The 64,271-nt window shown below is 46.3% G+C and overlaps 1 protein-coding gene across 1 annotated transcript; it reads right to left on the bottom strand.

Moving 5' to 3' along the window:
* Positions 1 to 22,919: 22,919 nt before the first annotated feature.
* On the bottom strand, positions 22,920 to 39,214 carry LOC119186803 (uncharacterized). The gene is made up of 5 exons (XM_037435209.2): positions 39,009 to 39,214; positions 34,556 to 34,704; positions 30,111 to 30,178; positions 28,391 to 28,477; positions 22,920 to 25,415 (listed from the first exon to the last, which is right to left on the bottom strand). Exons 1-5 carry the CDS (start codon positions 39,123 to 39,125, stop codon positions 25,285 to 25,287), a joined length of 552 nt encoding a protein of 183 aa, XP_037291106.2. The 5' UTR covers positions 39,126 to 39,214; the 3' UTR covers positions 22,920 to 25,284.
* Between the last annotated feature and the right edge of the window lie 25,057 nt (positions 39,215 to 64,271).

The following is a 64,271-nucleotide window of genomic DNA, read 5'->3' on the forward strand; positions in this document are numbered from 1 at the left end:
AACTTTGCTATTTTGCGCATGCATCTTCTCCAGTCACATATGTGACAATGCTTCAGGCGTGTTTACGCACCGCTCTTGACTGCTGCCTTTTTCTTCTTCCGGCAAAAACTCATCAGCTGTTTGAGCTGAGAAGCCATTAGACGAAGACAGCATATCTCTGAGGCGTCTGAAGCAGTTCTGGCAGACGTGGTCGTTGTTATGTGCATGGCGGGCAGCTTTCGGCAAAAGCTTCTGAAGGGCAAACAGGCCGATGTCTTTGACCTTGCGGAAGTTTCTTTGATGAGGTAGTTTCTTTCTATGCAACATGAGGTAATCTGAACAAAAAACTCTATCTCGGTTGAAGTGGTCAGCCATCGCAACGCTCCTTGAGGCTCAAATTACTGGCAATGTAACTATGCGTAAAACCAGCAGCACGAAAGTGATCTATCTGTCGTCTGTTCCTATGTCTCTCACCTTTATTGAGAGCAGACGTAAAACAGCGTGCGCAAGTATCCGCAGTGCGAATGCAAAACTGAAGTATAGTACGTTAAAATGAATTTCACAATGTTTTTGTCGATAAAATTACGGGAGGCGTAGCCTTTGTCCCCACTTTGAACAATATGATCTAAACCATTGCCTCCGAGATGCGGTGCACAGCAATTCATCTGTAGAGCAGACGACGGATGACAACTTGCCCTAAAGCGTGTTCTTCAGTCTAATGCGACAGTCTTCATGCCCCAAATGATAAAAATTTGCTATAAATCGTTTATGAACTCATTCAACATTCAATTCTCTTACCCAACGTGTTGCGAACACATGGCGGTCACAGCAGCTCCATCTGTGTGTCAGTAATGGAGAAGCACCACATATTAGAAGTCTCAGTGCTCTACGTATAAGAGTGAATTCAGATACTGTAGGATATTGTGTTCAAAATAGTTACTCCTATCTGCTGAAACAGCGTTTCTTCACCAAATGCGGTCACGTGTACTCGCGTTTCAAGCCTATTGCCGCTTTTCCGTTCCGATTTCTAGATTTTTCAACTTATCAGCGCATTCTCGAAAAGCTCTGATTTGTATCATGAATATTGTCGCTAAAAACAAAATAATGCAACATGTTTTTTTTATTACTGTATGATGGCCTTCGGTTGTCTATTTACGAGATTTAAAGAAAAATCGAAGGTGGGGTTTTTTTATTATTCAAATTTCATTGAAGTACACTTTTGCCAATATGAGAACTTTGAGGCAATATATAAAAATTTACATTTGCTCTACGGCAGCAATAACTTATGTACGTAATGAACACACTATGTCCTTAAAACGTGTCAAGTTTGAAAACGCTACTTGCATTACTTTCGGAGAAAAAAATGGGGAATACGCAATTTATTTTAAACTGTCGCAAAATTAGACATTTATAGAAGCTATTTTCTTAAGGTCTGCAAACTTGAAACCGTATGAATTCATTCTTCATTAGACATGCATTTCAGGTAAAAAATATCTTCCTTGAAACAAAAATATTTGTTTTTTATAGCATCTGCAATTTTCGAAAATGACAGGTGACGAAATTGGTGCCTTCGTGTTGGTGAAGTTCATTTTTTTTCTCGTAAGTTTTGCCGTTAATCATAAAACGAAGTTGCCTTTCGGGCTACCTGGTGAGAGGTGCACGAAATATAAAATACTCAATGAAATCTAAAATATCAACTTCTGGACCCGTGTCGATCTCTTGTGGAATCACCCCTAGGCAAATGTGTGTACTACCCATCATTCCCATGGTCGCTGAACGATCGCAGTGACAGAGTGCCCTCTAGTTAGTGTTGGGAAACTCTATATCAGGAAGGGCCCAATTAACTCCAATGTAGCGTTGACGCTCGCGCACGCTGGGCGCAGCGACGCCACGTTAGCAAAGCGCGGGCACACTATTGTCTGACTTCAGGCTCGGCCAGCGTCCATTGGCGCGACCCGATGGCAACCGGTGCGAAATGCGATATGCTGCATTTCGCACCGATGCGTTGCGAAGACAACACTGCGTATCCCTCTTTTCGTTATGGAGGCACTCCGGACGCGCTGAAGCGCGCATGCGTCAAAGCAACGCAGCGCGGCACCTGCCTACGAGTATTTGGCAGGACCGGTGCGTGGCGTGGCAACGCTGGCTTGACGAGACGAAATGAACGCCGGTGAGCACGTGCACCGCTTCACGTCAAAATGTATTGGCGCCTAAGTGTGGCATGTAGTCATGTTCTCACATTACATGCATCTCATGTTTATCATGTTTGCACCAGTCACATACCTTCGTCATCCATTGACGTTGCGTAATACCAAGTTTGGCATATGTAAAGCTAGCGAAACGGCCGTGAGCGCATCATCAGCGTGGCATGTAGTCATGTAGGTACATGACACGCATGTCATGATTATCATGTTCAGATGTGTCATTTACCTATGCTGTCCACTCGCGTCGCGTGTTACCGTATTTGGTACATGTGAAGCTAACGAAACGGCCGCGAGCGCATCACGAGCGTAGCTTGTAATCATATTACATGACACGTATCTCATGTTTATCATGTTGGCGCCAGTATCATACCTTCATCGTCCATTCTTGTCCCGTCATACCAAATTTGGTATAAGTGAAGCTAGCGAAACGGCCTACAGTGCATCGTGAGCGTGGCATGTAGTCATGTTGTTACATGACACGCATATCATGATTATCATGTTTTCGCCAGTCACATACCTTCGTCATCTATTCACGTACTGTAATACCCAATTCAGTATATGTGACGCTAGCGAAACGGTTGCGAGCGCATGATGAGCGTGGCATGTAGTCATGCTGTTACATGACACGCATGTCATAATTTTCATGTTAGGGTCTGTCGCTTGTGTTCGCCATGCAATCATGCCATACCATACGAGTTTCGCAACATGCCTTGTGAACGAAACCACCACAAGAGCTGCAAGACCGTGAAATGTAAATCATGACATTCATGGCATACATATCGTGATTTTCATGTTGTGACTAGTCAAATATGTTCTTCATGCAGTCATTTTTTGCCATACCAAGTTTGGTATTGGTGCAATTATCGAAACGGCCAGGAAAGCTAAAAGTAGTTGGCGGCTAGATAGATATATATGCTCCAAGTCACCGAAGATCGCTAAGAAATGCTTCACATTTAATACTATGTTGTCGACAGAAGTGTTGGTCCTTGCTAACAAAGTTTCTTTGAATTTCGAAGCCTCTTTGGCTCCAATTTAAGGTAAACCTGGGTGAGTTGGTTTATGGAACGGCAAAGAGACCGAACACGAGAAAAGCTTCATATAGATATGGCTCCAAAGTAGTTTATTTTTTTCGAATGCAAATCTTTTTTTTTCTTTTGGCCATAATGCAGCGAGAAGGAAAAAAATACGGATGAATCCAGTGATCGCAAGACTTACGCTGACAGACACCTGTGGAAAAATCAAGGAGGATTAAAAAAAGTGCTGGAGTGGAAATCGTTGCCTAGGATTGAAGCAGTGCCTCTGGCAAGATGGTGGCTGGGGCGGCCATTTTACTAGGGGCGTGATGAAGTGTCATCGTTAAGCGATTAAGACGGGAAATTTTATTGCAAAGTGGTAACATTTCAAGTGAGTACAAGTGCCTGGTGCAAAAAAATCACTTCAGTGGCATGTACAAACAAGAGAAGATGGGCAGGATGTAACACACAGCACTTCAATATTCTCACAGATCACGAATCACTCAAGAAGACAAAGAGAAAAAGAAACGCAAAAAGCACTAAGTTGGAACAGATTCACATAACGGAGCGTATTCCTCCCACGCCCAACGAGTCTAACGTGGGAACTTTTTTGGGTCACACAGTGCTCCAGGTGTGTCTTAGTGTTATTAGTTTTCCTTAGTGAGCCGCTTATTGGAGGCAAAGTTCTCAGGAAGTTCAGTCACCCATACTCGTTTCTGTGTGTTATTTCGTCGCAAAAAACTATTTTTATTATAGATATAACGTAGCATGTATACTAACATATAGATAAGAAGTATCACTACCTGGAAAAACAAAAGAAGCGCGGGTAGAGAATGAAGACGACGTTGCCTCCACTGCGATCCCTCTGAGTGGGTACGAGCCATGGCTTTGGAGATCATCATCATTATACTGTGATCGCGGACTCGGGGCCCAATAAAAAACCCCCATTAAGTTACCTTGCCTTGTGTAACAATTTGGTGGAAAGTGCGGAGTAGGACGAACCCGAAGACGGGAGCTTCACTACCAAAACTTCGTCGCAGCCGCCGCCTCACCGGACTTCCACCTCCGCCGATCGTAATGGCCCAAGAGCAGCCATCCAATGCTTCGAGGCCTACTCCGATGGGTTCCGTGCCATACTACAGAGTGCCACTAAACTTCGGTGGGACCTCAGGAGAAGACGTCGACGTGTGGCTCAAGAACTACAAGCGGGTGAGCAGAAGCAATGGCTGGGACTCGAACAAACAGCTCAATCATGTCGTATTCTCGTTAACTGACACCGCCCTCATGTGGTACGAGAACCACGAGGACATGTTCACGACTTGGGAACGTTTTGTTGAAGAAGTGCAGAAGTGTTTCGGTGATTCGGACACAAAGAAGAAACGCGCGGAGCAGACATTGTGTCAGAGGGCACAGCTTCTATGAGAAACATGTACGACATACATTGAAGAAATATTGAAACTGTGCAAGATTGTGAATGGGAGGATGTCTGAAGAAGACAAGGTTGGACACGTTCTCAAGCGTATAGCCGAAGACGTGTACAATTTCTTGATTGAGAAGACTGCTTGAACTCCGTGTCCGACGTGACGAAGCACTGTCGTACCTTTGAATCCCTCAAGATGCGACGAATTTCTCCGAAATTCGGCCGCCTGTCCAACGTCCCCACTGTGGCTAGTGTTGAAACAGTGCCGCCTAACGACCTTGCTTTGACCATACGGCAGATCGTCAGAGAAGAGCTGCTTCGATGTCAGCAGACCTATCATCGCCCCAGCGATTTTCAGGATGTGTACGTAAACGAACCAGAACGTGTGCGGACTCCTGTTTCTCTTCCACCATGGCAACCATCGATCAACGCAGCAGACACTTATGAATATCAAGGCACACGGCTGGCTGGATCTCCCGTCATCCAACTCCCAACTGCGAACGAAGTTTTCGCCCGCCTGTTTACCCAACATCGCCTGCCTACAGTGCCCATGAAGGGCGGCACCACTATCCCATGCCTTCCGAGAGGAGTCGTTACTCTGAGCAGCCACGTGCCCCTCGACCAATTCCGGTGTGCTACAACTGTGACGTCTCGGGTCATATTGCACGTTTTAGATGCGGAGCATCTACTACTCGAGGCTTGTAGTGTGGCGCCGTCCGCAAGATTCCTCCTCCTTCTTCCACTATCTGTGCATCCCTTCCTCCTCTACACACCGCGCGTGCTTCACTCCTCCACCATCTGTGCACCCTTCCTCCTCTACACACCGCGTGCGCTTCTACTCTTCACGAACGTGCGCATGCGCCGTTGCGCTTCTCCCCCTTCTCGAACATTCGACAGCTGACAGTGCATGCGCCGTCGCGCTGTATATATACTCAAGGTCGGTGCTCGCTCGCTCAGTTGCCGCTCATCGGTTGGTTTGTACGGCGCGTCGACGTCCGAGGTCGCAATGATCGACGTCCTTTCGACCAGCGCCGGCCAAAGTGTTGGCGGAACCGCAACCAAGTCGTCGTCCGAAGACAAGGCAGCGCGGAGAAGAGCTCGCGACGCCGAACGTAAACGTCGGCGTCGAGCGGAAGATTCTGAACTTAGAGAACGTGAAGCCGCTGAGAGACGTCAGCGTCGAGCAGCAGCACCGGATTCGGCCGCTTTGAAAAGTAAGCGTCGACAAGAGGACCCGGACTTTCAAAAACGGGAAGCCGAGTGCAAGCGTCGGCGACGAGAGGCCGATCCTGATGCTGCCCGCGAGCGCTCATTTAACACCCCTCCTACAACCACGTTAACCAATTTAGCCAGCGACCCAAGTAAGTCGCAATTTAACGCCCCATTTCACAACCACGTTAACCAATTTAGCCATCGACCCAAGTAAGTCGCACTTTAACACCCCGTTAACCAATTATATGCTCCACATCCTCCTCAGTGTTCCCCCGAGGGAAGCTGCGGGCAATTTTTGTGACCAACGCCCATATAAGCGACAGTCTTGGCACATGTCTCACCAACCTTTCGACCATCCGCACTCCACGTCACGGAAACCACGCGCACCTACCGGGTCACGCTACCCCTCGCCGGCCTCTGATCGAAGTTTGACGCCACCACCAGCTCCCCGTGCTCCACGATCGCCGTCGCCACGGCGACGCGCACGTACACCGCCGCCGGAAAACTAGTCGGTGTGGCCAGTGGGGGTGAAGCCGCAAGATCACAGGTGCTATCTACAGATATACCACCGTCAGCGTTTATGTTGAAGAACAAAGTTCGTGTAGTTGTCGATGGAGTGGCTACTATGGCACTTGTGGATACAGGCGCGACAGTCTCGGTGATGAGTGTAAATTTTAAGAACCTGCTAGGACAAAAAGTGATGTTTTGCCTGAACAGTGGGGTAACATTTCGTGGTGTAAGTGGTGACGTGTTGTGTCCGGTGGGATATTCTACTGTGGACGTCTCGCTGTGTGGCAAGGTGTTTTGCACAGAGTTTGCGGTTATTCCGCGGTATACACATGACGTTATCTTGGGTATTGACTTCTTGTGTGAGTGTGGGGCAACTGTAGACTGCAGAAGTGGGCATCTTTCTATACACGGTACTTTCCCAACGGCGCTCTTGGAATATTCCTGTCCGGAGGAATGCATCTTTTTCGTCTCCGTAGATACAGTCGTTCCTGCATTTTCTGCTGTGTGTGTTCCCGTGACATGTTTCAGTAACAACTGTGGCACGTTTGACGCCACGCTTGAACCGATTCCCGTGGCATGCCTGAAAAAGAACATTCTCATTCCCCATTGTATAGTGTCAGTCGTTGATGGAAGGGCAGGTGTGTGGACAATGAACAGTTCCATGGAGCCTGCAATTCTGTCAGGCGGCATGAAACTTGCAGTATTTAGACCCGAGTCATATACGACGCTGGTTGCGCTTGTTGATGCTACAAGCCAAAATGAACATCTAGGCTTAGAAGGTTCAGAAGATGCCCAATTGCTACATATGGTCAGCAAGTCACTTGACCAAAGCGAACGTCATACACTGCTCGACGTTCTATCTAAGCACTCGAAAGTGTTCGATTTTTCTAAATACAGCCAAATGCCCTTAATCCCAGCGTCCCGGATACGTCATCAGATCCACACCAAGTCGGCGCATCCCATTAGGCAGAAACCTTACCGAGTGGCACCATCGGAGCGCAAGATCATCAATGAGCAAGTCCAAGAAATGCTGGAAAAGGGAATAATACAGGAATTGGCAAGTCCGTGGGCTGCTCCCGTCATTCTAGTGAGGATGAAGGATGGTACGTGAAGATTTTGCGTTGACTACCGCCGACTGAATCCTGTTACCAAGAAAGACGTCTATCCACTGCCGCGCATCGATGACGCTCTAGACTGCCTGCATTCCGCGTCCTACTTTTCATCTGTCGACCTGAGATCAGGTTACCGGCAAATTCCGATGCACGCAGCTGACAAAGAAAAGACGGCATTCGTTACGACTGACGGACTTTACGAGTTCAACGTTATGCCATTCGGATTATGTAATGCTCCTGCGACATTCGAAAGATTTATGGGCTCTATATTGCGTGGTTTGAAATGGCATATATGCATGTGTTACCTTGATGATGTCGTAATTTTTGGACCTACGTTTGAGGAGCACAACACTCGCCTAGACCTCGTGCTCAGCTGCATTGAAAAAGCTGGCCTTGTATTGAATTCAAAAAAGTGCCACTTTGGCGACCGACAGACATTGGTGTTAGGACATCTCGTTGACAAAGATTGCATTAGACCTGACCCACAAAAGACAGCGGCCGTTAAATCGTTCGAGCGTCCTAAATCTGCGAAACAACTGCGTAGCTCGTATTTCTGGCGGTTCGTACCCAAGTTTGCGGATGTCGTTCACCCCCTGGTGAGCCTTCTACGCAATACCAGCCCGTTTCAGTGGACCTCCGAGTGTGATGCCGCTTTTCACAAGCTGAAGTATTTGTTAACTTCACAGCCAATACTTCGGCACTTAATTAAATCCTTCGTAGCCCACGGAAATTCACACAGACGCAAGTGGCATCGGTATCGGTGCCGTTCTCGTTCAGCGTTCTGGCAAGAAGAAACACGCTGTGGCGTACGCAAGTCGTTTTTTAAGAGCCTGAACGCAACTACACAGTGACCGAACAGGAATGCCTAGCGGTAGTCTTTGCCGTGCAACGGTTTCCCTCATACATCTATGGTCGCCCGTTCACTATCGTCACAGATCACCATTCCCTGTGTTGGCTGGTCAACCTTCGTGACCCATCCGGCCGCCTCGCATGATGGGCCATTCGTTTCCAAGAACATGTCTTCACCATTTCATACAAGACTGGCCGTCTACACGCTGATGCGGATTGCCTCTCCAGAATGCCGCTATCATCGACAGATTGTGAAGGCGATAACTTCGACCACCATATCGCTTCTCTGTCGTCTGGCTTTCCCGATGCCATGACTTTCGCCGCTGAGCAGCGTAATGACCCAAGCTTGAAAGCTCTCTTCCCTGGAGCGAGAAATTCAGTAAGCGAAGGCCAATTCTGCGTCCGAAATGGTCTTCTTTACCAGAGAAACTTGTCCACGATGGTCGCCCGCTGTTTGCTAGTTGTTCCTGCGTCCCTCCAAACGTCTGTTCTGCGTTTCACGCATGATGACCCCACCTTTGGCCATCTAGGCATGCGCCGCACGAACACTTAGTCGCACGAAAGAGCGGTTCTATTAGCCGAAAATGAGCAAGACAATTCAGAACTACGTGGTCAGCTGTACGCAGTGCCAGAGCCACAAGCGGCCCTCCTCGGGCCCAGTTGGTCACCTGCAACCTGTAAAGCCTCCCGGTTCCCCTTTTGAAAAGGTCGGCATTGATCTGATGGGATCATTTCCACGCTCCTCAAAAGGTAACCGGTGGATCCGTAAGTAACCGCGTCAGGTATGCGCCGACTACCTGACGCCGTACTGCGAGACGGCTGCCTTATGCTCCGCCACGGCAGTCCAGGTTTCGGAGTTCCAGTTGCATTCAGTCATCCTCCGACACGGACCTCCTCGCGTGATAATAAGTGACCGTGCACGACAATTTACCGCTGATATTGTCGAATCATTACTTCGTTTGTGGGCCTCCAAGTTCCGACACTCAACTGCGTATCATCCACAAACTAACGGCCTCACCGAGCGCACAAACCAAACGTTGATCAACAGATTGTGAATGTACGTCACCTCCGACCACAAAAACAGGGATTAAGTTTTACCATTCATCACGTACGCCTTCAACACGCTGAAACACGAAACGACAGGCTACAGCCCTTTCTATCTGCTCTACGCTCGCTCACCTCGACATACGCTGGACACTATCTTTCCTTTTATCGTCCATGACGATTTAGCAATTGCGGAAACTTTGTGTCGTGCGGAAGAGACACGTCGACTTGCCTGCTGACGTACACTGGCAGCGCAAGAGTCCTCCAAAACTCGCTACGACAGTCAACACAGGCATGTAACTTATGCCCCCAGTGATCTAGCGTGGGTGTGGACCCCAATACGCAGACGTGGCTTGAGCCAAAAGCTACTGGCACACTACGCCGGTCCTTTCGTGATACTCTATCGTCTCAGCGAGGTCTACTATGAAATTGCACGTGTCACCACTAGTGGCCGACGTTCATGCAAGACAGAGGGGACGCATGTTGCCCGCCTGAAGCCGTTTACATGAAGGATGCAGAATGACTCGCCCAGAGGCTTCGTCTGAGACCGGAGGAATGATAAAAAGTATCACTACCAGGAAAAACAAGGGAAGCGCGGGTAGAGAATGAAGACGATGTTGCCTCCACTGTGATCCCTCTGAGTGGGTTCGAGCCATGGCGGTGGAGACCATCATCATTATACTGTGATCGCAGTGTTAGGGCACATTAAAAACCCCCATTAAGTTACCTTGCCTTGTGTAACAATATCAAAGGCACTTGATCTCTAAGTAGGCACTATAAGAAAAGAGCATGTTTCCGCCATCTTGGCAGTGGCAAAAGCTAGTTTCACTTCTGCTGCCAAGGCATTGCGGGAGCTTCCACTCCAGCAAGTCTTTTATGGGCGAAGCTCCTTATAACGGCACCCGTTCGTCCCTCGTAGCCGTTGTAGTGTGTAACAAGTAGAACATTTCGACCTCCAAGGTGGTGCCGGTGAGAGATTTCTTCTGTGCGTTGTTTAACAATAAAAAAATAGTGCTGAATGTACATACCAATGGCTGCTAATGGGGAATGAGAGACAGGAGCATTCGGCTTTTAGTTAACGCGCACGCTGCGATCCCCATAAGCAGCCATTGGCATGTACATCGAGCACTCTCTGACAAGAAAGGGTTTCTACGTTATACTCGCAGGGTGTAGCCTCCTTGGTTTTAGAAAGGTTTAGCGAGCGTTGGGCCGCAGTGCCATGAATACAGTGAAGTAGTGTATACCATGAACTCGAGGTGGTTAAATGTGGGAAGTAGACCCGAAGCGCAAACCGTGAGAAAATGTGCGTGTGCCACTTCTCGTTTAGTCTTTGGAATGTCCGCTGGATGGCGGTGCTTCTATAGGGGGAATATAGCTCGGTTCAGACTGTCAAGGTGGAGGGACGTATTTTTTGAGAGGCCGATGGTATACGGTTTTGCATGTTTTGAGCTTGTCTTTATAATTAATAAGGCAGCAGTTAAAATCTTTCTAGCAATTATTACATTGTACGGCTTTTAGGAGGTCAGTACCAGGTATTTATTATTTTGTTCGTGGGTGTGCGTGTTTGATTTTTTTGTTTCTTGTGGTTTTTTCTCTTGGCACCCCGTGGGGGAGGTGCACGTACATTGAACACGCAATTTTTTGTAGTAGAGCTTAGACTTTCTCTCTTTCGTAGGGCAGGCCTCAAGTTTTGTAATTATTGAGTGAGACAAGTCATAGGAACACTTGGTGTCAGAAAGACATGGTTAAAAAGACTGTAAAGTGCTCAGGATGCGGGGTGGGTTTGAAAATGAACCCAGGTGTAGAAGCTGATGGAGAAGAGGCTGACGCGAAGTGTAGGCAATGTGAGGCCGAGGAAAAATGAAGAAATTGATGGTTGACCAGAGTTAACTGCAGATGAGAATCACCGAGCTGGAGACTGCGTTGGCGACAGAGCAAAAGAAAACGAGGGCAATGGGAGAAAGGCTGAAGTCCGCCGAGGAAGTACTAGCCAAGGTGAACAAAGGAGCGGCCTACGGAGATAACAGTAGGGAACCGGCAAGCAGCACAGCGGAGAAGAAAGAGCAAGCAAGTTTCAAAAAAAAAAAACAGGTTTAGCCGGTTCAATTGTCGCAAGGCCCAGCTTCAGCGAAGTAGTGGTGGGGCTGGGAGGGGACAAAGCAGCCGGCGTCACATGTGCAAGTAAGCCCCAGGTGCAGGACGCTCCAGCTGAAAAGTCACAGCATGTGATAATCGCCGGGGACTCGAATTTATATCGATTCATAGAAGCAATCAAAGAGAGTGTAAGAGGTTACCAAAGATTTGTAGTAGGGGCGTTCCCAGGACGCAAGCTGGAAGCAGTCATGAGGCAAGCGAAAGCAAAACTCAAAACTACAGCTGATAGACGAAACCTCGTGATAATTTCGGGCGGTTTAAACGATGTCTTAAATGAAGATACAGCAGGACTAGCAACCACACTGGCGAAAGGGGTCGATGACATGTGCGCCCCTTCTCCTCAGGTACAGGTAGTGATATGCACGATACCAGAGGTAACGGTGCGTGACAGCAACCTGCAAAGAGCGGTTGTCAATGCAAAGCAAGAAATATGGCGGATAAGTCGAGAGAAAGGCTTTGAGGTGGTGGAAATAAACAGAGAGGTGCATAGGTGGGGTGGTTTTCAACGAGACAGAATTCACTTCGATGGGCGGCTAGGTCATGAGGTGGGTTGGCGACTTGCAGGACGCGCAGTAGGGTTTTTTTTCGGGGGGGGGGGGGCCGCGGGCCCTTCGGAGTGCAGGATAGCTAGTAACGAGGAAAACAACCAGGGAGACTCTCTGACAGGTGTTATGGACAGATACGATTCCAAAGTGGCACCAGTATCTAAGATAGGTAGAGTCCGGGCAGAAATAGACGTAGCCACGAGCGCCGAGCCAATTCAGACATAGGGTATATTAACATGCAGGGTGGCAGGAACAAGCTGAAGTGAGAAGAGATAGAAGAACAGCTAGAGGAGGAGAGGCCGATGGTATACGGTTTTGTAGAAACACATCTTAGGGACTTGGAACAACCTCCTAACAATATGGACTACGCGTGGGAATATTGTAATAGACCAGAAGGCAGCAGAAAGGGGGGTGGTATTGGGGCATTCATTCATAAAAGTGCAGACTGGGAAAGGGTCAAGCAGGAGTGCAAGGAACATTTATGGCTAAAAGGGAAAGTGGCAGGGCAAACGACACTCCTTGGTTTCGTGTACTTGTGGACGGGAGCAAAGGCCAGAGAGGAAAACCAGGCAATGGTAGAGTGTATATCAAAGCACATTGCTTGATATGTGGGGTTTAACGTCCCAGAACCACCATATGATTATGAGAGACGCCGTAGTGGAGAGCTCCGGAAATTTCGACCACCTGGGGTTCTTTAATGTGCACCCAAATCTATCAAAGGACAATAAGGAGTTAGGAGGAGAGTGCGTGATAATACACTAGGAGATATGAATGCGCACATAGAAGATATATATGCGTACACCGACCCGACAGGCAAAATGATCATGGATGTGTGTGAAAGGCATGGTTTGATCATTTACAACAAAACCGAGAAGTGGGAAGGGAATATCATAGCAGGTAGGAAGGCTGCAGTCGAAGATAGATTACGCACTGATGTCACATAAGATGTATCATAAACTCAGGGGAATTCTATAGAAGAAGGTGGCTCCAGAAGTCTGGTAGTGATCACAAACGTATCAAGCTAAGTTTTCGAAGAGCAGTGAAAGTGGAAAGGAGGCAAGATGAGCAACTACAAAAAAATTTTTATTCAGAAAAGCAAATAAAAATAGCTACTAAATAAATTGAGAAAGCAATCACTGAGGATAATAAAACAGTGTGGACATACACGAATCTAATTATACTGTTTGAGCGAGAGCTTGCTAAGGCACGTGACAAGTCACCCCGGAAAAAAAACACAAACCCGAAAGTTCGTGGGATTAGGAAATTAAGAGAGCCATAGCTAACGTCAGGAAGCCTCTAGGAAACACAGACATGCTAAGCAGCGGGGTGAACCGACAGATGGTGTCGAAAGAAAATGGGAAATTTTTTTAAGCTGTAGAAGGGATGCATCCCTTTTGGTCAATGAAAAGATTAGAAGAAAGGGAGCTCAGTGGCTGGAAGAAGTACATAAAAAAGATAGAAAGGCAACTGCGAAATTTTGGTACCATCTAAACTCCCTAAGAAATGAGACGAGCCTAGAGCAGAGGTTTATAACTACAGCTCAAGGTACTAGGCTAGAAGGGACGAAGCTATTGAATATATAAGAACAAGGGTGACAGAATCATTTCTACAAAGAAGTGCTTTATGCACCGCATTAGACAAGGATGAATCTGGTGGCGCAATGGCTGCATTTTCACAATGAGAGTGGGAAAGGGCTGAGAAGAGGGTTCCAAGTAGTACATCAACAAGCCCAGATGGCATTCCAATTACGCTGATAAAGACATTAGGTCCGAAGTCGAAGCAGACTTTGAGAGAGGCAGTGAGCAAAATAATAATCAATGGTGAAATCCCCGATGAATGAAAACTTAGCAGGATGAGCATGATCTTTAAAGGAAAGGGAGAGAGGAGGAAGCAACAAAAAGGGAGAAGGCAGGGAGGTTAACCAGAAAGACATCCGTTTGGCTACCCTACACTGGAGGATTAGGGAAGGGGACAAGAAAGACGAGAAAGAGAGAAGAGAGGGAAAAGAAAAAAAAGGGTGGGGGAGAGACTGACAGCAATTTCACTGCAGCGTGTAGAACTCTACCGCATGTCAGAGGCGTTCACATATGCCTGTCTTTCTCAGGAAACACAGCAGGGCTTTCACTGCCTTGTGGGCTGTCGAGGCATGTGGACGTTGCTGTAATAGCACCTGCACAGAAAGAAGCCGATCATCCAGTCGCCGCATTGCGTTGGCAATTACTTGTTTATCTGAGGCAAATCGAGGACAATGGCACAGCAGGTGTTCGATATTTTCGTCGGTGCCGCAAACATCGCACGCCGCACTGTCAGTAATTCCGATTAACGTGGTATAAGCTTTCGTGAAAGCAACTCCCAGCCAAAGGCGATAGAGAAGCGAAGCTGCACGTCGATGTAGGCCGGGTGGAGGCCGGAGTTGTAGTGAAGGGTAGAGCTCGTGCAGTCTTGCACGTCGTATGCTTGGTGTGTTCCACTCAGTCAGTGTGAGACTGCGGGCCAGTTGACGAATCTGCCTCGCCGCATCCGCTCTTGAAAGCGGAATCGGAACGCTGTTCGCTTCTTTATGTGACGTGCGAGCAGCATGATCTGCAGAATCATTGCCGTCTATACCACTATGCCCAGGTAACCACTGAAAGACGGTGTCATGGCCTTTTTGTATTAAAAGGTGGTGAAGTTTCACGGTTTGGTAGGTCAACTGGTCGTGGCATCCGCGACGGAGAACGGATATCAGGCACTGTAACGCCGGTTTAGAGTCAGAAAACACAGCCCATTTACCTGGTCTTTCTTCTGAATTGATGTGTTCCAGTGCATTGCGCAGAGCCTCGAGTTCTGCCGTCGTTGAAGTTGTCACATGTGAAGTCTTAAAACACCAAGTTACCTCTTGTGATGGTATAACCACTCCTCCACCTGAACTAGACGGCGTAGTAGAGCCATCCGTGTAAATGTGCACGTGGTTACTGTAGTTTTGTTGCAGTAGGAATAGACTCAGTTGTTTCAGGGCATGTGTCGGTAAGTCTGATTTTCTCCTTATTCCTGGAATCATTAAATGAACTCGCGGCCGGCTCAAGCTCCAAGGAGGAAGCAGTGGCTTTGATGCAGGTGTGTATGTCTCAGCAAACGATGAACGATGCTTGTAGACAATAGTGCCGTATGTCGTGCGGGGCCTTTCAGCAGCTAAGCTCGCCAGGTGGTGAGAAGGGGTCCTGGCATAATGCCTGAGGTGCATGCGCATCGTCTCGGTAATAATATGCGTATTTATCGAGTGATCTTGAGCGATGGCAATGGTTTCAGCCGTTGAAGCACTGCGGGGTAATCCAAGGCATATCTTAAGTGCTTGGGCTTGAATGCTCTGAATTGCGCGCAGGTTGGTCTTGCCGGTGTTAGATATGGCAGGTAAGCTGTACCGTAAGAATCCGATAAACAGCACTCTGTACAGTTGTAGCATGGATAGTATGGGCACTCCCCAATTCTTTCCTGCAAGGAATTTAAACATGTGGCATGTTGCGATCAGCCGCTTCTTCACATAGTTCACGTGTGGAGTCCACGACAGGTTTCTATTTATTATGACTCCTAAGAACCTGTGGCTTCTGCTAAACGATATGTATTCTTCATTTATCGATATACTGTAAGCAGACATTGGTTTCCGCGTGAACGCTACCACTGCACATTTTCCGCAGGACACCTCGAGGCCTTGTTTACGAAGATAGCATGACGTCGTTGTAGCAGCCTTCTGAAGGCGGGCGCGAAGCTGAGGCCTTGTCACACCTGATGTCCAAATGCAGATGTCATCAGCATAGACAGAAAGTTCTACTGTGCTAGGTAGCTGCTCGACTAGACCCATTAGAGTTAGGTTGAAAAGGGTAGGGCTTAGCACTCCTCCCTGAGGAACTCCTCGGCTGCTGTAATAATCAGGTGTTGGGCCATTCGCTGTCATCACGTAAAATGATCTCAGCCGTAAGTAGCTGTACACCCACATATATATCTTGTCACCAAGACCTACTGTTTCCAAAGCACTAAGAATGGCTTCATGGGTGACATGGTCGTAAGCCCCCCTTAACTTCTAGAAACAGGGCGGCGCACAGTCTCTTACAGGCTTTCTGGTGTTGAACATATGTCACCAGATCAACAACGTTGTCGATTGACGAATGGCCGCGCCTGAATCCGGTCATGGATACTGGATAGATTTCATAGTGCTCTAAATACCACTCCATTCGTGTTAGAATCATTCGTTCCATCGTTTTTCCCACACAACTGGCAAGTGCGATAGGATGGTATGGGGCAATATCCAAAAGAGATTTACCAGCCTTTAGAAGTGGAATGAGGTGACTTGACTTCCATGCCTGGGGAACAGTACCAGTCTGCCAGGAGTCGTTGTATAGGCATAAGAGTGCCTTCCGAGCTTCGTCTCGCAGATTACAAAGGGCACGATAGGTAATGCCGTAAGGTCCGGGTGCTGAAGAACGTCTGCACAGAGCCAGTGCCGCCTATAGCTCATCCATAGAAAACTGGCATTCCATACGGGGATCACGTGAGGGCGGTGGGTTGTCAAATGTTCCCGTTCTTGATACTGTGAAATTGGAATCACCGGCAATTTTTCTACAGAAAGATTCTGCGACGTCAATCTCTCTGCATCGAAGGTGAAGTGCCAGAGATGTAAACGGGTGTCGCTGACCCAAGGTTGTGCTAAGACACTGGACAGTTCGCCATATCAGCGATAGGGGCTTTCGTGGATCCTACGAATCGCAAAAGGATGTCCAACGTCGCCTAGCGAGTTTATCCATGTGCCGCTGCATTTTCTTTTGAATGCGTCTAGCCAGCCTCAAATCATCCATGCACTTTGTCCGTCGGTACCTTCGTTCTGCACGACGGCGTATTGCGCGAAGTTTCTCAAGCTCGATGTCGAAATCGGTGCGCTTGTGACTAGTCAAATGTGTATGCGTGGTATTCTGCAGGACATCCTTTATCGAGTCCTCTAGGTTATATGATGAGCCGTCGGTACAGCAGTCTTCCATTAACATTTTGAATTTCGGCCAATCGGTGTACTTGAGGCCTCTTGAGGACTTGGAGCTGGTGAAACCTTCTATACACAGGTAAGTTGGTATATGGTCGCTGCCCCGCGTTTCCAGATCCGAACATAAACGACAAAGCTCACATAAACAAGTACCGTCCTATACCAGTGACATCAGTGGTCTACAGGCTGGCGATGCAGATTATAAAGGAAAGAGTGCAGGCATGAATAGAGGATTAACGGGTGGTGGGGGAACTGATTGATAGATATGTGGGGTTTAACGTACCAAAACCACCATATGATTATGAGAGACGCCGTAGTGGAGGGCTCCGGAAATTTTGACCACCTGGGGTTCTTTAACTTGCGCCCAAATCTGAGCACATGGGCCAACAACATTTCCGCCTCCATCGGAAATGCAGCCGCTGCAGCCGGGATTCGATCCCGCGACCTGCGGGTCAGCAGCCGGGTACCTTAACCACTGGATCACCGCGGCGGGGCCTGTGCTGGGGGGAACTGCAGAATGGGTTTCGGAAACACAGGAGGTTGGAAGACAATATGTTCTCACTGACGCAGTGCATCGAAATAGCAGAAAAGGAACACAGGCCCCTGTGGCTAGCATTTTTGGATATCAAGGGAGCGTACGATAGCGTGGTTCAAGAGGACGTGTGGGGAATACTGCACATACTAGGCGGGGAAGATCCCATGCTTCTGATACCTCAGAAGATAAGAAATTAAGCAACGTGCAATAGGTAGGCTTGCTTTAGGAGCTCACGGGAATACACCAAATCAGGGAGTACAAGGTGATATGGGATGGACATCATTTGAGGGCAGGGAAGCTAGCAGCAAGATAAAATTTGAGAAGCGATTGAGAGAAATGGGGGAGGAGCGTTGGGCAAGGAAGGTATTCACCTACTTGTACATGAATAATGTCGATACAAAATGGAGGAAGCGAACCAGAAAATTGACTGGTAAATACTTAGAACACAGCAGGGGGCCATACCATAAAGAATTATCGGTTAAAAAGAAGGTGAAGGTAGCTGAGACCGATATGTGGAGAATCGGCATGATTATGAAGTTCGCACTAGAGATCTATCGAAGATTTAGGCCGGAAATTGCCAAGGAAAGGATCTATGATAATACTCCGGGTAATTCTCTACTGTTTGAGGACAGGACGGGAGTATTGCGAACCAAGACATATCGGGCCAAATACGAAGGGGTAGACACAGTATGCAGTGCGTGTGGAGAGGAAGAGGAAAGTGCCGAACACTTGATAATGTTCTGTAGAGGGCTGCACCCTATAGTTCAGGATGATGGCGCAGAGTTTTTCAAAGCACTGGGGTTTAGGGACAGGGAGGGCAAAATACACTTTAAGCGGGTAGAATTAACTAGAAGGAGGTTATCTGATTGGTGGCTAAAGTCAAGGCACGAGTAAAAGAAACCCTTCACTGCAAAGTACGAATCCTAAACCTCGCTATTTAAACCTCGCTAGCCACCGCCCAATCTAAAGGGTACAGCCACATCCGTCCGTCCGTCCGTCCGTCCCTCCGTCCGTCCGTCCGTCCGTCCATCCATCCATCCATCCATCCATCCATCCATCCATCCATCCATCCATCCATCCATCCATCCATGCATTCATTCATTCATTCATTCATTCATTCATCCATCCATTCATCCATCCATTCATTCATCATTCATTCATCCATGATGAAAAGATGCGAGATGGTGGTACTTGGAGTGTTGAATAGATGGACGTACGGACACACAGACAGATGCATGGATGGACGCATGAACGGACGCAGGGGCGGATGCATGGACGATTGCAGGGATGGACGCATGGACGCACAAACAGACGCATGCACGGACGGGCGGATGGACGCTTGCATGGTCACACACATGGACGCATGGACGGACGGAAGCAAGAACGAATGGACGGACGAATGCTTCGCCCCCACTCTCCATCATTCACTCCGTGGATATGCTGACAATTTTTTTAATCCTCCTTGGGAAAAATGCCTCTCCATTCCTTTAAAAGAAGTGTACTCGTTGAGACGGTCGAATTTTCACCCCAAGAACCGTCTTCCAAATCTCCAAAAGCCGTTCAATACATTTTTACGCGCCGAAATGAACTACCAGATCTTCAATGAAGTATGAGCTAAGTCTTACAGTATTTTATGGTTTGTAAAAAGAGACGGCGTTCTAAGGAGATTTATGTCAGGTACTCAGTACTCATTAGCTGAATATGCGCAAAAAACTTCACTGAAGTCCCGTATACAATTTCTAATAATCTATCAACCGAGAAAGCAGATGATGCTTTCTTCGTCTAATCGTATGATCGAAGATGTCTACACCCAGGTGCTCGAGTTTTGACATCGAAAATAAGTATGGCACCTTTGTTGTTTGCTTTCCTCACTGAGCACCAAATATAAGAAGACACACCGCGGGCACATCAGCATTGCTGACTCCGAGATCGAAGGAGCGTGGCCAACGTCACACGCGTTCGGACCTATACTTCTGGCTGTTTGGATTTTAGGTTAACGTAGTAAAAAACTACCAAATTAGTGCAAACGCAGGTGAAGATTGGGAGGCATTGACAAAATAATATCCGCTTCACGTCCCGTTGGCTGGCCAGAGACAGCTGCGTTGCTTGAGCTAGCCAGCCCAATAGGGTTCCACCTCAATATTATTTTTTATTTTGTCCTATAGACTGTGTTCTGGCGCTGCAGTCACATTGGAAAACTCTTTTTATAAAGATTATGAGTTTGCGCAGTCCAGATTCTTGGGGCCAATACCTATTGTCGTCTCGTCGAAAAGTCGCGCCGTTTGTGTAGAGTTCTGGATAGTTAGTATAATGTATTGTGGACAGCTGCGACATAATTTTGCAAAGGTTGTGTGACAAAACGGAAAGCGACGTCACGAGAGAGCAAGTAGAAGGAAGCGCAAGCCCTTCGGAGTCGATGCGTCATGTTTCGATCATCTCTTGAAGAAAATTGAGTAACGTTGTCCAATGCATGACCAAATGTAGATTTGTCATAACATGACATCAGTATTGCGGAGAATTTTTTTAAATTATACAATGACGAACGTGATGATTTTAGCATTCTATTTGTCTCGACGTCTGGATTAGGCCCCGGCTTGTGTCACCTGTCATCGGGTGGGGCACAAGGGTGCCATTCTCGCGGAGTAAGGAGGTGGAAATGCTTTAGGTGAGGCACAAAGCAGCTAAGCTAATTCATTCCTGCGGTGCGCGTGCTCACCTTTTTAACCAATACAAGTCGTGCAGAGACCGTTCTATATCCATTCTATTAGAGGGGCGTCTACGTCCATCCAGCGCCCTTCCATGCCATTAGCAGGTGTCAAAATAATCGGCAGCACTGCCTTTCCTCACGTCTTAACAACAGGTTAGTTTCGATGAATCCCGTAAAATGTGGTAGAACCATAGACGTACGAACAGGAGAGGGGTATGGGCAGATAATGGGGGTGAATCCCCCTACTTAGACATTGTAGTTGTAGTAGTAGCTTTATTGTTGAAATGACGTCTAAATGCAGCCAAATATTACATTGTTTGAAACACGAAATACATAAACATGGCTAATAAAAACTTCGAGAACAAACTACTCTACATATAAGTTATCCTACGTAGTTCCTACGTTACTTAATGAATATGTGAGAGCTGGCATAGATTTTTTACATTGTACACTAATTCAATTGAGCTATGTACACATGTTTATTTTTTAAGATTTCTTTGCAGTTGCTGTATTTTCATGGTTGCTCTTTTTATTTTTGGAATTTGTACTTGATTTTTATATCTTTATTTATGTTTTATTTATTTATCTACTTGGTGTTTTTGTTATTGTTGTTGACTTCACATTGCTGATTGTTTGCCACTGCTGTCGTGCTAAAAGGTAGCTGTGCGCCTTTGTCAAGCTGCATCTTTTGGAGAGCAGCTTTTACCTGCAGCTGTCCTTCATGAAACTATTGAATAATAATAATAATAATAATAATAATAATAATAATAATAATAATAATAATAATAATAATAATAATAATAATAATAATAATAATAATAATAATAATAATAATAATAATAATAATAATAATAATAATAATAACAAAAATAATAATAATAATAATAATAATAATAATAATAATAAAGATGATAATAATAATAATAATATTAATAATAATTATTATTTTTATTTTTATTATTATTATTATTATTATTATTCGGCGGCCCAACGGTGAGCACGGTGCAGCGTCACTGAAGAGGGAAGCGGGAAATAAAGGGGAAAGCAGAAGAAAAATAAGATAGTAGAAAAATAGAATGATAAACAGCTGGGCTCTTGTCCAATCATGGGGGAGATCAAAAGGGAAATGAAAGTCCGGCAAGTTGCGGTGGACATTGTAGGGTTGGGGCGGGTGCTCTGATTAAGCATCACACCCACCTCCCCTCATGGCGAACCCTGTGCACGCTTATGATGATGCCAGCGTAATGTCGTAGTACAGGGTCGGCCGCCTTTTAAGGCCAAGTTTCCCGAAGCCGGCACGACAAAGAACAAACCGCGAAGTGGGGATGAAGTATGGCGCTTTCTGGGAAAAAAAAACACAAGCGGATTGACAAAAAAAAAGCTTAAGTACACCAGTTTTGAGCACTTTGGTTTGCAGGGAACAGGCGGCCACCGCTGGCCGGGTTTCGACCCCGTGAACTTAACGTCATCATTTGAGCGCCATAACCCCTTGACCACCGCAGCGGGTTGCTATTATCCCTCTCTTAGCCATGTTTCAGCCAATTCAATTCATACGCACTTCAAGTGTGCATTTCCAGGACTCATGAAAACACTGTATAAAAGTCGCAAGCTGTTTTATTCTGCAGGCTATGAAGTGCGTGGCACATTAGCCACGTACTTTTGACCTCGTTGCTTTTATTTACAGTCATCGTGCATTGTGATGTTTCATGGTAATTGAAACAAAAATTTATTGATGCCAATTCATCCGTCTTGTATAAATGTATCCTTGTTGTCGTTTTCTTTGCTCCGCGACCCTCCTGTCTTCACCGGCGCGGATGGCACCGACGTCGAGGACTGGCTTGCCATGTACGAACGTGTGAGCGTCCCCAATCATTGGGATGAGGCAGCTAAACTAGGTAACCTGTTCTTCTACCTTGCGGGTGTGGCCGGAATGTGGTACAATAACCACGCATCTGATTTCCCGACTTGGTCCGCTTTTAAAACCGCTGTCGTCGACGTGTTCGGCCGCCCTGCTGTTCGTAAGCTGCAAGCTGAACAGCGTTTACGTGAACGAGCCCAGCAGACCGGTGAGTCCTTCACAAGTTATATCGAAGACATCCTTGACTTGTGCAAGAAAGTCGACCCGTTCACTAGCGCATACACAGACCGCTGACACGGAAACAAACGGAAACATACACAGACCGCTGACATCAGAAAGGTGAAGGGGAGAGGGGGGAGAGAGATGGGGGGAGTGGAGGGAAAAGTGGAAGGGGGGCACCCGAGGGGCGTTCACCGTATATTATTTTTATCTTTTTTCTCTTTTTTTTCTTTCCTTTTCTTTTCTTTTTTTTCTATTTTTTTTTTCCTCTTACCTTGCCCTCTGATTTGAGATTGTATAAAGCTGAGCACCGACAAACTGTATCTTTATTCCTGATGAAGGCCAGACTCTAGGCCGAAACGTCGAAATAAACCACGTTGTGACCGCTCACGGAGGATCTACTAGACTATATGCAACGCTACGGCCACTCAACCACCATGCCTGCCTATATATATATATATATATATATATATATATACTTCGCGTTTATTGCTACAAAAAGTAATTTCTATGGTGGTGGCTGAGCAAATAAACATTCACTCTTATAACGTAAGTGCTGAAGAAAGCTTTATTGAAATAACACTCTGTCCGTGTTTTTTACCATAGGGCATCGTAAAAAGAGACAGAAATAACTTCGTTCTCGTGCATGCCACAGGATAAATGCCATTTTTCATTGCATACATTTAGAAGAACCAAAATGAGAAAATGTCGTTCTTCGTCAAATTAATCGTCAACAAACTACACTTAATAGACACTGTAGTGAGGTAAGCTTTTATTTATTTGATTGGTATCTAGCAGTGCTTAGTGCCCTACACAAAAAAACAATGTCTGCAACAGTCAAGAACCACCACTACTCTCGATGATCACAATTTAAACCATAAATCTGCGTGCTCAACTACGAACATGTGCCAGTTATTGTGAGAGGAAACGTGCCAACAATGTTTGCAGAAGCACCCTAAAAGAACGAAGTGTGTTGAGGATGGGAAAAGAGCGTGCACTATGTTTTCGCTCTTAAGAAAGGAAGGTTCCTTGACGCAACCTTCGTGCCCGAGTCACCATCACACCAGCGCCATGGATCTGTCAAAGCGAGCAACACAAATCAGCGAGTGGGCTACCGTCCTCACTGTTGTCTAAAGATGCATATGGTTGTTTTTGGAGGTTATATAGCTTAAAACAAGAATGCACGAAAGGCTTCCCAAACAACTTTGTATCAGAGCTCCGATATGAAAGAAAGGGAGATAGCTGGCGGCTTACTTGGCCCTCCCTATCAAACGGGGCGTGTCGGGTGTCTGGAGAGCGATCCATTGAAAGGAGCAGTGAGATGAACTTGAAGCATGGCATGCTTTTTGTGTCAACGTATAGTTATCGATCCCCTAGTAACGATTCGGTTGTAATACCACAACAGAGGGACGGAAAACTATTTTAGTATAGATTATTATGACCAGTACCGCATTCAAAACGGGAGCAAAGGCCACCAATTTTCTGTGCTGCGTGGTCCCGCCCCACCTAGTCACTTGGTCACACGAAGTAGCGAGGCGAGTTTCAGGTCACATTTTGTCTGCTCGGCACGCGCGTGTATAGCACGTCTCTCGACCCCCTCCCCACCCCCCTTGTCATAGCTGTCATCGTCAGTGTCCACCAGTGATGATAAAAATTCAAAAGAACACTTAAGAATATGAAATCTCGGCGATTCGTGGTGAGGCGAATTATTTTTGGTTTGATCCTCTTCTGAGCAGTGATTTTGAAATCGACGCTGGACCGAGCAGCCACCGGGTAGCTGTAGGCGCTATACAGGGCCACGCTGGCTGGTAAGACATATGAACGCTGCGTTCGCGTTACTTGTCCGCGATGACCATGACTTCAAAGTATCACAGTCGCGCTGACAACTTCACGACAATTCACCCGAAGCAGCACGACGAAAACGCACGAATCACACGAACGCGCTGCACGAACTGACCTAAACAAAGCAAGTGGAGCCGTTGCTAGGTAGCAAGACTTCGCCGCCAGATGATGCCACATGTAGACACCATGAGGCATCGGGATAACAATACCAATGCCGACGTCATCGCTGCTCGCATATCATCCCTCAGTGCCTTAGGAGTGGCCGCTGAACACGTCAAAATTCTGTCGATGCCTCATGGCAGTGAACGCGCCCTTGAACCTTTGGATGCTCTTTGCGCTCGAAATAGAATATATTTTACGCAAAATATGTCATTCATACTTCGGTCAAAAAACTCATGCGTACCAAGCAATCGAATAAATGCAACATTACGAGATTACAAGTTGGTGTCACTGCTCCTTTGCGCGACCGGAAGTGGGAAAGTGGGTTGCCTAGTTCCCGATGGCCGAAGCCGTCGTTTGGAACAAGTTAGCGAAGTCTGACGGCCGCCTCTGGCTCACGGTTGCGGTATCAGGCTTGCAGACCGTAGCGGAAACAGCGGAGAAGAATGACATGTGTGGCAGAAAGGAAAAGGTGGCGACTACGGTGGGGAAACAAAGGTGGAAAGTAAAAGCATAAGCGATCTTTCAACAGGCACTCGTGTGGAAGAAAATTTCATGTGGATCAGGCATGTTCTACTGCTGCAGTAGGTTTCATTTCAGAAGGCGTGAGCTGTTCAGGCGACAAAATAAGTTGAATGACAAGTTCAGACACAAGAGCCCTACAGCGAACACTCGCCCTTATACCGATATGCATGAAACCAGAACTAAGCCAAGCCAGGCCCGTGCCCAATCCAGCAATCCGTTACCTGGTTCGACCCAGCTGAGGGCCGGGTGAATCCAAGCTTCCTGGCCGGCCCGGGCCCATGCAGTGCTCTAGCACGAATGCGTCATAAAAATTATAAATTCATTTGTGTTTCTCTTGCACAGAACAATACTTTTTGTTTAGAAGTTGATCATGTTGAAGTACACAAATATTAAATGCCAAGTGGTCCACATGTATCCTCGTCGTAAGCTAATACAGCGTCCTCGCAGCTGGCTTGAAGTTTTTCTGTGCAGATGGCTGGAATGTCGCCGGCCATTGTTTTCAGGGTCCACATCACACACACTGCGGAAAATTGACAAAGTGAGGTAAATGAATTCAGTGTTGTCAAGACTTGCATGCCGTGAGATCGGTGCAAATAATGAATATATTAGCATTTTAGCTCCTCTTTCTTATTATGTTAGATCAGCCAGTTTTTTAAGAAAATGTTGCGATTGCGGCAGAAAAACTCCCAAAATAGCACTCCACTAATGGTCCCTGATGGCACACGTTGATCAGAAGTAGCACTTTCAGCTTGCCCACTGCCCTGAGAGCAAGATAATAGTAGTGAAAGTAGTCAATCGTTCTGTGTCTTTACAAAATGGGTGGGTGGGTGCGAAACTTTATTGCAGTCCGGCAAAACACACGTTAGACTACCACATAGGGACCGCCAGGGCACATTGAACACAACAAATCTGGTATGTTCTGGCGGCCCACTATTAGAAGGAGGCATCGTTCTTATGCCAGCTTATACTGTCTTCCCTTACACTAGGAAATGGTTTAATATTAGCTTAGCGGTTTCACCACAGCGTCCGCGTCTTTGGCCTCGTGACTTTCGGCAATGCTTTAATTCCGCGAAAATTCCGCGCACGATTAATTATCCTGTGTACTATGGTGCGGAGAGGAAAACTGTTTGCCGAAGAGATGACCAAGGCAGATCATGCTGCCAGAGTGAACGTATTTAAGTGGGTGCTCTCCGTTTTGCTTTCGCTTAATAGGGTGTACGGTACATCTGAGTAAGAGTGTAGGTATATTAAAGCCGTACTGGTGCAATCTTGTAAGTGAAGCTCGTTGTGGCAAACTGGTTAACAGAGTAAGTGTGCAGGGACCGCTCACTGTAGGGCACGGCTCCTACAATTAGGTTAGAATGCTCCGACCAAAGCATTTTGTGCCTTGACCTGAGGCATTCACACAGCATGTAGTAGACGTGTGAAGACATCTTCATACAGTGTGAGCAACTCCCGGGAAAGACGGAGTCAAAGGTTTTGAGAACTGCCAGATACAGCATAGCATTTTTCTAGAGTCGGAGGAAAAACCGCTTCACCGCTTTACATAACCCGTTACGTGGATGGAATGAAACGCTGTAGTTAGATTGGTAATGCTACACATTTTCGCGTAAAAGTACACAGGATTCCAGTGCAGATGGTGCTGATCAGGGAAGTCGAGTGGGAATGCCCGGTAACAGATCGTGTGAGTTGCGGCACCAGCTGCCAAATTGCCTCCTAGCTACATGTGAGCAGAAGGTCCAACTACAGGGCGGTTGGTGGGGCTTGTCTCATAGTCACTACGTGCTAATAATTGTCAGCTGGAGGCGACCTTGTAGGACATGCCGAGTTTTGAATTATAATGGTGGACAGCTGGAGCTTCTGCCTGTGCCAGTTGCCGGCCATTATCCTGTTATTTTGTCACGTTGCTTGTGGGAGGGTATTCGTGGAAGGCGCACGTCTTCTCGAGTAGGAGTTGAACGCTATCTTGCTTGATGTTGGTGCGCTGAATATGCAGGTGGGCTAATGAACAGTGACCCGCTTCTACCTATGGGAGTCAGGCGTGTTGATTTCAGCGGTATATTAATCAAAGTTCCCAAAATTAAGGTGTTCACCACGTCTTGGGCTTGGTGGTTCTATGGGTTCAGGCGGAGGGCAAGAGCTCACTGCACGATTTTGTAAAAGATGACCTCTCTACTCGCTATTTAGGTACGAGCATAGAAAATAATAGAAATAATCAACTGACTGCGTGTGCCAGCCTCCAGGCATCCTTGCACCATGACCTGCCGTGTTTCGTAACGACCCAGCTGAACATGCGGCTCACCTAGTCTCAAGCCTTATGGTATTTGGCGAATCTTGTGTTTGATCATTTTGTTTGTATAGAATAAGCTTCAGTCCCCATGCTTCTCTTTAGCCCTTGAATTACAGCTGTCTACAGTGAAAGTTCAATTTTAGTAATGTACTTTTGTGAGGGGCGTATGTGAATGAATTGTGATTTGGAATTTGATCACCTGAAGCCCGCACTGGTGGGTCGAGTGGTCAACTACACTCGCGGCTAACTGTATGTCTGCCTCAATGCCTACGTGTGAGTCTTGTGGGACCTCCATGTTAAATAATCAGCGTACAGAGCAGCCAGCAAAGCCAGCAGGAGCATTGTGACCAGTTTTAATAATAAAGGAGACAACAGCTTGTGCTTGCAGCAAAAATCATTCTTGCGAACAATAGGAGGTGATGTATTACCTATGCAATACAGGGAATTGCTGAGCAATGAACATGACGCTTATAGACACAACATTTTATATTGGTGAAAGACTACTACACCATCGATGATGTCAAAGTATCCACTGACTACGAAGATTGAGTACACATTTTTCATTGACGTATTCCTTAACTTGCATAGGTAAGGAATGTATTCGTACGAAGGCGAACGTAAACCAACAATGTTGTGTGCTGCAATAGCAGTATGCAGCATAATTAATATGAATTCTGAACTTCTGAATTCTGGATTCCTCAACAAAAACGTAATATTAGAAGTCCATATACCTGAGTTACTAGCCAAAGGAACACTGAAATTACTTTGGTTATTAAAAAACAGTCACATAGTAAAACAATAGCTATATGAACAAAAGCGTGTTACGGACAATGTGCAACATTAAAAACTGATTATATTGTTATAACTAAATATAATTATGCTCACAAAACACCATATTGTGACACATAAAGAACAAACAAAAATTAAATTTATTTCAGATAGCGATTAAGAAGAGTACGTAAAATGGCAAAGCAATTGGCACACACTTCTTCCTGCTATTAACACTTCGAAAGCTAATAAGATAATACGTATGTAGTTTTACAACTATCGTTCATGCCGTGGTATCAGTAGTTTGCAATTCATGACAACTAGGCCTGTTGACAGGCCTGGTAGACATTTTGGTTAGTCTAGGTCACGGCTCAACAGGCTTCCGCAAGTTGCTTTTACAAGAATGCCAATGCCTTCTACTCTAGCAGTAGGCTTACTTGGCTTGTTATCGATGGGGAATTCCATGATGACACAGTCTTTGTAGTCTGAGAAGAAGAAGTGGCCTTCTGACACGTGGTCATAATCTGTGAATTGTCAACAATTTCAATGAATGCGTATGCACAACACAATTTGGAGAGGCAGATGCAAGCTTAATGCGCGTTAGATGTTGAAAGGCATTTACATCTTGACGAAGCCATCTTAAATTCACAAGTTTTGTGTTGTTAGGAGCTTTGCCCACATCTAACGCTCATTCTTTTTAAAAAGGAAGCAGAGTAGTGGGAAACCTATCATTTCTCATGACACCCTGACAATTAAAATGCGTGGCCCCACCATGGTGGTCTAAAGGCTAAGGTACTCGGCTGCTGATTCGCAGCCTGCGGGTTCGAATCCCGGTTGCGGTGGCTGCATTTACGATAGAGGCGGAAATGGTGTAGGCCTATGTGCTCAGATTTGGGCGCACGTTAAAGAACCCCAGGTGGTCAAAACCTCCGGAGCCCTCCGCTACAGCGTCTCTCATAATCTTATGGTGGTTTTGGGACGTTAAACCCCACAAATTATCATCAAATATAATGCCTGGTGAACAAGGCAATTGTTCAAGCGCAGGCACACGATTATTACGAGATACGTCTCACTCCAAGAAATGAACAGCAGGTTTGAAAATTACTTTTTAAGCTTCATAGATTCTTGCTGTTGGTCAGTATTCCCTGACAACAAATGCCCATGAAAGCAGGTCTATCACGGCGGCGACACCAAAGGGACTAGCATGGTTCAACCTATCCAAGTCAGACGAACTTTTATTCTAGGCTTATCTGGTTTACCAATTACCTCTTAAATGGGCCCTTGAGACAGATCTGTGAATAGACTGACTTTGGGAAACTGGTGTTGCAAAAAACCTCTTTCGCTCAACAAAATTCTCCTTACGCAGGCCTCACGAGCACCAAAATATGATGAAAAAAACAATATTTTTTCCTGAACTGCATTGCGAATCAGGGATCTTCCAATCTGAGAGTGTCTCAGCCTTGAGGCTATGCGTCACTGCTTGTTCAAAGTGAAGGGCACTGAAGTAGGTATTTTTCGTGTCGATGTATTATTTGAAATGTTCATGTATTGGAGGCTCCTGGGGGTGCCGTTTCCTTTTTTGAAAAACTTCGATTTGTGCCATTGCCCACAGGAATTACACGTCGGTCTTCATGAGGTGCGTGAACAACTCAGTGATCCGTGAAAGTTCCTCCACAAAGTGTTCGTAGTTGGCACACTAACCGGGAGTGACTCCGTAAGTTCGCCTCGCCACTGATACGTGCATTGAGCTCCGTTTTTACCTTCCGTGCAGGATATTTCGGCGGCTATCTCAACAATGTCTCCAATCGCTGGCCATTACCTTTGTGAACGCGACGACGTGAAAGAGCTCGTTTCGCGGAAATTCTGGCATCAGCGTGGAAATAAGCGTGGGCGCCGTCGGTTTTCAGCAAAAAATCATCGTGTTCGTGACCGAAAGAAAACGAAAAATATCCAAATAATACAAATAAAGTAAATTTCACGGTCCGAGTTAAAATCAAACTCAGGCCGTTAAGGGTGACGGATCAATCAAATACTGCCGATAAATTTAGTACTGTTCAGTGCAGGTGCCTCTCCAGTGTTCTTAGAATCCCCTTGACTCTCCGAAAATTGCAAATTTATTTGCGTAGTCATACACATGCACATCAAGGCCATATTTACCATCGTTGACAGTGAGCTCCACTGAGTCAATTGTAGGACCAGGCTTGACGTGGTAGGTGATTTTGCGGCTGTAAACAATATCAGAAAAATTTACTCGCTAAAGCGCAATGTTTCGACCCCGCCAGAAAAGATTTGGAGAATATCTAAGCAATGCAAGAAATACAAATGAATAAATAAATATATACAGTTATTTATTTATTCATTTTGCCCCGACGTGGTGTTCTAGTGGCTAAGACACTCGGATGCAGACCCGCAGGTCGCGGGATCAAATTCCAGCTGTGAACGCTGCATTTTTGATGGAGGCGAAAATGCTGTAGGCCCTTGTGCTCTGATTTGGGTGCACGTTAAAGAACCCCAGGAGGTCGAAATTTCTGGAGCCCTCCACTACGGCGTCTCCAATAATGATATGGTGGTTTTGGGACGTGAAGCCCTACATATAAAACATTTATTTATTTATTTATTTATTTATTTATTTATTTATTTATTTATTTATTTATTGCATACCTGCATCGCCCTATTGGGCATTACCACCAGGGAGTTACATACAAAGATATACAAAGTAAAGACACTCACAAAGTGTGGTAAAATACACCGTTCTCCAAAATGCTTACAACGTCAGGCGATAGAGCATTCCATTCTCTAATGGCTCGTGTAAAAAAAATACTTTAAGACGTCAGCTATAAAAGAGAATTCGCAAACTTTCAGTGCATGGTAGCGTCCCGATGACATGTAAGTAGGTAACTTAATATACTTTTCTCGCTCGATGCCGATTTTAAAATAGTATACAGCGGGAAAAAATTCAGTTGAAGGTTTTTCCGCCGATCTCGCAAAGCCTGCCACAACTTACAACCACTTTGCGTCATGCTTATGTATTGTAACTGTTGAGTACAAACCGAGATGCCTCATTGTGCACCCTTTAAGCTACTCCGTCAGATCAGATGTCCGCGGACCCTAACAAACGCAAGCGTAATCAAGTATGCTGCGAACGTACGCGAAATACAGCTGCTATTTCAATTTCTATGGTAACTGACCGAAATCACGGCGAAGAAAACCCAGTGAACTTATTGCTTTATTCTTAATACGCCGGATGTGTGTATTGCACTTAAATCCGTTGTTATAAAAATACCTGGAATTTATACGCAGACATATGCACATGAAGGCAATATTTATCATCGTAAATAATTATTCCTTCTATCTGGCTTTTTCTTTCAATATATTTATATTTTTGTTTGTGTCACAGTATTTTTCGATTTATTTCTTGCTTTTTCTCTTTATTCTGTCTCTCTCTTTCTGTCTTTCTCGTTAATTATACGCTATGTCTTGCTCTTTTCCTTCTTCGTTTTCGTGCTCCTCACTCTCGCTTATCTTTTCTGCCTCTTTACCATACGGGACTACACAAGGCTAAGTCATCTCCTGTACACCTGCTTGAACAGCCTGATGGTTGAGACGCTCACGTTAGCATCGTGGGTACGCGAGTTCAAATACCGCTGCCTAAGACACTTGTCTTTCGCAGATGTTTTGATCTCTTGAATGTTAATTTTCTTTTTATTAATATCCCTGTCTGTCTTTCTGTTTCTATATCCCTATCCTTCTTTTCGCAATCTTCCTTACCCTCGCATTTCTCCTTGCTATATGCGTGATAAAGCTGCGCACGAGCGCTCGTACCGAAGCAGAAGATGAATATGAGAAATAAGAGGTCGAATAGTGTGTGTATCCATTAATTATTGTGATACCTTGACCAGTGGGTAACGACACAGGCAAGCCTCCTTCTATGTCGTCATCTGTACATAAAATGGTTGATCGTGTAAATCTGCACATTATATTATAAAACCACTTGACTCTTGGCTAATCCCCTATAGTGGGTACGCGCCATGGGTAATAGGTGAACAAGAACAATTTGCTACGTCATCTCAGTATAAATATGATCATCAAGATGCCTCAAGGACAGGAGAGGAAGAAGACTTCTCTGATGAGAGGGTGTACTCGAGTGCCACGCTAAATATAGTTTCACGCGCGTTATTATTACTAGGTGAAAACAACGCGAGTTGTGCCTATTTATATTTACGCCGATGCGTTCAGCATTGACCAAGATGTAGGAGAGCAGGCACAGGCGAGTGACAAGCCTTCTTCTTTGTCGTCTTCTGTACGCAGAATGTTGGACCTTTGATATGTCAGCTACGTAAAAAAATATGATCATCGAGGTGCGTTAAGAACTAGAGGAAGAAGACCTTTGTATAAAACAAGTGTGCGCTCAAATAACTGTGATGTATGTTTTGCCCACTTTACGCCGAGATACGAGAGCAAACATCCTACGACCGAATACGACAGCCCGGTCCCATAAAGTGCTTCGCGCAAAAAAAATGCAACAACAAAGACAGATAAGCATAAAATGAGATGAACCTATTGACCTAAAAAGATATATAAAGACCAATTTTAAAAAGGCAAAAAAATTCTGCCACCTCCGGTTGGTGGCCACTAAAGTAAAAAAGAAAGCTAATGGCGTGCGTTGTGGTTCAATCAAGGGGAATGAAGATGTTTTGGTGAAGTGGGTGAACGAAGTGGGTGGATGAAGTGGCAATGGCGGCCGGAGTGGTAGTGGGCGTTCCGGCGAGTTAGGATTGTAGTGAGCAGTGGGGGTGATGTGAGAGGTGGCGTATTGCCATGCCTGTTTCTTATTTACACTTATGCTTATTTTGATTTTCGGCCAAAAAGCCTGTCTAGAATGCCCTGTGCAAACTGCGCCTCGTTGCTGTAGAAGATTCACGATTAGAGTACATTGTTCTGTTAAGATTACGCCCACTTCGTGGACAATACACTTTATTTTGGAACGTACACAGCCAGTAGCAATAACGTTATAATGTTCGACGCCCAGTGTATGAATGCTGACGCGCTTCACCGTTTGTCAGTTGATCAACGGCCGACGCTCTGCTCGTCGCTATAAGTGCCAGTGTCTTGCTGGAATCTGACTTTCTTTTTGCGTGGCCACAAGTTAGGCCCGAATAAACAGTTTAACATTCAACTTGCAGTCTGCTCTATTCATCCACCTCACGACCCTGTGACAATATAATCATTGTAGGATTTACCCACTTTGTCTGGGTAGTCAACGTGATGCAGTGATGAACAGATCTTTTCATGCCACCCGGAGAAATTTTAGCATTCTGCAGTGAAGTTGTCATGTGCCAGTAAGTAAGAATATTTTTAATCACGGCTGGTGGTATTCTGCCTACAAAAAGTGGGTTGATTGCGGGACGCACTTTTTCATGAGGTCAACTTTCATTATGCAATATTTATTTAGGGTATGTACGTTCGAAATCAGCAATGTTCAAAAGCATTCTTAATACACAGCTTTATATTTGCCCTTTGCTCGAATATTTAACATACCGAATGCTGAGGCCCGGCCCTTGATTCACTAGTTCTTCACACATGTCAAAGGTTTCGTTGACTGTCGGACTGGGAGCCATGACGTCGCACTTCCGGTGCAACTCATAATCATCTACGTAGCAGAAAGCACGCGTCAATGTGGCGCTACATGGACGAAGCTTGATACCCGTGATATGGGGGTGGCTCTAGTATCTTAGGACATGCTAAATAGTACGAGGTCTCGTAAAAGCCGGGTTCAGCAGATGAACACCACGTACGAGTGCAGCAAAGAGGAGGCGACCACTTTTCCGTACGTTCATGGTGTATCTCTGGATATGAAAAAAAAAAACTGAATGAGTTAATTTTTCTACATTTAGAGCTTCCTAGAAGTTATCTGTCTCATCAATAAAACGGCGTTGAAAACCATGTGGTGCGAGACGAAAAAAACACTGGGCGCTACATAAACCATCACCACAAATACTACAAAGTACTACTAACCAGCACTAAGCACTATGTCGACCAAAACAAGCAGATGCATGAACGGCTGGTTGCGTGAGCGTAGCAACAATGCCAAATGGACAAGGAACTCTTAGCTCTTCACTACAGCACGTGTGACACCGCTAATCACTAACTCCTTTTCGATGTTGGTCGGGCGAACCGAATTACAGTCCATGCGGTAAATAATTGGAGCAGTGGAGAATGATTGATTGGATAAAAATCGTGTACACGTGCCACCACTTGATTTAAAGCAATAAGCCTAATATTTGCCCCATGCACGTGAGAGGTGTATGTGATGTAGGTTGTGCACATATATTTTTTTGTAGTCTTACTGTTTTCTCTGTCTTTCTGAGTCTCTGCTTCAGGGTCAGGCCCATTATGCTGTTTATTTCCTGTCTTAATTTAGAGTATTAGGTTTGCACTTTCACGCAGTTTTTGAGAACTAGGCATGGGGTGCCTCTAGTAATTCTCTTGTTACGAAGCCCTAAGTAAGGCTGAGCATGTCTTGCTCCTTGAGGTCATGCTTCTTTAGGGCGTGCACTTTGGTTTCTTTAACATTTATTTGTGCTTGAGTGAAATCATCTTACATTTCACCGTTGGGGCGCTTCATAAAAGAGTCAAACACAGCTCTGGGTGGGTCATTGCTGTATTCTCGTCGAACTGCAGCCATGCAATCAAGGTCTCCATCCCGATCAGTGTCTGCTAGAGCAACCGCATAAGGAAACGCTGCCATAGCCTGGAATATAGAAAATAAACTCACTGAAAACACCCACATCGGCATAACTTTGATTAGAATATACATTGTCGAGATGCTCCAAGTAAAAACTTCTCGACGGCGTCGCCATGGATGTCTGTATGGAAGCGGAAGTCCCACAATATTTTGGGGTGCCTAGTGAACGGTACGCAGTAGAACTTACTAAAAGCATGCGAGTCCACCATGCCCGGTAGCAGATTGAAAAAACAGCGCGAGAATAAGGGGAGTGGGGGGAAGTGTTAAGTGTGAAGCACCTCTAATTATTCATACCATGCTTAACTCAGCGCCGTATTGACGGATAAGGTCGGTGGATATATTGCAAAAAGCTACTCTAATGCCTCATCTGACACGCATAAACTTCGGCGGTTATGCACAAAACATCACACTCTAAAAGGGCGTTTTTCTGGTGCAAGTAAGAATATTTACACCTTTTCCCATCAAGACAATACCACAACGAACCTTCATTCAAATTTTGTCACTTCCTTGTGGCGTCTAACTCCGGTATAGTGAAACACAGTGTCCAATTTTTGGCAGACGAAACAAGCCCACTCCCAGTATTATGGAATTGCGCTAATGAATATCTCAAACATTATGCACCATTCCCGATTTGCAAAAAGGACGTTCGCCTTATGATACGATGGACAACAACTTTTTCATATACACTGGCGCACTGAAGTCAATAATTGGAAACTTAGTTAACGAGTTATCTAATCGGCAACTTCAATGCAGGGTTGGGCTGTATCTCATTAGTTGTTTTCAGCAATGAGTTGACAGACTTTGAAAGAACAACGCAAAACGTTTGTACTTAGCGAGGGAAAGGCGGACTGCCGGTTGGGACTTTATTAGGACAGCCCAGGAACTGTTTCTTAGATGCACTGAATGGCACGTGGCAAAACGGTCTAACGCCATTGACTGAAAATACGCAGAAATTGTCTCTGAGACCATGTCCAGCATCCCTAAAATTTTTTTCAGTGGCGAGTTGACCCGAGAAAAGGTATTTCCGTACCTTTAGGTGTTTTAACAAATTAATACAACCGTGAGAACCACCTTTTAATTCTCTCCTGTGTTTGAGAGACTATTTTGTTGTGCAATCTTTGAATTTGAACCATCGCTGTCATCAGAAAACCTTATTTGACAAGCTGTTAATTAGCCCAGCAGCTTTCTCAAAAACCGCATCTTGCGTGTAACAAACTAAGAGTGGTTCTTGATTCAAGCGATATGCTTCATATGCAAGTTTCATTGCACTGCAACATGGTCCACAACAATATGTTGAACCAAAAAAATTGGCAGCATATCCACGGAGCGAATGATGTAGAGTGGGGAGAAGCATTCGTCCGTCCATTCATTCATGCTTCCGTTCGTCCATGCGTCCGTCTGTGTGACCGTCTATGTGTCCATCCACCCGTTCGTGCGTGCGTTTGTTCGCGCGTCCGTCCCTGCGTTCGTCCATGCATCCGCCCTGAGTCCGTTCATGCGTCCATCCATGCATTTGTCTGTGTGTCCGTTCGTCCATCTGTACAACACTTCAAGTACCACCATCTCGCATCTTTTCATCATATATTCCCATATAGAAGCACCACCATCCAGCGGACATTCTAAGGATTAAACGAGAGGTGGCACACGCACACTTTCCTACGGCTTGCTCTTCGGGTCTACTTCCCACCTTTAACCGCCTCGAGTTCATGGTATATACTAGTTCATTGTGTTTATGGCACTGCGGCTCAACGTTCGCTAAACCTTTCTAAAACTAAGGAGGTTACACCCAGCGAGTATAACTGAGCACTATCTCGCTGGGTGTAACCCAGCGAGATAGTGCTCAGTGTACATGCCAATGGCTGCTAATGGGGATCGCAGCGTGCGCGTTAACTAAAAGGCGAATGCTTCTGTCTCTCATTCCCCATTAGCAGCCATTGGCATGTACATTGAGCACAATTTTTTATTGTTCAGCAACGCACGGATGAAATCTTTTACCGGCACCACCTTGGAGGTCAAAATGTTATACTTGTTACACATTACAACGGCTACGATGGACGAACCGGTAACGCTTTAAGGAGCTTCGTCCCTAAAATGTCGTTGAGCATTCCGAGAAAAACGTATTTCACCATATGTATTTCCGTATCTGTATTTCGGGATAATTTTAGTGTTTTTGCGCAAGTATCTCCGGGAAAGCCTGTTACATGCAAGTCAAATCTATCTCAGTACCTGTACTTTTGGCTTGCAGCCCGTGTATATCAAATTCCGCGTTCCAAAATATTTGCCTTAGTATTGCTGCCCATTTCAGTTTCAATGTCACTTAAGCTATAGTGAAGTATTTCCGTAACAAGCCCTTTCCTTTTAACCAGCACCAACTAGCCGAATAACAAGTAATACTGAAGTGCTTACGCATGACGTAGATTTTATTCGTGGTGACTACACTGTCTTTATTTCTAGAGAAAGCCTAGAAGCATCTTCATTGGCAAAAAATAAAACTCGTATTACACTGATAACACTACGAACATTGCAAAAAAGACATTTACACGCATAGTTTTCGCTCTCAGTGTATGACCTTTCTGCTAAAACTGACATCTTGAGTTGAATCAAAACTGAAGTCGTTTGTCACTGTATAACTTACTACTGTATAATTACTTACCGATTATCCATCATTAAGTTCCGCTAAGTATTTCCTTTTTAGAGCGTTCACGTTTTTATCCAGTAACATGAATTATGCACGCACGTCGTGTTTTATATCAAAGCAATTGTACCCGAACACTGAGATAGTCACGCGTTAGAAAGAGGTGCAATGGTTGCATTCATATTCTTTCGGAAAAGAACGGGAATTGCTGAAAAACGTGACTTCACTGCAAGGTCTCAATTATGGCGGCCACTTAAAACAACTTCTACTTTTAACTCACCATGTCATCAGCCTTGTGCCTACAGCCATACGACCAGGTCTGCAATGATTGTGTACGAGACTGCTACGCTAATGGCTGAAAGCTGAGGACTAATTATATATGAAGACATCGGGTTGTTTCGGCTGAAGTCTCGCGGTGCTCCACATTTTCAATGCGTAGTATTTCTAGGCATATATATATATATATATATATATATATATATATATATATATATATACGGCTAGGTCAGGGTGCTCGCGTGATCAGCCCCTTACCATGGGGTAAACCAGAATTAGTATGGTTGGTAACATGGTTTCACGTATATGGCTCACTGGTCAGGACATGATGTCACGATTCCGTCGCGTATGTCGTCAAACAATCCCCACCGAACAGTGGCACATACCCGTGGGCGCGCGTGGGCCACATACTATTGGCACTTCTTATCTTCCCAGGAACGGTGAGAACACACATAGACAACTTTCACACGTGAGCGTTAAGAAAAAGCTGGAATTGTTTGCGTTGACCCGGGGATTGTATGAAAATAAATGTCAGGGTGAAAGCAGGAATCGAACTCGAGCATTCGGCGTGGCAACCAAGTATTCTACCACAGAGCCACGCCAGGTCTCGCAGCTACCTTCCAAATAGATCGTAATGTTCGTGAAGCGTCCATTGAAGTCACAGTGATGGCAATATAATTTAAACGCGATAGCGGAAAGAGCTCGTTTCACAAAAATTCCGGTGTCTGCGTCGGCTTGCTCGTTGTGAATGAAAAGTTGTCATTTTGTGCGTGGCCAAACAATCGAGAAGAGTTGGGACAAAACCAGGGTTGTTATGGTCCGAGGGGGAATGGAACCTGGGTCGTTTGCGTAGCAAGCGGATGTTCTACCACACGGCCACGCCTGTGCTTATAAGCAAAGCGAAAAGAACTTCTGCTTTAAAACGCAGCAAAAATAGCTTTCATGCATCACAAACACACGCGTCCTGTATACATGCTTCCCAATGCAACATGAAATATTGCAGTATTGCGCTTTTTTTGCGGGCGTAAGAAGGTGCAGCACCCGCACCTGCGCCATTCGTAGCCTGCTTCTTGAAAGTGTGGCAGCTTGGGCTAGTTGGTATGGCATGAAGATAGTTACAGCGCGAAAACAGAACGATGACACAGAGACAAGAAGCATTGTTGTCTCTGTGTCGTCGTTCTGTTCTCGCGCTATAACCATCGTCTGCTTCTTAAGTTGTTATCCCGCTAAGCACTAAGAGTACGCCGAACAAGTCAATCCACGTATAAGTACGTCCACGCTAGGCCAGAATTCACCGCGATATATTAGCGTAACGAAGAATAGCCGAATAATTGCCAAACTTTCTTTAGCGTGTATAAACGCTAGTCCCGTCAAATAATTTGCAAAAACTCTTGCATACCTTGAATGCGTCAACGACATCGTCCTTCGACTGAAGATCTGCAGCGAGGCCTTGAAGTAAGAAGAAAATTTCGAATGCTAATATCCGGACGAACGTTGTCCGTAATAACGCTGCCATTTCACAACCCAGAAACACGGAAAGAATTTGGTGCCTAAATGTTTCGAATCACTGAGCTTAAGTGTGTGAAAGCAGAAAGCAGCTATTTGAACTGTGGTTCGGGAAACTTCCAAGCGACTGCACCTTTGACAATCCAATTATCGTCATACCTGTTCCTGTGCTCTGCTGTTGTAGGAAAAATTAAAAAAAAACGTTTCAGGCAACATAAGCGTTGTATGAATTCCCCGCCCCCCTCCCCTCTTCTCGTATACTTCAATTGTTTTGTTGTTCCAATTGATTAACGGTCCACTTTTGTGCAAGATAAGGAGAGATGAATATAGCAACCTATAGATTTAGGCAAGGTCTCAGGTGCCTAAATGTAGGTTGAGCGTCATGCGCCGTCACTAGCCTGTCAATGTGAAAGGTCTGTTTCGTAGCGCGCCTCGAGTCACGCTATTATTGTTCTTTCCCTGTGGCCGACCCCACTATTCTGAGATGTTCACTGCCGATAGAGCAAATTGGGGAAAATAGTTAAATTCTGAATAGAAACAAGTAAAAGAATAACCGCAATAAAACAACTGTAATCAAAGTTTCAACTACAAAGGCATTAGTAACTGTACGTATGTATCATGAATTCATCTGCAACCGTAATATAACCCGCGTGCACCTTTGGTCTCGTTTCGCATTAGGTAGTCGAGAAATAATCGGCAATTCTGGAACTTGTTTTTTTGTTCGTACGATATTGATGTCTCCATCGGAAACTACCCGTCATTCAAAGTCTTAGGCAATCGTGGCATTGCTTGGAGCCGAGAAAATTAATTGATCTCTACCACTTATCAATCATTTAATTCGGGGTCTTCATTTTTTTTTTTTCAAAGCACAGCCTCATCCCTTTGCTATATATACCACCCGGTAGAAGTGCAAGCACACGAATGGATGACTTGATACTCAAAATTTAGCATTACCAATTATTTATTTTTTCATTAATTCGTGAATCTTCTTTTTGTCGCTGTAAAAGAGTGGCGCCTTAGTGGAGGGTTCCGGAAATATTGACCTCCTGGAGTCTTTCACCACGCGCCTGCATCTGAACATACGGGCATCTGTCATTTCGCTTCGACTGACAGGTGGCCTCTAGAACCGCGATTAAACTCTACGACCTTTGGTTTGGTAATCGAGCACCACAAGCAGTAGATCACCACTGTGGATTAAGAATCAGCGTCATAGCTGCATCTATTCGGTGCATTGGGACAGAGTATGAATGGAATGAAAAAACTTTATTTCAGTCCTGCAGGACGCGCTTAGCGCGTAGCGGGCGTCTCCACCGACAGGGAGTACCTGGCGGCCGCTTCGTGGGCCTGCTGGACGGCCCATTGCTGGTCGGCGAGAAGTGAGCTCCTGAGGGACCTCTCCCACTTGGTTGAGGTAGAGTCGGGAGGAGTTGTTCTACACTCCCAAAGCATGTGTGCGAGTGTCGCTGTGTGTCCACATGATGGGCATGTGTCGCTGGGGTATGCATCAGGATAATAAACGTGAAGCGTGGCAAGGTTTGGGTACGTGTGTGTCTGTAATAGGCGTAGGGTTAATGCCTGCGGTCGGTTAAGTTTCGGATGTGGGGGTGGAAAAATGCGGCGTTCCAGGTAAAAGTGCTTTGTAATTTCATTGTACGTAATTGGTGCATCCCGATTGGTATCTAACCCAGCAAGATAAGGTTGCCCTGTGGCAGCGCGGTCGGTAAGTGCGCGCGCTGCATCATGGGCGATCTCGTTGAGGTTGGATAGGGCACCCGGCACCTGGCCGAAATGGGCGGGGAACCAGATGACAGTGTGGTGCTTCAGGGCACTTGGGTCCGCATTGCGCAGGATGCGTAACGCCTGGTCGGAGATGACTCCGCGTTCGAAGGCTTTGATGGCTTGCCTGGAGTCACTGTAGAGGAATTCCCGTTTGCTGTCAAGCATAGCTATAGCTATAGCTACTTGCTCCGCTACTTCGGGGTTTCGGGTGAGGGTTGTGGCTGAGCTAAGAGTCTGCTGCGCGGATGATACCGCGACCGCGGCGAAGGCTTGGTTGTTGCGATAGGCAGCGGCGTCCACGAACGAGACGTTGTCCGCTTCCATGTCTATGTGCTTGAGAATGGCGGTCGCCCACGCAAGGCGCCTGCCTCTGTTGTATTCGGGGTGTACATTTCGTGGTAGGGGAGCGATCGTGATAAGGTCGCGGATTTCACGGGAAATTAGAGTCAACTCTGAGCGGTCCCTTGCCCTCGAGGAGAAGAAGCCGAGCTCGCGCAGAATACGGCGGCCCGCCTTTGTGGTAGTGAGTCGGGTCAATTGCACACGTTCCTGAGCTTCGGCGATCTCTTCTAGCGTGTTATGTACGCCAAGCTTGAGGAGTTTGTACGTTGGAGTGGTGATAGGGAGGCCAAGGGCTCGCTTGACCACCTTTTGAATAAGCGCATTGAGTTGATCGCGCTCAGCACGTAGCCCTTTGTGTATAGCGGCAACGTAGGTAAAATGGCACAAAACAAACGCGTGTATGAGACGCAGCAGGTTGTCTTCTTTGAGGCCATGGTGCCTGTTGGCTACTCTACGTACGAGTCATATGGCATTCTCAGTCTTAGTCCTGAGCTTGTGTACTGTTTGGGTGTTGATTCCGCGGGACTCGATGACCATGCCGAGGACCTTGATGGTGTCTACCCTGGGTACAGTACGACCATCTCTGGTGTGGAGGGTGATATTGCGTTTTGCCGGAGGTTTCCACCCTTTGGGCTTGGCACCCCGGCGTTTGGGCAAATATATCAACAGCTCCGACTTCGCAGGTGAGCACCTGAGACCGGTGTGGTCGAGGTAAGACTTGGCGGTGTCGATAGCTTCTTGCAGGGCGGACTCAATGAAGCCATCCGACCCTGTGGAGCACCATATGGTTACATCATAGATAGTGTGATAGTGTGATTTAGCCCGTCGATTTTTGAAAGTCGCTCGGAAAGCCCGATCATCACGAGGTTATAGAGCGTGGGCCAGAGGACGGATCCCTGGGGAGTGCCCCGCTGTCCGAGCTCCACTTCTTCCGACACTAGGTCTCCTGCTTGGAGGACGGCTCTGCGTCGAGTGAGAAAAGAGTGGATAAAGTAGTAAAATCGATGTCCTAGGCCGAGGGCTGCGATCGCTTTCAAGATTGACGAGTGCGTTATTGTATCGAAGGCCTTTTCTAAATCGAGACTGAGTATTGCACGAGTGTCCCGAGTGTTTCCGCCATCTAGAATTTGATGCTTTAGGAGTAACATGGCGTCTTGAGTGGATAACCCTCGTCGGAAGCCAATCATGTGGTGCGGGATGCAGTCGTTATCTCCGAGGTATCGACCAACCTTGTTGAGGACGACGTGCTCAGCCACTTTGCCCACGCACGACGTGAGAGATATGGGGCCTAGGTTATCTAGGCTCGGCGCATTTCCCGGTTTGGGTATGAGAACCATGTGAGCTAGTTTCCAAGCATCGGGTATCTCACCCTTTTTCCATATCTCGTTGATAGTGTCGGTGAGGTAAGTGACAGAGGAATCGTCCAGGTTGCGTAGGAGCTTGTTGGTGATGCCATCGGAACCAGGGGCTGAGCGGCCATTGAGCTCATGGAGAGCTCGGCGCACATCTTCAATAGAGAAGTCGGCGTCTAAGTTAGTGTTGTCGCTGTCAGAGTAATCAGGGTGAGTGGTCACAGGGCCCGTGGGAAGCGGGAGATAATTTTCCACGAAGTTCTTGAGAACATCTTCCGGTGACACTGTCCGTGTAGCCTAATGAAGTATCTTCACGATCGAATGACGCTGATTTGTGCGGGTGTTGGTTTCATTGAGGAGGTGTTTGAATAAGTTCCACGTTTTGCCATTTCGAACCTGACCATCAATTGAATTACAAATTTCGTCCAACTGCTGTTTTGAAAGAATGCGGCATTGATCCATCATGGTCTTGTTCAGCTGAGATATGCGTTTGCGTAACCTCCGATTAAGGCACTGGCCCTTCCACCGGGCCAATAGAGACTGTTTGGCCTCTAGTAGGTGGGCGAGACGACTGTCCATCTTTTCGGTTGGAAGGTCTGTGCTGATAGTTTTGGTTGCCTTGTTTACATCAGCTTTGAGCTGGGCCGTCCACGTCTCGAGGCTCGGTGGGGTAGTAAATTAAAAAAAAATCTGCAGAAAAAGCTTAGTCCACATAAAGCTCTCTTCACAGAAGACGTTATTAGATGTGATGATTTAGTAGCACGTGAGTTCATCGTTAAATTACGTTGTGTAAATACAGATTTTTTCCCGTAGATGGAACCTAAGTACTGAGACCGTCGTTGCTATCGAATCCACTTGAAGTGCATATAAGAACACGTGGTTTATCAGATTTCGAAGAGCTGCGAGAACAGTTTACTAAACGTACCGGACATAACCAAAGAAATTAACTAAATTTAACAAACAAACATATTTGAGATCAAGAGAAACCTGTGATGACCAGAAGTATAAAAATGTGAAGATGCTAGCGAAAAGCAAAAGCAAACCCATTTTGCGACCACTGTGAAATAATAGACGTGGCATGTTCCGCTGAATGAAGCACAGTCATTCAAGCCTGCATGCCCGTAACTCTTCTCTGACCTGTACATCAATCTCAACGAACATTTTACCTTCAAATCACGCACCTGCTGCTCCATTACTCTAGCGATTCATCCAAGCACCATCAAACATTATTTTTATTTTCATTTTCAAGAAAAGTTTCCTTTTTTCTTAAAACTCTCGTGCGATTCACGAGCATTTGTTTACCTAAATTAAAACACAGAACCTCCAAATTATGTCGAAAGGCCAACCTTGGCGCGCTATATCAAATGCTTTTAAATAAAACAGAAAAAGAGCCTTGCAGCGTATTTCAGGGGCGAAGCTCCTTAAAGCAGCACCCATTCGTCCCTCGTAGTAGTGTGTAACTTGTCCTACGCTTCGACCTGCAAGGTGGTGCCGGCGGGAGATTTCTCCTGTGCGTCGTTGAACAATAAGAAATTCGCAGAGTGCGCATTAACTGAAAGCCGAATTCTCCTGTCTCTCATTCCCCATTAGCAGCCATTGGCATGTACATTGAGCATTATCTGACAAGAAAGGGTTGCTACGTTATACTCGCTGGGCGTAACCTCCTTGGTTTTAGAAAGGTTTAGCGAGCGTTGGGCCGCAGTGCCATGAATACAGTGAACTAGTATATAACATGAACCCGAGGTGGTTAAAGGTGGGAAGTAGACACGAAATGCAAGTCGTAAGAAAGTGTTCGTGTGCCACCTCTCGTTTAGTCCTTGGAATGTCGACTAGATGGCAGTGCTTTTATATGCGGAACATATGATAAAAAGATACGAGATGGTGGTACTTGTAGTGTTGACTAGATGGACGAACGGACACACAGGCAAATGCATGGACGGACGCATGGATGGACGCGTGGACGCACGAACAGACGCACGCACGGATGGGCGGATGGTAGCACGGACGGTCAAACAGACGGACGCATGGACAGACGGAAGCAAGAATGAATGGACGGACGGATGCTTTGCCCCACTCTCCATCATTCACCCCATGAATACGCTGCTTTTTTTTTTGAAAGACCCATAAGCATTAATGATGACGCCATGTACCGCGCTGTAGCACTGTGAGCGTCTAGGCCTGACATGGTGCATTGAGGACTGTGCTAGGTCAGTGAGACATGGGACAATGTGAAGCATAACACTTTAACATCTTGTAGCTGCACACTTCAAGTGATGCGTTCCCCTCGCATTTATGAATACGAGTGCTGTGCATTTTACCGGATGGCGAAAGGCCGTGCGAAAGAAAAGTGCTTCTGGTAAAGCATAAAATTCGATACCGGAGCTGCTGATCTCATACGATGTTTCTAATCCTGTGGTGTCTAACGAAAACATCTTTAAAAAAAACAAGCGCCAGCATTTCTCGCATTATGAGCAAAAAATTTTGAATATTTTAGTTTTTGTTATAGAAGATTGGTTGGCGGTGTTTGTGTTGCCCGAAAATCTGATGAGGAACACTCATGAAAGCGGTATCCCGATACAAGTTCAGTTTTTCGTCAGTGCCTGGCCTTTTAAGGTGGAGCTTCCGACATACAATTTCGTATGTTTTATGAAATTAGAGTCAATTTTTTTCTTTTATTACAGGCCTGCTGGGCACCACTACTTAGATGTTCGAAGCAGACTGTTACATTATATTATATTATTCAAGCACATCACAGGTTCCAATTGAAACACTATGTGTCGAGGATCCTACATAAACTTTCAAACACCACGGAGCTTGTGTTATGGAATGCGCAGACAGCAAGCTGTGAGAGCGCAAAATTCAAATGTCTGAACAAACCAAAATTTTCCTATCAGTATTTATTAGGCAGCTCTCTTACTCGGCACTATTTTTTCTAGGAGCGATGTGAACCCAGGTAGGATTTGTCATATTGGTTGATTGGGTGAGTTAGTGATTCATTATGCTTTGAAATACCAGCGCAACACGTGGACCGGGACAGCTAAGACTGCTAAGCTAAGTGCTTGTCCGTGTCTAAGCAATAAAAGTCACTTAGTTTCTCGTTCATTCTCATGGAGCTGATTGGCAATGTTGTTAGTGCTCTCTACCTTACTTTTATATTTTCTTTTTCAAAATTAACTTTGGAAGGTGGTCCAATTCATTTTTTTATTTGGTAGCCTGCTGTACTTCAATGCAGCAGGAAGGGCGTTTTTTTGACGTTGCTTACTTTAGGATTAAATTTTACCCACACCAATATTTCTGCCCCCGTCTACGTATCGCGATCGAATTTCAAACGACAATAAGTGGTGTTTGGGAGTGGTTTGCTGTACTCTTAGTTTATTTTTCTATATATTTACACTTTACCTACATAGTCGTAAGGTATTGCATTGGAGGATGGATAAATAGGTTGTAGTGCATGATCATCATCATCATTTTCTCAATCACCGCGCCGCGCCTCTCGCGCAGCAGATGCTAGCTTGAGCTGCGCGAGAATTAGAACGAGCTTCTGGCCTGGTGGTTTGGACGTGGACAGCCACCGCGGCTCCGCTTCAGGCCTGCAATAAAGTGGCGAGATCGGCACGGCCCCATCGGCCGCCTTCGACGTCGTCTCACGTCTCTTCTCTTCTCTCCCCGCTACATTGGTGACCCGGAGAACACGCCCTTCGCCGAACGGCCCGCTGCCATGTTCCCGCAACTCTGCCCGCCAGTGCCGCCGTTCCAATCGACTTACCCAAAGGTATGGTTTATGCAGCTCGACGCCGTTCTTGCGGTGAATGGCGTCACGGACCAGCCGCTGATGCACGCCATTCTTCAAGACGCCCTTCCGGTAGAGTTGCGTCATCTCTCTGGCACTTCAACCTCCAGCCAGCAGCCTTACGATGACCTCTGCTCGGCGGTGCTTGCCAGACATGGCCTCACCTACCACCCGCTGCCGTTCACCCGCGACTTACAGGTTTCGTCCGCGTCGCAGCGTGCGGTACCCTCCGGCCCAAAAGTCTTCACTGACCAGGACCTAGCTTCCCCGACAACGTCTCCCTCCGCCTTGGATCCGGCCGCTGGCGCGGTGAGTCTCGCACCCGGTCACAGGTCCGACGAGGTTCTTGAGGTCGTTCCTGCTGCTGACGACCTCTCCACCACGGGGTGCGTTTTTTCGAGGTCCGCGGCCGATGGTACTTCTGGCATGCTTGCTACCTCCATGTTTTCCATGAGAGCGACGGCACGCGACACCGTGGCCCCACCGGAGTCCATGACGACCACCTTGCCGCCCGCATCGAAGTCTGGCACAGGTGACCTTTCGCCCGTTGTTGACTTCCCTACCTCGAAGCTTTCGCCTTCAACAACGTCCGATAAACGAGACTTAACCTCTCGTCTGGCCACTGGCGACGCGTGTCCTGCGCTCGACTGCCCATCCGCCAAGGTTGTCGACATTTGGGCTTAATGCAACCAGTCAGCCACGAGATTTGTGTTTTCATCGTCCTCGGCCGACGACGCTGCAGGCATGCTTGCCGCCGGCTCGTCTCAGCCGACCTCCATGGCTCACGGCACGGCTGACACGTCGGGTTCTGCGACGGCGGCGTCATCGAGCGCCCTGGCGTCTACAACGACTGCGGACATCGTCACGCCTGCTGTTCACCCCCGGTCGCGAGGGCTTCAGTGTCAATGATGTCCGGGGGTGCCTCTCCACTCACCTCGGTGATCTGCGTGTCTGGCCGGCAGCAACCATCCTCGCCCTCGCGGTCTCTCGCGGGCGAGGTTGAAGCCAAGGGCTGTCAACCACGGCCAGACTTCCGAGATGTTGCGACTCTGACCGACGCTCCTGAGGACGACGTGCCTGATCTGCCTATGTCACAGCAGACCGCACATCTCACGCCTGGCATGTGGGCACCCATCTTCCATACCGACCTGCGCACGAACCGACGTGCGCCGACTACTGAGGGTGATTCGCCAGGTCAGGGTACGCCCACTGAGCCTCCTCTGGAGTCCATGTCTGCTGGATCCCGTGACACGCCTCCTGCTGAGTTCTTGACGGACGCCGTGGGCGAGCTGGCGTGTGACTGGACTGTGGGCACACCCTTTTACGGGCCGCATGCGTCATTCACCTCTGCCCGGCGTGTACAATCCTACTTGCTCACTGCCAGCGTGGGTGGTCAGATCCACTCATATTCAGATGCCACTCACGTCACGACACCTGCGTACCGACATCGGCACCAGTGCTGTGCACGCCCGCGAGGGCACCGTCAAGGCCATTGCTTGTCGATGGGTGGTCTGCAGGACTTCACTACGCCACTTCTAATTGATTCGCGCGCAGGGGCCAAATCGGCTTTTGTGCACCCGTCGTCACCTCACCCTGAACGCATCTTTACTACCTGCAATGCTCACTCGCGACACCCTGTGCGCTCCCAGCTAGCCCCAGCTGGTCATCCTGTCACCCACTTGTGTGCAAACACAGTTTCGGAACGCTTACTTCTTCGTCCTCTGCGCAACTCCCAGTGTCGCCCACCAGAGACCCACTGGCTCCCTTTGGTCACTACACGTTGACAAACTGGACTTCCTAAACGGACGCCTTGCGGATTGTCGTTCATGTACATAGTCTCTTTCTCTTTCTTTGTCATATACACTTCAAATCGCGCAAAGCGCTAGGGGGGAGCCCTGTAGTGCATGATCATCATCATCATTTTCTCAATCACCGCGCCGCGCCTCTCGCGCAGCAGATGCTAGCTTGAGCTGCGCGAGAATTAGAACGAGCTTCTGGCCTGGTGGTTTGGACGTGGACAGCCACCGCGGCTCCGCTTCAGGCCTGCAATAAAGTGGCGAGATCGGCACGGCCCCATCGGCCGCCTTCGACGTCGTCTCACGTCTCTTCTTCTCTCGCCGCTACAAGGTAATATTGTCACGGGTATAGGAAGGTACCTCAGACACGGGTGCAGAAACGATGCAGACAAAATGAAGATGACGATATTGTTGTGGGGCTGTGTCTGAACTGCTCTCTTGTCCTGCATCCTTGCATAATGTGTGCAGTGTTAGCCCCCCCAGCGTTCACTTATTAAATACTCCCCGTTACATATTTATGGTGAAAGTGCTGGGTAACATTCCTACTCTGGATCTCCGTAGCGTAAGTCAGCTTCCTCCAGCCACGATGCCTGAAGACAGTGCACCATCCGTTCAGTCTACGCCTGCTCCGTCACCTGCGATCCCTTCCCATTCTTTTGATCCAGGTACAATTTGCGGCACCGACACAACTGACGTTGACGAGTTGCTCACCTTATACGAGCGCGTCAGCAAGCAATACAGGTGGGATGAGACGCTTATGCTGGCTAACATGATGATTCACCTGCGAGGTACTGCACGCGCCTGGTACGAGACGCACGAGGAAGACCTGACGACTTGAGAAGTGTGCAAGCAGAAGCTCCTTGACTTGTTCGGCCGGTCAGTTGCTCGATAAATGGCAGCCAGGCAGGAACTCGCGTCACGAGTTCAATCTTCCACCGAGTCGTACGTAACCTATATCTAAGACGTGCTAGCCTTGTGTCGGAAGGCCGACAAAGACATGACCCAACTAGACAAGGTCAGCAATGTTTTGAAAGCCATAGCCGACGATGCCTTCAACATTCTGATATGCAAGAACTGTACCACCATTGACTGAATTGTCAGTGAATGTCGGTGGTTCGAACAAGCCAAAAGCAGAGAATCACGCAACGTTTTTCCCGACTCCCGAACACCACTGCGACTTCTTCCTGCGAGGATCCTGTGGCACCACGTCCATTCGTGAATCCTCCAAACATCTCAAGAATTGTCCGCCAGGAGCCGGAAGCCATGGCTCCTTCCACTTATCAACCCCCTGTGTCTGACAACTCGGCCCCAATATCTCTTATTCAGGCTGTTGTGCGACAAGAGTTTGCAAACATGGGCGTCCTAGGTCCCCAAAACTCCAGCCACACACCACAGCCCATAAATCCTAATGCTCACTACCACGCCGCCCCCCTTGTTGCTGCTGCCGCGTCGGTCCCACGGTTCTCATCACGCTACCGAAATCCATCGGAGTGGCGCACACAAGATGATCGACCGATATGCTTCTCTTGCCATCACGTGGGCCACAATTCCCGCCACTGCCACAACAGATAGCCTTTCCGGCATTGTTTTCTAGACGACCACCGACAGAATCGTGGGCAGTATTCACCACCTCGTTTTTCCGATGACCACCTTCAGGACCTGCCAACTAGCCGTTCTACGCAACGCTCCGAACCATCCTACGCCGATATCGTCGCCCAGGGGACCCGGTCCAGCCGCTCACCGTCGCCTCACGGTCGCCAGCCCCACTCCTATCAACGCCGTCGCTCCCAGTCACCGGCGTATTCTGGGCAGTTTTTGGGAAACTAACAGATGCAGCTCCTGGAGGTGGTGCTGCATTTACAACTCGGACCGAAAAACCTCTACCAACCACTAATTCCAGACGAAATTCACTTGGTGTTATTATCGATGGCCTGAACGTTACAGCTCTAATAGACACTGGTGCCCACACATCCGTTATGAGTTCATGTCTTCGATCCCGCCTGAAAAAGTTCTTACCCCTGCCATGTCTTCAACTGTGCGAGTAGCCGACGGCAGCCGAACATCAGTTCTTGGTATGTGCACTGCCCGCGTCACTGTTGCCGGCCTTCACACTTCAGTCCTCTTCGCTGTTCTAGACGCTTGCCCACACGACGTGATTCTACGCATTGACTTCTTGACCGCGCATTCAGCCCTCATTGATTGTTCAACCAGCACTTTACAGCTATAGTTGTGTTTGTACTCTGATGTCCCTCCTGCAGCTCGCACACGGCCACGGTCCATGGAGTGTCTACTATTACCGCCTCAGTCCACTGTGTACCTTTCTATGTCGCCGTTCCCACCTGTTCCTGATGGCGACTACTTGGCAGCCCCACTCATTGACCTGACCCTTTCCCGGAACATCATACTTCTTCATACTATAGTGAAGATTAGCGACAAGAAGGCACTTCTCCCTGTCCTCAACTTCTCCGGTTTGACCCAGGTCATTCCTCGAGGTATTGCCTTAGCTGAACTCTCCTACTCTGGAGCAATGTACAATTTCATCTCTCACTCTTGTCATCAAGACAGTAGCCGAACCCGTCGCAAGCGCACAGAATAGAGCTTTCATAGACAAAATGATATCAAACGACCTGTCGCTGTCCCAAGTTGAAGCGCTCCGTGGTCTTCTATTTTTTTACCTCGACATTTTTTATATCGACGACCGTTCCTTGGGCCGTACGAGCGTCGTAGCCCACCGCATCGACACTGGCGACGCCAGTCCTCTTCATAAGTGTCCTTACCGTGTGTCTCATTCAGAGCGCCAAATAATCCAGAAAATGCTCGACAAAGACGTTATAGAAAATTCAACCAGTCCTTGGGCTTCACCTGTTGTGCTTGTTAAATATAAGGACAACACCTGGAGGTTCTGCGTCGACTATCACCATCTCATTCGAATAACCAAGAATGATGTCTATCCTCGGCCTCGAATTGATGATGCACTTGACTGTCTTCATGGTGCCAAGTGTTTCTCTTCCCTGGACCTACGATCTGAATATTGGCAAATTTCAGTCGATGACCATGACCGCGAGAAGATGGTATTCATAACACCGACGGACTTTATCCATTTAAAGTCATGCCTTTTGGGTTGTGCAATGCGCCAGCAACTTTTGAACGCATGATGGACTCCCTCCTTCGCGGTTTTAAATGGTCGACGTGCCTGTGCTATCTAGACGATGTCATCGTTTTCTCGCCAACCTTCGAAAGCCATCTTCCACGACTTTCGGCCATCCTTGACGTTTTTCGCTGTGCTGGCTTCCAGCTTAACGCGTCTATAGTGCACCTTTGGGCACCGTCAGATAAAGCTACTTGGCCGCCTTGTTGACGCGGCTGGTGTACGACCCGACCCTGATAAAGTCCGCGCGGTGCGCGAGTTTCCAGTCCCACGTTCCACGCAAGAAGTCCGCAGCTTTTTGGGACTCTGTTCGTGTTTCCGCGGCTTTGTCAGCAACTTCGCGGAAATTTCTCGACCTCTCACGGCTCTCCTCAAAGAGAACGTGGCTTTTTCTTCGCGTGAAGACCAAGAACATTCCTTCGCGTCGTTGATTTCTGCGCTCACATCTCCACTTGTGTTGGCTCATTTTGACACAGCCGCTCGAACGGAGCTACGCACCGACGCAACTCGCCACGGCATAGGGGCAATACTCGCACAAACGCAGAACGGGAGAAACTGTGTCATAGCGTACGCCAGCCGCCTACTTTCTCAGTTGAAAAGGAACTATTCATTTACTGAGTGAGAGTGCCTCGCTCTCATCTGGGCTATCGCGAAATTTCGTCCGTACCTATATGAAAACACGTTCGCAGTCATCACAGACCACCATGCGCTCTGCTGGCTGTCAACTCTTAAGGATCCCACTGGAAGACTTGGGTGATGGGAATTGCGATTGCAGGACTACATGTTCTCTGTAGTGTATAAGTAAGGAAAGCTTCACAGCGATGCCGACTGCTTATCTCTACACCTTGTTGATCCACCTGACTCCTCTGAGTTAGAAGCTGATGCCAACATCCTAGCCAATACAGATTTTTTGCAAATAGTCGACGAACAACGCCGAGATCCATCGCTGCTATCGATGATTGACCGTCTTCAATCCGGCCATAAAGACCCTCCACTGAGCCAATTTTTTCTTCAAGGCAATGTTTTGTACCGCCGCAACTTACAGCCCGATGACGCGGAACTTTTGCTCGTCGTCCCACAACATCTGCGCAAGGACATCTTGCAAGAACTTCTCAACGCTGCAACTTCCGGACATTTAGGTGTCTCCAGAACCCATGAACGCGTCCGCCGACGGGTATTCTGGAAGGGCCTTTATCCTTCCTTTCCCCGCTACGTTGCAGCGTGCGACCTGTGCCAGCGTCGGAAGAAGCCTACGTCTCTCCCTGTCGGTCACCTTAAACCTGTTGAAGTCCCAGCCGAGCCGTTTCATCGTGTGGGTTTGCATTTGTTAGTTCCCTCCCCAACATCGGCAACGGGAAACAAATGGATAGCAGTAGCGACGAATTATGCCACTCGGTATGGAATTACTCGAGCGCTACCGACCAGTTGAGCAACGGACGCCGCAGATTTCCTTCTCTATGACATCATCCTTCAGCATGGCGCTCCTTCTCACCTACTCACGGACCGTGGTTGAGATACTGCCCCTCCGTTCGTAACCTTCGCCTACAACTCGTCCCGTCATGAAACTGCCGGCTACTCACCATTTTATCTTCTCTTTGACCATGATTCCTTACTACCTTTCGATACCTTGCTTGCGCATGACCTTCCGTCCACCACCTCGTACGTACAAGATGCCATCTCCCGTGCTCTGATCGCACGTACAGTAGCCCGCACTAGGTTCTCATCGTCCAGAGAGCACAGAAGTCACTCTACGACAGCCGACATAGGAATGTCAATTTTTCTCCGGGCTCTCTCGTACTACTGTGGCTGCCATCCCGTTGTGCCGGCCTGTGCAAGAAACTTTTACCGCAATACGTTGGGCCTTGCCGAGTTCTGCACCACGTCACACCCGTCACCTATGAAATTTCTCCTACAACGAACCCCACTGTTACATCCAGAAGTGACATTGTGCATGTGTCTCGCCTGAAGCCCTTTCACAGTGGCCCGTCCGCCTAATAACAGCAGGCACCGGGATGGTGCTTTGCCGCCCGGGGTAAGGCCACGGGTATAGAAAGGTACCTCAGGCACGAGTGCAGAATCGACGCAGACGGAATGAAGACGACGATGTTGTTGTGGGGCTGTGTCTGAGCTGCCCTCTTGTCCTGCATCCTTGCATATTGTGTGCAGTGTTAGCCCACCCGGCGTTAACTTATTAAATACTCCCCGTTACAATATTATAACGCAATTAGCAATCGACAGAACAGATACGACACGCAAAATATTCAACGATAAAAAACAATTGAGACATATTGAATTACGCAAATTATAAACAACAATACAATCACATCGCAACGCTTCTAGATTACAAAGCATTTTCTTCAATGAATATATCGTGGCCTCTATGACACAGAGAAAAAACAATTTCAGTGCCAGGTTCATTGATGATATCATGCCATAGTATAATATTTCACAGGAGACACGCCCGCAACCAGTAAATTAGTTGAAATTATGGCTGCTGCTATGAATTTATTTTTCGATTCCATTAGTGGCTGAAGTATTACAACGTCTTCAACATGAGCCCTTAATATACCAGAGCTCAATATTCAGGAATCATTTAAAATATGTCGCACGACATCCTTTACTACAGCTGAGCTTTTCGCTATCCTGTATGCTAAAAAGTATTTAACTCGGAAATAGACGCGAGAAAATGGGTACTTTTCAGCGACTCACAGCCCGCATTAAGATCGCTCTCCAGTAGAAACACGACAGTAATTAGTGATATCATGACATACGAAACGCTGAAAGAGCTCACCAAAGCAAGCAAGGCGCAACATGACATCAAATTCCAGTGTATACCTTGCCGTTGCAGCATTCCTGGAAACACAGCTGCCGATGAAGCAGCACGACAAGCACATCGTAAAGCTGTTACTGTTTCTTTGCCAATTTAGAAAAATGAATTGCGCAATAATATAACGGCTACAACTTTCAGAATGAACAAAACTGCTTGGAAGGAGCTGTGACTTATATCACATCGATTCGTTATTGAATTTGAAATTAAGCTAGCACTAGATAGAAGTATGGAAACTTTTTTTCGCAGGTGGAAGCTTGGCATGGCATACACAAATCATTTCTTGCACATGATTGACAGAGCTGAAACTCCCGAATACGAATGTAGATTTGTAGATGAAGACGCATGTCACATTCTCATAGACTGTCCGCAACATGACATGCCGAGACACCGTCTTAAATCGGAACTGTTGGCATTAGGCCGCAGACCGTTTAGCATCGAGAAATTTCTGGGCCCGTGGCCAACTTACAGTTTTACAGACGCACGCTCTAAAAGCGTTAACACGTTTCTTACAAGACAGCGGAATTGCTGACAAGTACTAAGAAATAACGAACTTTCATTTGTATCTTACATGTCGTACTTGTTGTGCGCAGTATCATATGACACCTGTCATATGTGTGTGCTGGAGTGAATGACCTGTCGACTGTTGTGTACACACGAGCAAATACATTTTCATAAGGACCAGACGTGTGCTCTGCTGTTTTGTTTTGTGCTTGTTCGATTGAGAGACTTCATTCATTGACTTTCAAATATTTCCTTATCACTGTATCATGATACGTGCGTAAAGTGTGTTATTGGTTATGTATGCTCGAGTGTTCCATTTTCCATGCAGTGCTTTGTATGTTTATTTTGAGATATGTGTCCAACTTTCACTCAAGGGCTAAGAAGTAGTCGGTGCCATACTTGTGCACCAACATCTCCTTATATATCATGCCAATAAAAAAGAGGCTGTCAGAAAAAGTAGAATATATAGACTTAACGCTGTTTCTGCAGGAATTTATATCAAACATTTTCTGACTAGGTAAAAGCTGCAGGGCTTTCGCGTAGCGTTCTGTGAATAGATAGCTTGAAAGTGGCTGCAAAAAAAAGTTTAGCATTTTACACCGTCTGACGCACTGTTTTCCACAAGTCTGCGAATAAGTATAAAACCGACATAAATTCATTTTCACACAAATATGAGAGCAGCATAAAAAAGTTTGAAAACGGATGAGCTTCGGCTACGAAAATATCCTATGATTGCGTAGTAGGGCATCGAGCGCATCGCCCTCAACAAGCGCTAGCTTGGCTTCACGTCTCAGTGCATGCCTCAGGCTTGGCTTAAGAAAATGAACGATCATGGGCGTAAATTGGCACTTTCAGACTATCTAATAGTATACCTATGTGAGTACAGTTGTTAATTTTCCACCACGCCATAATTATTCCTTTTGTGAGTCAGCGAATGGTTCCTTGTGTAGTTATGACCAAGGCAATACGTGAACTTTATCAGTTGTTCGTTTTGTAGATCTTTCTGACGATGATGGTAGAATATTTCTTAGCCCTTTTTAAACGGTGTAATTCACAAGTTGGGCACCTTACGGGTTTCTACGCTTCTGCTAAGCACAATTACAAGCGTAAGCGAACTCCTTCGATTACATGACTTCCACATGCTGTTTTTTACCGAAACAGTTTCAACAAATATCGCGTACTTCTGGTAAAACGCCAGATTCCCACGCAAACACCGTGGGTTTGATCATCACTGAAATTGGAAGACTTTTAATTTTACTTGATTTATATGTATTTTTGTCGATTTTTCGGTCATGGGCAAAATGTTTAAGATTTCGCTCACAATGAACAATACCAACACCAGAATTGGTTCGAAATGAGCTCTGTAACGCCATCGAGCGCAAGTTACACGTGAGCGAAGAATCGAACTCGGGACCATAAGGACCGAAAACAGGCAGTATAACCACATGTATCTACAGTCACCTGATGCTTGATTAAGTTGTACAGGCTTATATATTTATCAAGGTGCTTTGCAAATGAATGGATGAGCTCACAATTTCTGCTATTTTATTGCTTGTGTTTGCATGCATATGCATTATGTTTGTAAATTATCTGCACGGCGTAAAGTCACGGAGATGCATGTGAACTCCATCGGCTCCGCCTCGTTGTTTCTCATGTCACAAGAAAAGTTATCAACGTCTGTCTTTTAAAGTATTCACCTTACATCGTGGATGTTTCACTTGGCGAAACTTCACGGAGACTAGCGTGATAAGTGTCTGCACATAGCGAAACTCGTGCGTGTGTGTGTGTGTGTGTGTGTGTGTGCTTTTTCCGCCCCCTATATGTAAAAATAACTAAAAGTAAAAAGGGGGTAGCCCGTACCACCAGGAGGTATAACGGGCTCAAGCCAATCTAACATAAATGAAGAGGGGAAACTTCCCAAATTTTATTTTTATTTGAAAAAGCCAATTAGTTAAAAAAATAACATGGGTAAAACCTAGTGAGTGCAGCATGAAACTGTAATAAATAAACTAGTTAGCTTCTCAGGAATGAGCAGGTCGATATGCAGCAGCAGTGTATTTCCCCCACTTGAGTTTTTGGAGTTCGTGTGTGTGTGTGTGTGTGTGCGTGTGTGTGTGTGTGTTGCGTGTGTGTGTGTGTTTGTGTGTGTTTGTGTGTGTGTGTTTATTTTAAATGCATTGTCGTTGAATGCAGAAAGTCCAAAAACAAACAACGAAGTGGGATGTGTGTGTGTGTGTGTGTGTGTGTGTGTTCTGTTAGCGTGTGTGTTCTGTTAGCGTGTGTTGCTGAGGAATTTTCGTTATCTTTGCCGCGAAGTGCCCATGTCTGCAGAGGCAGCAGCGTGTTCTCAGCTACTGGAAAACCATTCGGTTAGCATTAGATAATGCTATATAAGCACATTTTAGTGTTACTAGAGTATTCAGGCGTGCGCTTAGGTAGCACACGCATTGATCTCACGTGTAGAACACGCTGTCATGGCCTGCCCGAAGAGGCAAAGGCTCCTTCTGGATAATTCGACGATCATTGCCTCAGTTAGCACAAACTGGCGCTCCATTGGCATATACAGCGTTATACACTTACTCATAATATATAGTCTCTTTTGTAGTAGGAGACCGGCTACCATTATAATTAAAAAAGAAAGTCAAACCTTTGCCACAAAGGCGAAGCAATGAACGCAATAGCAACAAATTGGAAGGTCACGCGCAAAATGGCAAGCAGACCGAAACATGCCCCACATTTGTCACGCACAAATAACGCACGAAACGTACTGACAGGTACAGATGGACGCGAATAATCTTCTCATTTGCTACTTTTCTGGATCTGAAAAGCGCGTGCTTTTTGCAAGCGGAGACTGCAATTATTGCAGTGAGATTTGAACAGAATCGTCCCGGTGAGAGCTAAAGGCCAGCGAAGACATACGATCCTCCGCACCGCGATATAAGGGAGCGCGAGTGAGCATCCAGAGACTTTACGTCTACCTCCTCGTCTCGGCGAGGCACAGTACGCGTGGGAGACCACAGCACGCGCCACCACGCGCTCATTGTGCCATCTTGCTGGTAATGCTAAAAACACGTTAGTTCCCCCTTCCTACCGAGATACCCGTCACCAGCGGTATAAGTGGTAGAAATGAATAGCTTGCCGTTTGAATGCTGAAGGACGGGTAGCTCCGTGGCTCAGCGATTAATGCCTCTCAGTTACGTTTCAGAGGTTCAAACCTCAATTCCGACAACGCCAGTGGCAAAATCCATTGGAGAGGGTCTATATAATTGCTACAGCATTGAAAACCGCCAGGCCTGCACGGGACGCGCAGCACAGACAGCGAAAGATGTAAGAGTGGCCTGTGAGATCATTTTCAAACACTCTTTGGTTAACTGCTTCAAGTACACTTGCAAATGGTGGTGGGGGTATGTTTATTTCTCCCGGAAAATTTGTGTTTTTCAAAAATGAAGGGGACCAAGACAGACTGGTTGCGCTATTTCGGAGGAGGTCGGCGGGGATCCCTTGGGATACCGCAGCCTCCGCCGCGCGCTGGGTACGCGCTACGTCATAAATCATCGTAATATTTATGTAGCAGGTAGGCATTCCCTATACTAACCTTCATCATTCTTCGCACAAGCGTGGCATGCGCTACACACTTGCAAACAATTTTGAGCAATTTTTTGATGCTGTGAATGACGACGATGAAGAATTACGCCCAAAGATTTGAAAATGGGTTAGAACATTCGACGACCCACTCGTTCTGCAATTATCATTCTGTAACCACTCGTTGTGCCTTTGTAGCTTGAAAACACTTTACTTCTCATATCAACAGAATTTCTTTCCCAAAATCAAGCCTGCCTAAGGTCAGTTTGCGACAGTTTCAAGGAATGGCATGACTCTGTGGTAGATTAGTGGGCTAGCATGCAGAAAACTCGGGTTCTAATCATATTGTGTATTGGAGCATTTATTTACTGAGCTTTTTTTGTTGTTTTGCTCAATAGTGGTTGCAAACACCATCAGTGGATAACTATGGCGCACATCAACTTTTTTGGGATCTCGTAAGAGCTTTCATTGCAATAACCTTTACTATTTGGTGCCACGCCATAGCTTAAGTGAATTTGGAATATGCGTGCCAAGTTAAATACAATGTCCACAGATTCACGAGTGACTTGTCTCACTATAAACAGGGAGGATAATGCGGTTGGACTTCTCTGCTGTGAATTTCTGGGTGCAGTTTCCCCTCCTCCCTGAATAGGTCACGCAGTAACCAATGAAAATAGCATTGTTTCATGCATACATGAAACAGATTATCTACAGAACATAGTATTGTTCTATTTAATTGGTAGGTTGATATTGCCACACCGGAATAAAACTTCGTTTGTTCGCAATAAAAGATTACATGTCAGAGAGGCGTAGAATGTGTAGCCCGCACACAAAAAACAGAAAACATTGAATAATCTCTCTTTGTTCGATCACTTTTGACCTGTTTCCTCCTGCCACTTTTTTTTGCACGATGTTTCCCATTAATGATCTGCTCAAACTGGCTTGTAGAAGAGAAGCATTACCTGCCTGTCAATGTTTCAGCATTTTTTTGCCTGTACAAGGCTTATTTCTTGTTTTAGACAAAAAACTGACAAAATTGTGTTCGTTGTTTAACCTATTAAAATCAAAATATAAATACATAATATCACTCTGAATATGCACATTTTCCTCAACTGCATAAAACTTATGGTAAAAACTGAACCCTTGAAGCAACGTATATTGTGCCTGAGCAGTCATTCACAATAGTAAAATTGTGTTAAAATTTATCACAATCCACTACAGATACACTTCATGATGCCACAGCACGATCCAAAAAAAAGACTTGCTCAATAGACTTGGTGTCTGATTACACATGAAGACAACTCAGTAGCTTGATCACTACCAACACTTACGAGAAATACGTGACTGCGCGATAAGCATGTTGGTGCACAAGTTTATACACATGTTCGTGTGCACATGATTGGGTGTCACAGGACACGTTAATTAGAAGGCAATCACTGGGCTAATTCCAAGGGCCACAGTTTCGCCCCCCCCCCCCCCCGGAACTGCACCGCGAAAGCTCGGACAGTTTAGAAGTGGTCCTATTTGGCGTGCCAGCAGACGCCAGCTGTGGTCCAAAGAACGAGTCAGAGCCGAGAGTTGATAAACAAAACAATTTTATATTATCAAGTATGGCCGTACAAACAATACACAATCATGCACTCTCGGCAATAGTTCAGCACAATATTTCACCAAACAATGGACTACCCAATACAACCAGCTACACTCGAAACAACAGACACAATCAACAATGCGCGCTACAATGCAACCACATGCATCAAACAACCAAGACACTTAAAGACTAGAGAGATCGAAAACTTAATCAGTCCAAAGTACTTGGAACAAAGTGTGAATGTTTCTTTCCTAGGAAGGAATCACTCCACGACCAGCGCTGTTGTCGATCCGCTGTCCCCGAAGTTTCTCTCCCAGGAAACCTCGCGTCTTCAATTGGCCGCTCTCCAAGCACCAAACTTCTTCGGCGGTAACACGACGGCTTCCCAGGCGTTTCAATTGCAGGACGTGTCTTCGCTCTCTGGTGGTAGTCTCACACTATTCTTCTGATGGTAGCACCAGCCTTCACCCTTCAGGCGGAAACCCTCTTCATCACCTATTTTGTCACTGACGACAAAAGCCTTCCCCAACACGGCGGAATGACCCTAAACACACTTGTAAAAAACTCCCTTCATCTCCTGCCTACGCATGCTGTCGTAAACTGTTTTTGTCTCCTACCTACGCACACTGGCGTAAACTGGCTTCATCTCCAGATCTCCCATCTCCGCTGCTCGCTTAAATACCTTAGATTCCAGAAAATTCTAATCGTTTTATCGGAGTGATGCACAGCCAAGGCTGGGAAAAGAGCGAGACGTTTCGAGGACCATCCGTGACTCGGGACGCCACTTTACATCCCCACGCCCCTCCCGGGGAGTCTTTGGATGCTTGTTTTTTTCTTCTCTAGCGCTGACCCCGAGGCGCCCCTTTGGCGCCCGACACGCTCACTGTCACCAGAACTCGGTGTCACGCACCCTACTGAGCGCTCGTTTGTGATAATGGGCATTTCAGTTTCCTGCATAAAGACCATTGAGAATTTGAGTTATACTTTAGATCTACCCACCAAAATTTATTTCACCATGCAGATTTGCAAAATCGCCTTCATAAAGACAATCTTTAAAATAAATATACACTTCTATATTTAGGCTTGTGAGCTTCCTTATGTTTGACAACCACAATTGGAATTTACTGTTATGGTGCTCTATACTGACCATCATTGTTGCGAATCATCGCCTAGGGCTCACCTATAAATGCCATTCTAATTGGTTGAGAGTACAGTGCCTTCAAAAGAACTTTGGTACCCTTAGATTTCACTGTAGCTTCGGCCCTGTACCATGTCCTCTGCCTTGCCTTCAAACGCTGCCCAGCAGACACCTGCTCCTTGACAGTCAGCATGCCCCGGTGAGCTCCGCACTAGTGACTATCCTGTTGAGCTCGCCAATGGCGTGAATGGCATCGACGTGGCAACCTGTCTAGCGATTCACGAGTCCATGAGCATACCTTATGAAGGGGACGGGGCAGGTAAACTGACAAACCTGGTTTTCAAACTTGCGGGTGTGGCAAGCCCGTGATACAACAATGGTTGTTCCGATTTCCTTACGTCATCCTATTTCAAGACCGCCATCATCTATGTCCTTGGCAGTGAATTCGTTACTAACCAGCGAAACAAATTGTTTGCGCGAACGAGCCAAGCAGGTAAGACAGTCCCAAAAGTTACATCGAAGACATCCCGACATTTGCAAGCAAGCCGACGTGGCATTTTCTGAATATGACTCGACTCTTACGGTGAACGTCATAATATTTTTTTTTTAGAGCGCTGTGGCCAGGTCCTGCATTTAGTGGTGTCGTCACTGTCATAACCGATAGAGTGCACAAGGAAGAAAGAGAGCGAACACGGAGTGCAGTGGAAGCTGAAAGATGGTGGTTGCGATTCCAGCGCGAAAAAAAGAGAATGGGAGCGGCCAAGCGACCAGTTTTACGGTATAGGGCACTGCATCGTGCAGTTGCTGATGACTTCATCAGTAATGTGTGCGGTGAGGGCATCTACTGATACCGTATATGAAATAAATCACCTAATGAACTTTGGTCTGCTTGTGGCGACTGTCATAGCGTACGCGTTGTCTTCAGTTTCACGGTCAGCGAGGCAGTCTGGCTACGCTGCGTCTGCGGATGTTGATGTGTAATGGGCTGCCCAAAGTTTTCCTTGGAAGTCACGCTTCTCACTGCTTTTCACCTTGCTGGGCATCATGCACCTATTCACGAAATTCTCCAAGCCAGTTCTTTAGGAACAAGTAGTGGTGCAACTGGTGGAAGGGCGCCGTTTCTCGCTGCTGCTCAGCGAGCTGCCCAAGCTGAGGCTTGGGCAGCAAGCTGAGGCAACCGGAGTGTGCGCTGCCGTAAAATTGCCTTGAGTTATCGCAAAATTTTAATGCCTCAATAGCTGCACTCAAAGTTTGAATTGGGCAGTATATTATTAATCAGTGCTTTTTTGATAGTGAATTTCACTGTCCTCAAATATCAAAGTCAGATATAAAAGTATTCATGTTCTCAATGCGATAAAGGATTTTTAGTGATCACGTACTCCTATTCATTTATCAAGAAGACCCTTTTAGAAGAGCATGCACGATTTGCTTTGAAGATCAGGTTTCGCCTGCAATAGCCATAAAGTGTCTTAGAAAAATAGCGAGCATATCTAGTTGGTGCGTATTTATTCTAAGGAAGACAAGTCATGCAAACGTTCACACAACAGCAAAGTAAAGACACTACAAGCGCTTACTAACAACAGAAGAAGCGCACAACGGTAGAAAATAGAAGGCACCAAATCTTATCTGTGAATGCCCACGTAATGTCAACATATCATTTTGGCATGCGTGGTGGTTCACTTGATTAATAACTGTTAAGACATTTGATCGTTATGGTAGTTAACCGACGGTTGGCTTTTGCAAACGCTCCCGCTATTAATGATATGCCACGCCTCAATGATCACATGCGTTTTTCTCTTCTATGGTGGTACAAAACTGCGCATTCGTCATATTTTTTTCTGCACATACATTCTCGGCAATGTAAAAAAAATCGCAAGGTGAGCCTTTGCTTAGCAATCTCTCATGTTCCAATAACCTGTGTCAATGCAGCGGCCCATCTGTTCTACGTAGAAGGTACCACGTCTGGAAGGGAACATATACTGACGCGTACACTACGCCTCCACAACAATCAGTAAGTTTGTTCACGTGTTTTTCTAAATTTTCGTCCGCTTCTTGTCTTTTTCTTGCTCATTCTTTCCCTTGAAAGTATGATAAGCCAGCAAGCACGCAAAGCCTATCTCGTTAACTGTATGCTTCTGTGGTGTTCGGCGCAAATCGACAATTACTGCAAGGCATGTGCGGCTGGCAATTGAGGTGCTTTGTTATATGGCTATTGAAGCCTTCGATGAGGCAGGTTATACAATACTCAGATAAAAACTTGGCAGATTCCACGTACCTTGCAAAGTGATGTTATGCGAAGCGTGTGAAGCGAAGGTGACTGTTATAATTTTTTGCTGAGCGAAACGTTATGAAATTACTCTAAACGCACAAATATTGTGCACACAGGCATACGTTCAACAGTCGCACAGTATACTGTTGCGCAACGATGCCAGCAACCGCAAAATGGGTATTAGCAACATGAGAAGTGGTAAGTTGATACGTAACGCTTGTGCCAGCGAGAGTGGTGGCCGCGCATACTGCTAGATAAATGAGCTTCAGTAAATGGCGCTTCACCACAATCGTAGTTAAACCGATGGGACAACTGTATGATAGGAGTACATACCCATTTTTCGCTGCAAGCAAAAATTACTCGAGTACAAATTTCCACTACAAAGAAAAAAACGTTGCAGAATGTAATGAACTCTTCCATATATTTTTATTGCGAGGACACCAACGCTTAAAATACGCGTGATCAAATTTCCAAAGTCATTTTCACCAACATTGCAAATCTTTTTTTAAAATTTGTTTAAGCAGGTCGAACAAATTTTTAACAAATGAAATGTCCACAAATAAAAGAGCAAGGAAGTTTTTGTGGCTGAAACATCGCCGCACCTTTCACAAAAACTTTCTGCAGTCATAAACATCCTACCTTCTTCGATAAACCTACTTAAGCTGGGAAGCTTTACTTGTGACGTCACGTGTACGACCAATAGTAATAAAAGGCGTTAAAATACAATGCGTAATTGTAGTGTAGTTTAATATTCAATACACGTTATTTATTCCTACCTAATTTTCCCCTTCGCTGGAGCATTGAAAGGGCTATCACATTACCACGTGCTATCTTGAACGGAAATACTGCCTTTAAAATGTCATGACACACTCACCTTTCAGCTCATGTTCTACGCGTTATCACTGATGGTCGGATTTCGGGGTGAGACGTTTTCCTAGGAATGATCTAAACATTAGATTCATATTTAGGGTTTAACGCCCCAAAACCACCATATGATTATAAGAGACGCCGTAGTGGAGGGCTCCGCAAATTTTGACC

This window comes from Rhipicephalus microplus, chromosome 1 (assembly GCF_043290135.1).
Source record: "Rhipicephalus microplus isolate Deutch F79 chromosome 1, USDA_Rmic, whole genome shotgun sequence".
Lineage (NCBI taxonomy): Eukaryota > Metazoa > Arthropoda > Arachnida > Ixodida > Ixodidae > Rhipicephalus > Rhipicephalus microplus.

What these genes read in the sequence shown, in the direction of transcription:
- LOC119186803 (XM_037435209.2), bottom strand. Translation starts at nt 39,125, where the DNA reads ATGGCAGCGTTATTACGGACAACGTTCGTCCGGATATTAGCATTCGAA. An exon ending in ATGTCGTTGACGCATTCAAG is followed by an intron (nt 34,705 to 39,008) that starts GTATGCAAGAGT and finishes TCTATATTCCAG; the next exon opens with GCTATGGCAGCGTTTCCTTA. An exon ending in CCCCATCGATAACAAGCCAA is followed by an intron (nt 25,416 to 28,390) that starts GTAAGCCTACTG and finishes AATTTTCCGCAG; the next exon opens with TGTGTGTGATGTGGACCCTG.